Consider the following 72089-nt stretch of genomic DNA (forward strand, 5'->3'; position numbering starts at 1 on the left):
GTAATTTGTTACCAGAGTTACGGCCGTCACTAAACTCAAGTCGGGCGGTAATGACACAACCACGGGCGAGAGCAACGCTACTAGAACACGCAGCATTTCTGTGTTTTCCCCACATCCATTATGCACACAAATTCAAAATCCAACTTTTTTGCAAAGGTTGGCCGGGTTACTCATGGGGGTCAGGTGCCATTCTGGCCGGCAGACGCTGAAGTTTCAATCTGCGTTTTGCAAGGGTGATGTGAGAAACAGCTGGTGAATTTAGGAAGTTATTACTGGTAGGAACGAAGTGGACCAGACACCAATAGATTATATCGTCCGTCCGTTTGTCCGTTTGTCTGTCCATCCGTCCGTCCGTCCGTCCGTGTAGCAACATTGCCCCCTACTGCAAACACTTGGCATGACCCTACAAAAACCTTTACACTCAGTGACGCTTTCCTGGCTAAACAAGTGTAACATTTCCTTATAATTCCCTCAGATAGCTTTTATTTAAAACATTTAAATTCATGAGGCTTTCCTGGCTAAACAAGTGTAACATTCCCTTATAATTCCCTGAGATAGCTTTTAATAAAACTTTGAAATTAAATAATTTAAACTGTGAAATTAAATTTTAAAAAAACTCACAGCGCCCTAAAGCCTACAGCTAGGCCTAAAGCCTAGAACTAGGCCTCACAGTCTCCCTTCGTATCGTACCCCCGCGTGTGTGAAAGGGAGTTAATGTTTAACAATGTTACATTCCCTGATGTTTTAAAATATAAACATTAAAATTTAAAGCTTTTACATAAATAATAAAAACATTTAAACTAAACATTAACTCACAGCGACCTAAAGCCTACAGCAAGGCCTAAAGCCTAGAACTAGGCCTCAAAGTCTCCCTTCGTATCGTCCGATTAGGTGTAGCAACATCGCCCCCTACTGCAAACACTTGCCAGGACCCTACAAAAACCTTTCGACTCAGTGGGCCTTTCCTGGCTAAACAAGTGTAATAATACATTATGTTTATATTCTTTGGTTATTCGTTCCTACCAGCCCACCCCGCAGGGTCCTGTTAATCTTTCCCAATTTATTTTAGCAACTGGCAAAATTTCCATCACTGCCAGAGGGGCTGCTAAGAGAGATGAATGCTGCTCCGTTGCTTGCTCAGATACTTTCACTCTGAGTTTAATTAAACATTTCAGGTAATTCTTTAAATTTTCTTACAGTATGTGATATTTACGTGCGTTACGTTGTTAGCCTACCGAGTTCTAGGTAAAGGTGAAGCCCTGCAAGCAATTACCGTACTTGTGGAAGGGCCTCCCTTATAGAGATTGGCCTACCTTTCCACGCTGGCTAGACATATTGAAAGAGCCGAGAGTACCCGCACTTTACCCCCACCACACATGACCTGCTGATCAACTATCTGTGGTGTACTCATTTGTTCTGCTCGGTGGACAGATGCGGGGGGGATTTAAGAGACTCGTCCTATCATTTCAATTGCCGTGCCAGGAGATCGAATAGAACCTCTATTCTGGGTCCAGCACACTAGCGAGCCACTACACCACTCTGGCAACACCCCCTGCATTGTAAGTGACGATTATAATTAGAATGATAAAACATATATATTGCATTAGACTGGGCCTAGCAAACCCGAAAGGTGCAATAATCTGAGCTATATAGCTTTTTTTCAGAAGCGACCTGGCCACAAATGATAGCTCAACCAAGTGGCGTATCGTATATAAATGCATCGCAGCCAAACACTCTCAATGCAGGTTGATTATAAATGGGGAGCGAAAAACTGGAGGACCTGGAGAAAAACCCACGAGACCACGGGGAGAGACACACGTAAACTTTTTCTATCTACGTGACTTTACCGAAAGAACCATAGAATATGAATTCCTGCAGTCACGAAAGTTTGAAGTCAAAATTTAAATGTACCGCAGGCTTCAGGGTCGAGATCGAACTCACAACCTCCTATATACCAGGTGTGGTAGTTAACATTTCGCCACCCTGTGGGGCCAATAAAACGGATGGATTCATGCAGATGTAGTCACACGGGTGGGGGGCAGTGGTGCAGTTGTTCGCTCACCGCATGATAAACCAGGCCACCTGTGTTCAATTCCAGGCCATAGCTAGCATCAGTGGCAAGTGATATCTGAATGAGTCCTGGGGTCTCACCAACACGCACTGGACAGCGTGGTGAAGTATGTTCACGCAACCCCCGTAACTGAGGAGGTGTGGAGAGGGCTCCGTCCAGCAGTGGATTGACATAGGACTGTGTATTGAATCACATAGGTGGGATATTTCGAATCTGACAGCACAGATGGAATAATCCATATGGAGGGACAGTGTGGAAAAAGAGAGAAGGTGCGTGGGTGGAGATAATGAGGGGATAGAGACAGTGCGTGGCCAGGTGGTCACGAGGGATAATCACAGAAGGAAACCATGGGGGGTGTTCGGGATTGCCGTGCGTTGCCAGGTGGTCACGTGGGATAATTGCAGGGGGAAACCATAGGAGGGATATTCGGGATTGGCTGAGACAGTTCGGGGAAAGAAGGCGTGGCCAGGGGCGGTACGAGGCCACGCCGGGGGGAATATAAGGCGAAGGCTGATAGAGCTCGAGGTTGCCCTGGGATCGGGATGGACTGTCTCTACGCCGCCGCTGTCTCCGTGTCGTCGCTGTCTCCATGCGGTCGTTGCTTGGTTGCTGTCCTAGACCAAGTATCTGTTGTTTTCCTAACTCAAGCATTCGTCGTTATCCGAGCTCAAGTATCTGTTGTTATTCTAGCCCAAGTACTGTATGCTAATCATAGCTAAGTACTGTAGGATATGAGAGTACGTTATCTGCGCGACGCGCCCTAATAAATAAAGAAGAAAGACAGAAGTTGTCCGAGTCATTACACATGTATAAGAACACAGGTGGGGTTAATCCAGATGTATGGTCACCTCACCATAGCAATCTGGGTTCAACCCTTGCGTTGCGCGTTGCTCACCTGATCAAAGTTCCAGACGCGTGAAATAATCTGGTCGCGCGTACCATAGTTGATCCTGCCGATGTCGTTGGGTTATGTACTCCACCCTCTCCGCCTCGCTCTCTTTGTTAACCGCGTCCTTTGCGCGACCAGACGTGAGCACGGCCATGGAAAGTAAGTAGGTGGCAAGCCCAGAATAGTCATAAGGCAGCAGTCCAGCTCGTCGATAGGAATAGATTGCCATATTGTTCACCTTCAACAGACATAAAATGACGTCGCAACACAGTTTATGCGAGAGCCGGGGGCTTATGGGACCCCGGGGTCACGCCATAAGGTTCAAATGGCCAGTGGGCTCGTCTATTCTTAGGGCTGGTGTGCCGGTCTACGTAGGGAAATTGCAAATTTGATCAGTTACGAGTACTCTACAATTTGTTGCACAGCCCATTTAAATAAATACAAAATTCCCATAGCGAGAATTTGTCGACGCCTCTATATAAGTGTAGTGGTGATACGCGCTGGGTGTATATGTCGTGTGCCAGCGCGTATGTACGGGTGTGTGTGTGGTGACGCGCGCTGACGGGGAGGAGCAGGCGTCAGTGCGCGGGTGGGGGTAGTGCTGCTGATTGGCTGTGTGCCGGTGACGCGCCCAGAGGGAGTGATCGGGTAGCAGCGCGGTGTGATTGGTCGGAGAGTGGAAACACGCGCTGAGCGGAACCGGATCGTGGGGATAGCGCGTGGGGATTGGGTAACGGAGGAGCGGTGCCGACGTTGAGGTCCGCATCCGCTCCGTCTCCCGGGAAGAAGGGGTATATAAGGTGATGCACAGAGGAGCAAGGGGCAGAAGTGGAACCATCTAAGAATGAAGACGAAGGTGTAGAGATAGAGCCCGGAGAGGAGAGTAATGGAGAGTAGAAGAGAGTAAGGTATAGTGTGTAGCCAGCGAGAGAGAAAGGTCTACACGAGCTGAGTAAGGTATAGTGTGTAGCCAGCGAGATAGAACGGTCTACACGAGCTGAGTAATGTATAGTGTGTAGCCAGCGAGATAGAACGGTCTACACGAGCTGAGTAATGTGTAGTGTGTAGCCAGCGAGATAGAACGGTCTACACGAGCTGAGTAATGTGTAGTGTGTAGCCAGCGAGAGAGAACGGTCTGCACGAGCCGAGTATGCATACGGTGTAGCCAGCGAGAGAGAACGGTCTGCACGAGCCGAGTATGCATACGGTGTAGCCAGCGAGAGAGAACGGTCTGCACGAGCCGAGTATGCATACGGTGTAGCCAGCGAGAGAGAACGGTCTGCACGAGCCGAGTATGCATACGGTGTAGCCAGCGAGAGAGAGGCAAAGTCTACACGAGGCGAGAGAGGAGAGTGTAGCAGAGGCGCAGAGTCTACACGAGGCGAGAGAGGAGTGTAGCCGAGGCGCGGAGTCTACACGAGGCACAGAGAGCCGGCAGCACAGAATCCTGAGTCAAGAGAAGTGCGGTGTGAAGAAGAGAGGCCACGCGTTGTATTGTTACAAGTCAAGATTTAATAAAAGAAGTGTGTTCCCGTCAAGGAGTTTCCTGCCGTCATTTTCCAATACTTCATAAGGAACGGAACCGTAAGACTTTTCCACAAATCTGGCTGTCGCCTGATGAAGCTAGTTGTAATTACTGGCGAAACGTCGTACGCAGATTGTAAATGTGGCTTGGCTCTCCAGCACACGGGTGTGCTGTATTAGTGACGAATTGGCATGTTCTGTTTACGTGACAACCCTTACTAGTTGGCTATGTCGGGTGGTGGTGGGTTTTAACGACGCATATTTACGCGATCTAACCCAAACACCTCTTATGGATGATATTGATTGCGAAAGCCTACGTGTTAAACGGAAATAGATATCGCTGAACTACTTCTGTTATCCCTTTTAAGTGACCTCTGGTCCGCAGAGTAGTGGGGCAGCCCCCCCGCCTCGCTATGGACGGAAATAATGATAGAACGGCAGTCAACCCAATATTTGTATTCTCAAAGGTTGAATTTGGCCAAATGGAGTGCAGAAGCAATAACAAGCGGCTACCTGAGTCAAACCCAGGGACTCTGCGGTTAAGTGCCAACTCTGTGCTCTGACCTCCGAGTCACCCCGCCACTCTTATTTGTGAGTTTATCAACAAGACAAGAGAACAGCGTGTGCTCGCACAGACGACACGGATGGTGCTTGAAGTGAATTAAATACATTACCCAGCTGGGCAACACAACAGAGCCAGCCTGAGCATGAATGTGAAATTAATTCACATATACAGTCATAAATACACACTGAGACACACACGGCATTCATAGACTGCATGCATATAAACAGCATCACCCGCCTCCCTCCTCTATAACCCAATATTAACACACGTGTGTGCGTCACTCTCTCCGAGCTGTCCGGTGGCCAGGGAATGACAGGACAACAGTGGTTTATTGATTCCATCTGTGCGGAGTTAGAGGTGTGTGTGGGGATTATCATTTTTTTTTCTCCAGCCTCTCTGGCTCCCTCCCAGATGAATATTAAACTATAAAAGAATCAAATATTTAAAACATCGGCTGGAAACTCATTTTGTATTATAAGCGTACCGTTAGGCGCTTACTCTTTACTGCGTTCAGACTTGTCAACAACTCCATCGTTCAAGACTAAACTGTGCAAAATAATAAGGCCTGCATTGATTCAACAAATTACATTTACATTTTAAGAAAATAAAAAAAACAAGCCACAAAATGGTAAATAACTCAAATGTAAGAATTGCAGCTGGACAAGTTCCCGAATGTTGTAAAACTTTTGGTGGAAAATTTCAAGGTGGACTATAAAACTCTGAACGAAATGGCTAACGTCAAGCTTAACTGTAGATGTATGAGAGCTGAAGATGAATAATATTAATAATAAATCACTTTCATAAAGTGATTTACGAGACACTCGGAAGCGCTGAAACTGGATAACTGAACAAAGTGAAAACGTGTTCAGTCACCCTATATTTTGTGACATTTCAAAATGTGTAACACTGCTGTTCTGCTGTGATCTTACTAAATAAACTCCAAAATATATTGTTTTGTCGTGAAGACACATAATTACTCTAAACTTATGGAAACTTTATACTCATCTTATTTAACACAAAACGATTACAGCTCTTTGTCAATCCACTGCTGGATGAAGGCCTCTCCAGGCTGTTAGTCCTCGGGGTTGTTTGACCATACTTTAACACCTGATACTGGTAGGAACCACCTGGTTCCACCAGCCCACAGGGGATTAAAACTCAACGTTTAACCTACTCACGCCGGCTTGTGCCCGCCCTCACAGTCGGCCATAGTTGCGGAATACACCACGCCGCCATTGACCCTGGCCATTGACCGAGCAATCCAACGTTACTACCAGTTCCCTCCGCAGGAATGTGTTTAGTGTAGGTTGGTGGGGAGGGGACCCAGGACCTGTTCAGATATCACTCATCTTAGCCATGTCCAGACACCGAACTCGGGTAACCAGGTTTGGAGCTCAGTGTGCCACCGCTCCTATATCATTAATTGCCCCCATTATATTGTATAACTCCCTGTAAAAAAAAACTGACACCCGATCTGCTTATAAAGGGAGCTGCAGTGACGCTTTTATGAAGTCTGAAATGATTTAGTCCTGTATTATGTTGTACTGTTGTGAGCTATTGAGCAGACTGCATTGGTGGTGATGCCCAAACACAAATAACAAATACAAATCAACACACTGGTGCTATGAATAAGGTGCCCTGCCAGAAACGTCACCTATTATACGTGGTTCCTTTTAAGGTCACATTATAAGTGACGAATGTGTTGAGTGTGTGTGTTGGTGCTTGTTCGCCACTGGCAATGAACCCAGTGACACCAAATACACCCCGCGTTATTGCTAGATTTGATTATTTTTAATCGGTGGGTAAACAGCGACCTCTAGTAGAAGACTATGGCACTAAAAGCCTCAGCCTTGCATACTCGGGCATTTTACAAGCAACATTAATTATTTAGTATTCTTAATTGTCACCATACATGATTTGAATCGTGTCCGTAAGAATTTACGAATTGTAATTTACAAAACGCACGTGCTAATTATATAGAGAGGTATATATATTTAAAATCACGGTTCCTGAGCACAGTTGGCCAAAAGGCCCAAAACGCCAAGCAGCGAGCAACAAACACCGCAACTGAAGTTGCAATATTACATTAGTTAATACAACGATATGAGTTCATACAATTAAATTAGTTAATGGAAAACATGATTTGTTAATGGCTAATGACGTGAAAAATCGAGACAGAAAAACACGTAAAAAAGCAAGATAATACAAACGAGACGGTCGAGATGAGACCAAAAAAATTATCGATTGTTGAATGGAATCGTGGCTTTGACTTAACGACAATTTATCGCTTCGTCATGGCATGTAATGGTGGTGAAAGGTTAACGATCTCGCCTGGTATGGAGGAGGTTGTGGGTTCGATTCCGACCCTGACGCCTGCTCTATACACATTTATAAACATGCGTTTAAAGTATTTGGCTGATATAAATGTTCGCATTATAAGCTACTTCGTTGAGCTATCATTTGTGGCTAAGTCACTGCAGAAATAGAGCTATATAACTCACTAGGCCTTACCTAGTAAAATAAAAACTTTTTAGTTTTAGGTTATTCCCCGACTGGCTTTGACGTTGTCCTAATCAAGGGCAATTGTAAAATATAAATAAATAAATAAAAATCCACAACTTTATCAACAACTCCGTAACGTAAAAAAGAATATATAATCGCTAACATCAAATTTTATCTGAGATTAATAACCAACTAATTTACGTGGAATTATGAATAATTTGAAGTGTGTTGAGGTTTTTGGTCGTTTCAACATCAATAAAAAACGTGATCGCATATTGTAACCACAATAAACCAAACAGCAAACAAAGGTCAATTTTCCGAGCACACTTTATATGGCAGCGACTGAATTATGATGTAAGTGAATCTATATTTAGATTGTTGAGATCAAGAAGGGTGACTGAATTGGGTTTGGGAAGAAAACCGATTGAAGTGTTGTTGTCTATTTATCTTCCTCGAACACTTGACTAATCATGTCGGCACAGGCGAATGCATTCAGGATGATCTCGTAACAATAAATAAGGTATTTATTTAACAACTTCTGGAGTAATAACAAACACACAGCCTTACACAACAACCAACAACAACAACGACCGTCCCAACTCAACTGTGAAAAGTGCCACTGAACTCTACCCCACGCGCACGCACTAGTTTTCTACAAGTAGGGTGAAATTTGACAATAAATCCAGATCCCTAAAACTGTCAGTTTTATGATCACAATTTACAGGCCAGTTTACAAGGCTTATCGTGATATCATGTGTAACACAATGTAAGTGCCGCTTTCCCTTAATCTGAATCTACACTTGGAAGTTACCTCCAATAATAATGTTGCTTACAAAACAATGTTTTGCTCCATTTATTGTTACACAACTAAAAAAATAATTGACTCTTGACAACATTGTTTACAATGATTGCATTATTTTTGTTGTTGCACATGCAATTGGTTGTGTAACGCTTCTCCATAACGGTTTCCACAACATCAGCATTCAGAATCAGAATATATATTTGTACTGGAGAAATCCAATGAGCTACAAAGCTATTTTTCATACATGTCCAGCATTACATATCCGTTTCCACGGTAACGTCAGTCTCTGCACCTGCTTGACCCTGTGGTAGAACAATCTCTGATTTGGGGTGGGAGATGAGGAGAAATGGTCCGATATGTGACGATATGCTATCGGTGGCTGGGAATCAGGTGACAGGGAGGAGGGGAGGGAATGGGAGAGATAACTGTGGGGATAAGAGGGGGCATTGGAGGAGGGACGGTGAGAGGGGAGAGCAGTGTATGAAGGAGGGAGCTGTGTGTAACAGAGGTGCAGTCTTTCTTCTTTCGTATGGCTGCTGATGTAGATGCAGAGCAACAACTACAATTTCAAATTCAGGAGTTCAAGCCTGATAATTGTGTTCAGGTGTTTTATGTGTGATTTCCATAGCTTGGTATTGTGCAACTGAGTTGCAAAACACAAGCAGCAAAGTCGCTATGTTTCACATGCGACGTTCCACAAACGTTAGAAATGTTGACTTAAAAAACTTTAGTGACTGCAGGAATGAATATTGTATGGTTCTTTCGGTAAAGTCACGTAGATAGAAAAAATAATAACAATAAAATAATAAAAATGAAAATAAAGTGAATAAAAAATAATAAAAATATCACGTTTCGATCGCAACACAAGCGGTCGTCATCTCCTGTTCCTGATGACGACCGCTTGTGTTGCGATCGAAACGTCGTGATATTTTTATTATTTTGTATTCACTTTATTTGTATTATTTTATTTTTAAAAAATTTTCTATCTACGTGACTTTACCGAAAGAACCATAGAATATAAACGTTAGAAAGTTCAACAAAAATAACGCTGCACTCAATGACTTCAACTTGAAAATAATGTTTAACTCGTAGAGTTCGTATCCACCTCTTTGTGGGCCACTCACACCTCTTTTTTACTGGACAATCGACCTGTGCCGAGCCATCCAGGTGCGTCTCCAGAGGCACCAGATCGTTTTTCCACTGCAGAAACAACTGTATCTGAATATTATGTTGAACTTCTTTCGCACCATACATAGATACCACGCTAATTGGAGGTGCGGGAGAAGGACAACAAACTAAACAACAAAAAGCAGTGCGAAAATAAATGAGTTTTCACACGCAATAAACAAGTCGTGATGCACGTAGGTGACGCAATGATGCCGTGTGCTCACAGTTCACTGAATGACATCGCACGTAATGAACGTGTCATCGTCCCTACCCTGGCCCTGCTTGGCCCCTTGCACAATTGCAATCTCGTGTGAGGCCAGCGTATACCATGGTTTGGCTCGCCCTCGGTGGCGCTCACGGGAGCGCCACTTGAACCAAGGTGGCTGCCTCTTGTCCGTGAGTTCGTAGCGGCGGGGGGCGACTGGACGGCGTTTCAACGGTGTTTTGAAGCGGCGTACATGTCTGTCGGCTGGTTGGAGGCAGAGGCCCTACGCGCTCTACGGACGACGCTGGACGACGACTCCTTGGCGGCGTTCAAGGCCATCCCAGAGGCGGATCGGGAGACACTGCCTCGGGCATATGCACAGATGACCGCGATCTTCGACCCGCCGTCCAACGCCCGCAGGTTTTTTGCAGCGGATGCAGGGGGGGGGGGGGGTAGTCCGAGACGCCTCTCGCCTTCCGCAGCGTGCTGCTGGCCCTGGGTCAAGCAGCTTACCCTCACATGGATCGGGCGGTGCTCAACTACCTGGCGCTGAAGAGGTTGCTGGTCGCTTGCACAGGAGTTGAGCGTTGCCCTCTCCATCACGGAGGAGGATGACCTGGCATCCTTGAAGGTGGCCCAGTGTATACAGGTGTATCTTAGCCTGCAGCAGTGGCCCACGGTGGCTGCACCGAAGGAGATGGAGCGGGCCTGTGCTTCATTCGTCCGGGGCCCACGTGAGAGAGGAGTCAAGGGACTGCAGCCGGAGCAGGAATGGTGTTGGAGGGACTCTCTGCCGGCCTGGGGGTCCGCGACCACCTGCTTTAAATATGGCCAGCAGGGCCACATCGCCAGGGGGTTGCCGGAACAGCGCCGGATCATCCGCATCACCTTCTACGGCTTTTGCCCAGCCGGCATCCGCTTCCCCGGCCTCACAGGCAAGTCGCGACACATCAGACACTCGGCCGCAATTGTCATCTCACGCATCTCGGTTGCGGCGCAAGTCCAATCCACACGTCACCATCCCTCATCTCGTTGCGGCACGCGGGCAGTGGTCTCTGGCGTCGAATGGGTGGCTGTGTTGCGTAAACCAATGGAGTGAATTGGCGCACCATGTTGTAACAGCCGCGGTGGGTTCGTCGTTGCGTAGTTGGGTTTATCCAGGGTTATGGTCGACACGGGAGCTTCGGCTACCATCATTTCTGAAATTATTATAAATTCTCCCATAGACTCCCATCTTAAATTCTCCCATAGGCCCCATGCATGTTAAATTATCTCATAGACTCCCATGTTCAATTCTCCCACAGACTCGCATGTTAAATTCTCCCATAGACTCGTCAAATTATCCCATAGACTCCCGTGTTAAATTCTCCCATAGACTCCCGTGTTAATTCTCCCATATGCTCTCGTGTTAAATTATTCCATAGACTCCCGTGTTAAATTCTCCAATAGACTCCCGTATTAAATTCTCCAATAGACTCCCGTGTTAAATTCTCCCATATACTCTCGTGTTAAATTATCCCATAGACTCCCGTGTTAAATTCTCCAATAGACTCCCGTGTTAAATTCTCCAATAGACTCCCGTGTTAAATTCTCCAATAGACTCCCGTGTTAAATTATCCCATAGACTCCCGTGTTAATTTCTCCCATAGACTCCCGTGTTAAATTATCTCATAGACTCCCGTGTTAAATTATCCAATAGACTCCCGTGTTAATTTCTCCCATAGACTCCCGTGTTAAATTATCTCATAGACTCCCGTGTTAAATTATCCCATAGACTCCCGTGTTAAATTATCCCATAGACTCCCGTGTTAAATTATCCCATAGACTCCCGTGTTAAATTATCCCATAGACTCCCGTGTTAAATTATCCCATAGCCTCCCGTGTTAAATTCTCCCATAGACTCCCGTGTTAAATTATCCCATAGACTCCCGTGTTAAATTATCACATAGACTCCCGTGTTAAATTATCCCATAGCCTCCCGTGTTAAATTCTCCAATAGACTCCCGTGTTAAATTATCCCATAGACTCCCGTGTTAAATAATTCCATAGACTCCCGTGTTAAATTATCCAATAGACTCCCGTGTTAATTCTGAAATTGACTCCCGTGTTAAATTCTCCCATAGACTCCCGTGTTAAATCTCCCATAGACTCCCGTGTTAAATTATCCCATAGACTCCCGTGTTAAATTATCCCATAGCCTCCCGTGTTAAATTCTCCCATAGACTCCCGTGTTAAATTATCCCATAGACTCCCGTGTTAAATTATCCCATAGACTCCCGTGTTAAATTATCCCATAGCCTCCCGTGTTAAATTCTCCCATAGACTCCCGTGTTAAATTATCCCATAGACTCCCGTGTTAAATAATTCCATAGACTCCCGTGTTAAATTATCCAATAGACTTCCGTGTTAATTCTGAAATTGACTCCCGTGTTAAATTCTCCCATAGACTCCCGTGTTAAATCTCCCATTGATTCCCATGTTCAATTCTCCCATAAACTCCCATGTTCAATTATCCCATTGATTCCCATGTTCAATTCTCCCATAGACTACTGTTATATAAATTGTTTCTTTAAAAATAACAAAAAATAAATTAAAAGTATGTAATTTTATGAAATTATGCTAATTCATTAAATTATTCAATTATGCAAAATAGGGTTTTCTTTGTCTCGGGGTGTATTACTAATCGTGACAATACAATAAAAAATATGTAATTCATGAAATCATGCTATTTCATGAACTTATGCAAAAGTATGTAATGATGCTAATTAGGCTCGGCTTCGTTGTCTGAGGGTGTATTACCAATCGTGATAATTAAATGATTCTCGCTTTAACTTTACTGATTATGTTTTAATGTAATTATGTCAGGTCTCAGAATTCAGATCTCACCGCAGGATACAGTTATTATTAAGATTATTATGCATGAACTAAGGAAGGAACCACTCAGACTCTTCTGTGTTAAGCAACTTTAATATCTAAAACACTCGAATATGCGAACACACTTATGATTGGAATTGTTAACACAGTACTCCTGAAGATGTCCTACTCATTGACCCTCAATGGTTATGTTTGTTAAAACTCATCAGAGTAGCGCGACAATACGCGACGATAGGAAAAGTCCTTAACAATGACAATATTCATACGGAACCGTGCTAAAGAACATGTTCCCGAGGGCAAAAGTGGACGTCAATGAATTCATTGGTAAGATTATGCACTTAACTAAATGCCCTGAAACAATAGTGTGCGTGCGTGTGCCGGTTTGGCAAACAGATGCTTATCAATTGGTTAATGGGGCATCAATGAATTCGCGGGCAAATTTCTGTGATAAAAAAAAAAATCTCAAAACAATAGTATTCCTGTGAGTGTGTAGATTCGTAACATAGATGCTTATAAATATTTAGTGTGTCATCAATGAATTAATTGGTAAGGTTATGCAATTAACAACACGAATGACTAAAATACTTCTAAATGACCGTATTCATGTAACTCAAGGGACAGGACAATGCTTTTCACGATCAGCTAATAGTTAACGCACCACCTTGGGATGGCAACCCTTTTCGAAACACAAAGATAACTTTATGGAACAATTTATTAGTCCCGTTTTGCGCGTTGTGTGTGTGTGTTGTCTTCTTGCCAACTGTTGAGCTAGCGGCTTCCGAGATGCGGCGTTCCTTGTACTGAAAATACTTCGGGTCGGCGTGTGTGTGTCGAACACACGGCGCTCTCGCCTGCTGTTTGTCAGTCTCTCTATACCGCTGGGTGGTTGTTGAGTCGACAAGATGCTAACACTGTCGGTGGTGCCCGTGCTGGCAGGGATGATGGGTCCGGCTCCGTCTGCGTCGATGTGCGCGATGATCCCGTCGCCAGACACCGCTCGCAGCTCGTCCGCTGGTTGCCGCGCGTCACCCCCCTTGGCACCAGACACTGTTGGTCCTTGTAGACTGTGGAACGGCTTGGAGAGACAGCACCAGACGTCCCCCCCCTCTTCAAGAGAGTCATCTTCCAGTTGTCTGTACGACTCGTACTGCTCAGAGGACCTGCTACAAATCAAGGTATATCGTTCCGTGTCAGTCTCTGATCCGACCCTCAACTATCCTTCGCCTGTGGGTTAAAGGGGCACTCTCACGAATAGTGGTTGCACCAGTTTTCCCTCGAAGGCTTGACTTTGATCGGAGCACAATCAGAACGATTGTCACTCTATGATCGTAAGTGTTGGCTGTACACAGCGACCTTGCCACCAGGAATAGTAATGTTCCAGCACTCTTCTCCACGTTGTATTGTAATACTGCGAGTACTAGCCTTGGCTGGCAGCCTCGCTCAATGACGAAAAAAACCCTCTCTGTGATGCGTGGCTTCTGCCAATGCAAAGCTCCCTATCAATGTTCCAGTCATGAGGGCAATTCCCGGAGCCTGCCACTCGACACTCATGGTTGATTTCGAGGACCATCCCCGGAGCTTGCCGTTGCAAGACTGATTTGCGTGTTTTGGCTTAATAATTTTATCCGAAAATCTCCCACCTCGGCTCGTCTGCCAGGCGAGGTAGTTAAAATATATTTTGCTATATATTTGGAGTTTGCATGTCTCTCTCTCCGTGGGGGGGGAGGGGTGACATGGGGAACCAGGGGCGGGGCCCAGACATGCGCGGTGGATGCACGTGGGGGCGCTGTAGACCATGGGATAATACTATTTTATTAATTATATTATTAACATGAATACAACATAACAATACACATTTATATATTAATAGTATTATTAGTGTTATATTAGTATTGTTACACTGCAGGAGAATACGGTATAACATTCGTTGCTATGTTTTTGATTCTTGATGTTCAAACGTCGACATAAAGTTTGATAAACTCATTTGCTGTATCAATAATTATCGACATATTAAATCATTTTCAAAAATAAAACAAAAACCCGTCACGTTTGTTGCACGAAATAAACCACAGCCACTGATAAGCTGCACGTTTGATTATTGACAATATTAAATCACTTATACGTTTCATAATCGATGGCACATTAAATATAAATCGTGTCACCCATAGGAGGTGGCCTCATGGAGTTACTAACATGACGGAAATGCTGCTAATCAGGCGAGCAATCTATGATATATTTAAAGTAAGCCATAGATATTATTTTTTTACAGTAAAAGCAGGCCTTGAAAAGTAATGTTTGCTGTTGAAATGACATCGCTTGACTTCGTTGTCTGTCTTCACAGCAGGGATGCATGTGTGACTGGGTTTTATTTGTTGTTGTTATATAGCAGGTACAGCTACTCTGAGTTAGCCTGGAGACGGCGTCTGATCGAAGCCACTGGAACCAGAGCCAGAAAAAAACAGAACGCCTCCGACGCTATCCATAGCCCTTAGCCTTGGATGACTTAAAATATTAATGAAACCACTACACAAAGACGAAGATCCCATCCGTATTGCCGTTACAGACTGTTGGGGCAAGTGCTGTTAGCGAGCACCGATGGCCGGCACTGCACACGAGATGGGCGGCCAGCACCACGCACGGCCGCTTTTGTGTCCCTAGTGGCAATGTTTTTACACGTCGCACTATGTACTCATTTAAGGCTGAGTCAAACTAAGGGAGTCCCAGTACTGGCTGAGATAATCATCACTGGTGTGGGCCATAAGTGGGAACCGAAGTCGGGTTGCCGGGTTCATAGCGCAGCGCGCTAACCGCTACACACACACACACATGTCATTAGTCCGTACCTGGAAGAATAAAAGGGTAACTGGTTTTGAAATGTACATTTAATATGAACACATTAAAACACAGGGTTCTACATTTCTCCCCAGAACAATGATTGTTTTATGAGATTAATAATAATAAATAAATGCTGCGAACTTCATGGAAACATTTGGTGTTTTTTTTTTGTGCAATAAAGTAACGGCTGGGAACGGGTTTCATCCCGATGAGGCAGGAATTGTTATAATTCGCGTATGGTCAATGCGGTGGTTATCTCGAGAATCGTGCGGAACCATGCGAGTTGAAGCTGTGAGCGATCGATTGGGAGCAAAGTGAGCGGCCTCTGAACGAGCGTCAGTTGCAGCGGGGAAGCAAGCACCGGCGTTGAACCTCCTTGCTGGCACAAGACTCTGAGGGTAAATAGATTTTTGTTTGCATTCACGAATTGTACATTCTTATTTATGTAAAGTGCATGAATTAACAGCAGCGACGTTTACAAAATTGTAATCGTATTTCTGTTCCAATGTACATTTTGGTACATAGCAGGGACGGTATAGAGTTGACCTCTGAACCCCGTGTTTGTGTGTGTGTATCTCTCGTGTTTAGGGGTCACGGAATGAAGTTCTTCGAATGTTGCTTGGTGTTCATAGCTATTTTCAGGCAAGGCAAGTTTCACACTGTCGACTTATTTGACATCAGCTAACACGCGTTCATCATTAAATGCAACAAGCGTGCAGAGAGTGTGCACGCGTAAACGCGCGCAAGTGTCAACACGCACGGGTTACGTTTGATGCAATGTTGGGCATTTTGTAACCCTATAGGTTATGCTTGTGCACGTGTAAAGTGAGGGCTTCCCCACACCGTATGTGTGGGGGGGGAGATTATATGAGCATACTTCACCACGCTGGTCGTTGCGGTCATCCTCGCAGTGGATTTTGACTAGGCATCACTGCATCGCCCGCTTTTCAGATGCGCTTCTGCGGCCGTCTGGAACGTTCACTTCCTTCCTATATTAGGAAGGCAACTGGAGCTATGCACTTTCAAGTTTAGATTAAAAACTAATTTCTTTCGAAATGCTTTTTGTGTTTAGTTTGTTGCCGTTTCCCTGCACCTCCGATTAGTGCGGTTGGCTACGCATGACGTGAAAGAAGTTAAAAGTACATACGTACACATAACTATACAGCAGCACACCACATAGCCCTGCAGCAACATGCTTTACCTGCTGTGCCCTGTCCATGCCAAGCACTGTCCAGGCTCAAAAACCTGCCAAGTCTTCGAGACTTAACAAGATCGGGTGCATTCAGGGTGATTTCATCGTGAGCTTAATTTAGTTGGTAAATCCTTTATATTAAGTTCGCTTGCTTGCTTGCTTGCGTGCTTGCTTGCGTGCTTGCTTGCTTGCGTGCTTGCTTGCTTGCGTGCTTGCTTGCTTGCGTGCTTGCTTGCTTGCGTGCTTGCTTGCTTGCTTACGACCGTGCAAATCTTTCGGTCGTTTTTTAACCCACTTCCCGTGATCTAATCGAGCTGACATTTTCCACACAGACTCGTTGTGCGAGACAATTAATGTTCGTGAAAGAAAATTCCCAAAATTTTACACTTTTTAGGCAAATTTTTTTTATTTTACATATATTCTAATAGAACTCATTCATGGCTTTGGCTTAACGTCACAGTGTAAGAGCCCAGAGCATAACCCCTCCACAGGCCGTGGCGGAGTAGTGCAGTTGGTAGCGCCCTCGCTTCCCATGCCAAAGGTTGCGGGATCGATCCCTGCGTCCTCCACAGGCGAATATATTTTTAAATCCTTTATATTAAGTTCGCTTGCTTGCTTGCTTGCGGTGCTTGCTTGCTTGCTTACGACCGTGCAAATCTTTCGGTCGTTTTTAACCCACTTCCCGTGATCCAATCGAGCTGACATTTTCCACACAGACTCGTTGTGTTAGACAATTAATGTTCGTGAAAAAAAATTCCCAAAATTTTACACTTTTTAGGCAAAATTTGTTTATTTTACATATATTCAAATAGAACTCATTCATGGCTTTGGCTGAACGTCACAGTGTAAGAGTCCAGAGCGTAACCCCTCCACAGGCCGTGGCGGAGTAGCGCAGTTGGTAGCGCCCTCGCTTCCCATGCCAAAGGTTGTGGGATCGATCCCCGCGTCCTCCACAGGCGAATATAGTTTTAAATCCTTTATATTAAGTTCGCTGCCACGCATATAAAGGATTTATAGTGAAAAACTTTGTTTTTACGGGTTATACTTATTATGATGTACGGTGCTGATGATGAGTCATCGATAACACATTTGCTTCATCGCTATCCTCCACGTGCCTTGGGTGCACAACCTAAGACACGTCGAGCAGAGTCGAGCACCGCATTGAGTAAGCTGGTGAGAAATAGCACCGATGCCAAACCAACATCCTTCGCTCAAACCGAAGCAGTGTCTTTCTATGGGTTATGCCGATTTAAACGAGCCCGCATTTGACCGAGAACCCAATATTATTATCGCTGCTCTTGTGCTCTGCAGTGGACGTTCTCTCAATTGCGTTCGCTCTTTTGGCTGCAATTCCATCACTGGTCTCGTCCATCATCTATCACCCCCTCCGAGCCATCAAGTGTCCTGCCCAAGCCCACTTCCTTAACGGTGAAAACGGTCTCGAATTTACACGTGGCCCTGTTTGCGACGTTTACATTTATTCCCGGTAGTTTATTTCCCCCTGCGTGCTATAACGAATTATGCAAGGAGCGGATCTTAAACAGTAAATTCTGTTTTCATTTACATTTATGCCTTTTCTTTCAAAACCAGAACCAAATGCGTATCTGACATTGTTGCAATTTGGCCATCGGCAATTTCACGCTAATATATACAACACATGCATCTACTTGTTAAACTCGTCTGTAAAATGTAAAGCACAAGAGCTTAACGCGTGCATGAGATGCAAACACTTGTTTCCATAAAACGTAATAACACGCCAAAGCGCCACGCATATTGCAGACACATTACACTAACACACAACGTGACAACAGCCACCAACACATTCGGTAATGTTAGTACAGAAAAGCATTGCCAATCATGGGTATCCGCGAGGAATAGTAACAACAAGTCTCATTGCATGACGCTAATTCTTAATCTTACTGCACATCAAATCCCGACGGTGGTATTGTTGATTGAAAACAATTGTTACTTTGCACGCATCTTTACTGTCATTTATATTCATATACCCCCCATCCCCCACTGGAAGGGGGGGGGCAACATACATTGAATAACAAAATAACATTTGCTACATGTTTCAGTGCATTTATTAAAAATAATATAGCAATGCAATACCAAATTGTGTTCATATGTCCCTCCCACGTACCGTGGGAAGAGACCAAAAGCATGACACCTGTAGATGGACACTTGCGAATCATATATATGTACAGTAATACCTCGATTTTCGCAGTAGATGCATTCCTAGAGCTTTGTATATTAAATAACTTACAAAATGTAGTACTATGAGGATGCGTTCCGAGCCTTTGTAAATTACCTTTTCATACAAGAATACTTCATAACGTATCGTTCATATTGTAAACAACGACGATTTATATTGAACTAATATTATATTAATACTGTACAGTATTAAAATAAAAAATCCGACATAAATTACAGAAACACTACACTGTATTGTAAAATATATTCTCCCACAAGTGGGTCTTCGGTGCAGTCATAAGGTAGCATTGCCCACCACACACCATCGCTGTGTGACGTAGAACGTTGCTGTGCACTGATTGGCCGAGACGAATGTAAACGAACGTTCTCTGACCCATCGCCATGCCTAAACCTTATTATAATTTTATTCTTATTTAATAGTGCAGTAGATAGATGTTCGTGTTATTTATTGATGTCAGCGTAATTCTTTATTTTTTACTCAATTTTATTGGCATTATTATAATGGTAAAGTTCGTTCAACTGAAACTTAATATATCAGATATTAATATAATGGCAATACATCCAAAGTTTGTTTAACTGAAACTTAATATATCGAATATTCGCATATGGGGGTATTACTATAGAGTATATATGAATAATAAAGTCTGTATAATGTTATATATATAGGCTCCCTGCCACCCCTTGTCCTCGATTTATACCAGGAACACAGTCTGTGTTCACATTCGCACTTCCAACCACGACACGGCCTATTTCCGCCCCCTATAAACAGAGTACGTTCATGAGAGAACAGTTACGAACATGTAAGCCAATCTTTGTTACTCGACAACATGTAAATCTGCTTTACATTTGTAACACAAGAGCATTCGTGGCAAGAGCCACTTAATTTTCGATATCGTGTTCATGCCTGAGGCTAACATATGCAGTGTGTGCTGTTACTTTCAAAACAACTTACGGTAAACATTAGCACACATACTATATTGAAAACTGTCTTATATTGAAGAAATTATGTTAAGGCTACACGTTACTGTCAGAAATATATGTATAACAGGGATCCTGAAATTGTACGATTGCATAATTGATGAATGTTAAAACTGTACTTCATTCTCTCATATTTATGAACACTGGATAAGACTAAACCACTTACTTTGTAGTTGACGAGACCTGTGCATTGGGCATAACAGGAAGCGTGTGGTAGCGAAGTCAAACTATTGTAGATTATAATTATTCTACATTACGTCCCCGTAACGATGATAGTCGTCTATCATCAGTTGTTTATCATCATGATACTAGTAGGCACTGTGGGACATCTGTGGGAAAGAACTTCATAGCTCATTGGATTTCTCCAAGATAAATTAAGATTCGGATTCTCCCTCCCTCCACCGCCCCCCTCCCTGCCCTCATGCCCCCGTGCCCACATTTTCCAGGTTCCGCAATCACCACGCACAATGTGACTGCTCTGGAAGGCGACCCGGTGGTACTGCCCTGCAATGTTTCTGATACGCCCCAGGAGAGCCGGCGGGCTCGGGGTGACCGGAGCCGCACAGCCACAACCGCGGGAGGCGAGAGAGGCGACTGCGACAGGAGGCGTTGCTGATGATGATGATGACGACGACGACGATGATGGTGGCAGTGGCGATGGTCGACTCCAAGGCGCCGCGGTGTCTCGCGGAAATAAACGTTTGTGGGTTAATGAAAAGTTTTTTTTGTTGGTATTGAAAATGTGCACGTATGTGGACCTGCTCGTGGATGGATGTTGTGTTGTGCAATATATTTGCCCGTGAACAATTGAACACGCAGGGCCAAATACAAGAATATCACCTCATCATAGAAAAAGGTAAAATGAATCGGAGACGCCCGCATAATGCGCCACTTTCCATGTTTGTTTTGTTTTAAGGAACCATTGTGGAGGTGGCACTGATAAAGCAACATCCACAATGCCCTGTATTAACGTAATATATGGGGCAACGTGAATAATATCACCATATACTGTATTCCTGGAAATATAAAACGTAATCAATATTCAGTTGTCTCAAATTCAATTTACATGTCACGTAAATAATGTTTAATCAGCTGGGACTTTATTGGATACTTAATTGTGACTTTAATTAATTTCTAAAATAAAAATAATACAGTTTTTGCAACAAGACGGAACCACATATTGGATTCCGACCCGATGGATCAGATTTCAAATCTCATCCTAGGTGGGACATTCCATAACAGCATTACTCTCTCACTTTGTATTCAAATTATAATCTTACTTCATACCTTGCGCAAAAGCGTGGTGGCTTTGAGCCGGCTTACTCGAGCCACACAACAAGCCAGAGCCGAACCGTGACTAAAATACACGAATGCATGCTGTCGATTACGCTACACTATATACTACATACTCTTTGGTTCTTTCGGTAAAGTCACGTATAAAGATAAAATAATAAATTAAATAATAGCATACGACGTTTCGATTGCAACACAAGCAATCATCATCAGGTATAATGAAATAGCAACAAAAATCTAACCAGAAAACTGTAGACAGACATATAAGCAGACAGATATCACAAAGATACATAGAGAGAGAACACACATAGGCACACAGAGAGAGAACGTCTCTGTGACGAGGCCTTAAATAGAGAGAGGGGGTGGAGGCAGAGAGAGGGAGGGGTTAGAGAAAAAATTAGCATGTCAATGAGTAGGACGACGCGTGGTAAGGTACGCAAGCTTGAAAATTAGGAGAACGGGAGAGAGACACACTAAATTAAATAACCTAGCAAAATATCGAAATGTAATGTAATGCAACACAGAGAGTCGGTCAACACACAATTAACGCATAGCCTGGTTGATTACGTATTTCAAAGATTGCTCAGTTAGAATTTAAGTGAGAAAATTCCAAAGAGAGACAAAACACAAACACGAGGAACGGAGACACATAGAGCAGAACATAAGAACGACAAAAAACGAATGGAGACAGAAAAAGTACACTAAATCAAATAAAACCTAGCAAAATTTCGAAACTTAATGCAATGCAACATAGAGGGTCGGTCAACACACAATTAACGCATAGCCTGGTTGATTACGATCTTCCAAAAATTGCTAAATTAGAAGTTAAGTGTGAAATTTGAAAAACACAAACACGAAGATCGATACCGAAAGAACCAAAGAGTAATTCCTGCAGTCACGAAAGCTCCAAATTAAGATATTTCGGTAAAGTCACGTAGGTAGTCACTTTCCTGCAGTCACGAAAGCTTCAAATCAAGGTTATATACTACATATATATATTAATTCATGGAGCCTCGAAGCCGCGCAGTGATCCTCTCTGTCTGTGAGGGAGGAAACTCTCCGGTGTTCAGTCAGATTAAATCACGCTCACAGCGTAACCTTTGCACCTCAACTTTCTTTCTAAGTTGTTGGACGCACAACGATGTATTGTCTCTCAGGTAATTGTCATTCATCGCCATCTTTATCGTACAATGCTTTAATATGTTGCTGTTGTCGTATTTAATGGTGAAAATTAAACTCGTGCATTTGAACGACAATTCATGATGCTATCTTTATTACTTATGAAGGTGGTCGTGTACACCATCGCCGTTGTATAAATATATGTATCCGGTTTTTTTCTTCTGTGCGGCGCTTTGGGGGCGATTTTGATTGCAAGAGGCGCCACTTTCAAATGAAAGACCGATTACAGATTGTTTCTTGATAACCGCAGAAGGTTATGGGTCACTCTTCTCCATTATATGCCATTGATGTACGTTTAGTATACCGCAACGTTCCGGCGAGACGCGTATTTTGTCAGCAAGAGAGTTTTAGAAGCTCTAAAACTTGGAATGTTCTGAGAGGAGATGCCGGGACACGAGATACCCACCCTTGCCTCATGGGAAGAACACATTCGCATTACAATCCTGGTTCACGTCAATATTTTTATTATTTTATTGCTATTAACACCTTAGATCAATGAGCTCTATAACATGGTTTAAAACCGGTAGCAAGAATAGAGTGATGTAGATCAGAAAACAGAATCCTTATTTATGCTGCAGGAGGACTCCGATGAGCTATTAAGCTATTTTCACAGATAGGAGTGGAAAATATAGAAAAAGGTAAGCAAGTCACTCAATAGATAAATACATTAATGATATAAGTCCGATTTTTCAACACCAAATGCAAGCTTGGGCAAGGCAGCACAAACAACAATAACAACGAAAACAGCCCAAGATCACACCAACATAAGTCCCTCAATAACATGGAAGATTTAAAATTGAACTATCAATACACATGTAAGGATCAACGTTACAAATCACATTTGCAAAGGAAGATTTACGATGTTCAGGGAGGAAACAAGATTGTTTCAAAACGTTGGTTTCTACAAAGGCAGCGAGACGGCAAGGGGCGTGCAATGGCCGACGGATGAGTGGCCGTGACAGAGGGGCACGTGGGGGTCACGAAAGAATTGCAGGGGAGGCGCGAGGTAAGGGGAGACGAAGGGAATTGGCAATGGAGAAGAGGTGGAGCTTTGAGAGAGGAACGGAATGCTTAATGTATGGAGGAGGTTAACTCAGTGGTAGGGTGCATTATCAGCTAAACTCACCTTGCCCAGAGGTCAGTGACGTAGATGACCACAGCCAGATGGAGATACACTGTAAAAAGTGGGCTGTGGAGGTCAGGTGGCAACTATGCGTGAGACGTGGGATCTGTAAGAAGGTGGCAAAGCGTGAGGTGTTGGGGGCATTCGATTGCTTGGCTGTGACGACCTGATCTTTATAGATATAGTATATTTACGTAATATGTTGATATATACAGTATGTTATATATGAACGGTTTTCAAAAATGTGTACAAATATTTATATGAAAAAGTATAAAATGTTTATAGAAAATTATACAGAAATCAGTCAAGGCAACCTTGGTTAAATGGTGTACGTGTTATTTTTTTAAAACAAAATACTTATTATTATGACTGTGATCTGCAGGAAAATCACCAGAAATCAAGAATACTCTCAACAGTTCAGCACCAAACTCGTTTGGCGCCACTGCCTCTGCGCAACCTCGCCCTTCAGGCACCGGGAAAACTCCGTGCAGTCAAACTAATGGTGTCAATGAAGCCAATGACCTCTACAAGATTCTCTTCCACGTGGTGGTGGCCATTTTGGCCATTGTGCTGGCTGGGTATCCGATACTCATCTACAAGTATTTACACAAAGGTAAATGCAGATTCCCCTCGCTAAATGTGGTAGTGGTAGTAGTAGGAGTAGATACGTTCCAAAAAATTGGTGCACAAAGTGCAACCGCACGAGGAGACACCTGCCTGCCAAGTAGCACACATTGTCAGTACACACACAATGTTGTCTCCACAGTTCGACCACATAACCGCATAGGAGTGAATTGAAATCGCATAATAATATTGCCAATTTATACAGCGCAAAATCACACAAACTGAACCTGCATTACGTGATGGAAACCTTTACAGTACACAGACATCCATCCCACATTCAATTTATTGGGACACGTCATCTCTATACAATTGTAGTGAGCGACTTCTGAGACACATCGTGTAGAAGGTTTCTTATTTATTCTCACACTTTAAGCACAACACTGGGCGATACATCTATGTAATGTACTACATAGCTACACATAGCCGACCCTTCTACACAACCCGATCGTCGGCGTCCAACTACAAAGCTGCCTGACTAGTGCAGCGACGGCGACGATGAGAGCCTTGCAGAAGATCGGCCATGTGGCAGGACGACAAAGAGAGATGACGGCGAGCAGTGATGCAGCCAGGACCCGCAACAGCACCGAATCTCTGGTTCGGTCCCCCTTATATACACCCTGGCGTGGCCAAGCCCCGCCTCCGGCCACGCCCCCTTCCAGAACCTTCGAGCAGGTTCCCGGAGCTTCCCGACTGACTCCTTTCACCTTTACCCCAGATACGCCCCACTCATAATTAGACATTACGTAACATGCCCATAACTGTGATTACTCCTTCAGGCCGACAGGTGGTACCCTGTCATTACACAATTAACGACACAAGAGTATTTGGTATTTAAACCAATTATATATTTTAAATAGTTCACGTCATTTAACAACAAAAAATTATGGATTATTAGACAAATATCGCATGCAATATTTGAAAAAAAAGACAAGGACGTTTAGTAAGTTGCATGCGTTTCTTGCGAAAGTGTCAATGGATACAATCACAGGCAGTGGACACAAAGTCAATAGGTGCAGTGATATAGCAGTTGTGTTTTCTTTTAAGATTACAGGTTTCAAAGTAAAACACGCGCTAAGACATTACGTCAAATTTGTCCGCAGTAAAGTTGGTAGAGCAATCGACTCCCAAACAGGAGCTCATCTCAAGCTGGGTCGGTCCGGCTCTCCTCCCTGCTGGGGTTGCAGGATATGAGTACCACCTTGACAAGTTGGCAGTTCTTTTTGGGCTATACAACATCCTGAATCCCGCCATATGAATGTGGAATTTCCTGCACTGGCTGTAGGTCACCATCGTAGATGAGCATTGTGATGAAGACTTTGTTGGCTGTGCCCTCTCGTAGCTCACTTTGTACAGAGTCGTTGCAGACCCAGGATAAGCACGCGGGGTGTACACATTCTGAATGTACACATTATACACCGGACTTAAATACATCTCCCTCACCTGTTTGTTTTCCAGACACACCCATTGTAGAGCAAGTGGACATGACTTGTTTTAAAGAAGTAAGTTGTTTGCGAATAATGATTGTTTTTTTCTCTCTTTTACATTTTAAGCACGCTAAATTGTTCTCAGGGTACTCAAGGTGGTACCTTTTTTTACTCTAAACTCGGCTCCAATTTCCCTGGTGGTAACACTGACTGTGCGACCGACTTTTTATTTTCTACGACCAAGTATTGTAGCAGCCACACAAAAGTTAACTGTGCTTTTTTTATTGACCGTAACAAGTAGCGAACTGAGCGTACGATATACCAAATGATGAAACCTGTGACAAGCGGTAAGTGAATTTCCGGAGAGTTGCCCTAACACCACACTAGATCTGAACATTTGTGCAACGTAAAGGAGGGGTTGAAAAGCCGTGCTTTACAGTGAATATATTGCACCTTTTTTATTCTAGGAAACGAAGGATGACTCCGATTACTGTCATCTCCAAAAGACAGAAAACGCGGACGTATACAATGTTTTACACCGCTAATCCATACGCATATACAGTACTGTCTTGTCTGGCACATTACCTGTACACATTGGTGGAAATGGATATTTACAAGTGATGGTATAAAACCTATTTAGTACCACCGTAATTACCAATGCTTATGGTTTTATTTACCAGGTAAAGCCCACCGAGCTCTTTTTCAGAGGTGACCTGACCACACATGATAGCTCATCGAAGTGGCATAAATAATCATTATCACACGTGGGAATTTATAGTATGTTGTACATTTGCCTTTTCCAAAAAATTATTACAAAAATGTGATATTGTTTATTTTTAATGTCATAGCTCCTTTGTACACCTGTACACGTGCATTCATTGTTCTCCTAGAGTAGAAAAACTTAAGGGCCAAAGCCAATTATCACCTGAATGAGAAGCTGGAAAATAGAATACTTTGATAGCTCGAACCGTACTCAATCCGTACTCAATCGGAGCTCGATTCGTGCTCGATCCATTCTTGATCTGTGCTCAATCATTGTTCGATCGATGGTCAATCAGAACTTGATCAGTGCTCTATCGATGGTCAATTGAAGCTTGTTTGGCCCTTTTCCTGATGCAATACTCTTGAACTAACGCATGCATACACAAACACATGTAATGCATCGTGAGTAAATAAAGACAACGTAAATTGAAAAAAAAACATTTGAAATTGTATTTCACACGTACACAAGTATTATACACAGATACACCCACATTTACGTATATATTTTGTATTATTTATCCATCTTTTTTTGAAGTGTAATCATTGCTAAATGTACATTAAACTAACATATACCTGTAAAAAAATGGGAGAATTTCTGTAAAAAAACTTTATAGGTAAAATCTTCAGGCGTTCAAAGGCAAAACGTAGTGGGAGAAAAATCGGGAAGTTCCACCGAGGGTGAAGTGGAAGATAAGCGGAATAAAATTGGAAGGATCACACAAGTCATACAAACACATTTCCCAAGCAAAGTCCATTGATTTAGAAGCTCTCTAAAGTGGAACAAACAAAAATGCATCACACCAGTATTTAAAGTTGCTCCAAAAAAGCTAGTGCTGGATGACTATTGTGTACTACATTATAACTGTAGTAGATAAGTAGACTAGTAACTACTGTAGTGTGGTGATGGAGAGTAGACTTGTGGTGCACATCACATCTTGTCAATTGATCATTATGTAATCTGTTCTTTTGACATTGCATACATGATGATTATAACTAAAGTGAAATAATTGAAAATCAAATAAATTAAACCTTGTGTGTGAATTGAAAAGTTAACATCATTAATTTGTGGCAAAAAAACTGGGCAACAATGCTAACGTGGGTGCAGCCAGTTATGGTAAGTTATTTAATGTTAAAATATATCATTGCTACATATAACAAGAAAAGTTAACCAATAACGTATGTGCACCATAATGTGCACGAATCGAGCACAGATCGGGCACAAATCAGTCTCCAAACGAGCTCAGATCAAGCACAGATCAAGCACAGACTGAGTACCGATCGATGTCTGATCAAGCTCTGATCGAGCACGGATTGAGCACTGGTCAAGCTATGATGTTTTTAATACCTCTGTCTCCGTGTTTCAACACGGATCAAACTGATATTTTGAATACCTGTGCCTACGTGTTCGAGCATGGATCAAACTAATATTTTGAATACCTGTCTATGTGTTCAAGCACGGATCAATCTGTGATATTTTTAATACATGTGTCTATGTGTTCGAGCATGGATCAGGAGGGGGCACAGGTGGTGCATCGGCCAGCCATCTCAGCCAATCAACCCATGGCACCTGGGTCTGTCCCGTGACCTCCTGCCAGTGGGAGTTTGACTGACACTTCACGTGGCCTTATTGTGCACATATCCTGGCACAAGCACCTCGTGGTGACGTCACAGCCACTTAGTGGGGAATGGCGGTTGTTGTTGATTATGGATCAAGCAGTGTTTGAGCTTTGTATTGTTGAAAGTCCGTTTATTCCCGTTCCAGTAACCCATATATGGGCAAAGCCATGCTAAATTACTCCATATATGGGCCTAAAAATATACAGAATGTATCATTCATTCTGTTACGGATTCATTATATCCTTTTACAGCGCACCGTCATATTCTGGCCCATAACGACCACTGCTGACACGTAAACAATGTATGGAGTGTGTGTTTAAGAAATACAAATATAGAGAGCAAATACAGTAAAATAGTTCAATAATATTTTTTTTAAATCTTGGACCATATTCGCTTCCATACCCTTGGGTGAAAATGTACATCGTTGTTGTGTTTAATAAATTATTTCTTTAATACAAATTAAAGCATCAGATTTTCCATGGTTCATTGTCATAAATTACAAGAGAATGCCTCTTACATTTTTTGATCGCATCAACTTATTACTATGATAATTGGTTTGTTACCCTTCTATCTGGCAACAAAACTGACACCTTTTTTTACAAGGAGTCATGTTTGCATAGACCACAATACCTGCAGTCATAATGCAAACAAAAAATAACTCTGATAATGTATGCACTGTCCTTGAAGTTGATTGGTCCACACCCGAGACAGCTTTCCTTAGAGCCTAGTCTCACATGGGTTGGACCAGATGACGCCAAAAGGCGCACAACTCAAAGACAATGCACCATCAGAGTATGAGAGCTCGGGGTAAGCATTTACAGCATTGGAACCTCATTTGCCAGTAAAAAAATATGATAATTGTTTTTTTACCCTTCTATCTGGCAACAAAACTGACACTTTTTTTTACAAGGAGTCATGTTTGCATAGACCACAATACCTGCAGTCATAATGCAAACAAAAAACATAACTCTGATAATGTATGCACTGTCCTTGAAGTTGATTGGTCCACACCCGAGACAGCTTTCCTTAGAGCCTAGTCTCACATGGGTCGGACCAAATGACGCCAAAAGGCGCACAACTCAATGACAATGCACCATCAGAGTATGAGAGCTCGGGGTAAGCATTTACACCATTGGAACCTCATTTGCCAGTAAAAAATATGATAATTGTTTTTTTTTTCTGAGTGCAGCTATAACTCGACCCCAGGCAGGGACCGTGAGACACCGTGAGTACGTCTGCGAGGTGAGAAGCAGAGTAAGGGTCCACCCAGGGATTGAATAGGAATAGACTGGGCACTGCTCGCTGAGAATTTTGCTCTGGGCCACGCAGGGTTTTTCTTCAGGCGCGCCATTAATAAACTTTAGAACAGAACACCGACGCCATGTGATTTCTGTGTGTGGAGGAGAGCGTAGGTGTGGTGTGAGTACGTGCATTTGTATTTAATCATAAACCATCGCTGACGTTCGCGTGCGTGTTTACATAGCGCGTTTTACACAGTGTGTTTACGTAGCGACGATCGCACCCAACGGTGGAACGCGCAAATATTATCGCCAACCTGGCCGTTGTTCTTGCCCGCGTGCCTGCACGGACATGCGCGTGCAAGTAGCCACCTTGGCATTAGTGGTGATGTACGGGGGGAGTGTGTGGGATAACCCGAGGCGTTGGGGAGCCAGCCACTAGCCATGCTTCACAAAGAGGACGCTGGTGTGGTGGGGAGGCCGATCACCCGATCAGCGGCAGCCCGGCGAGAAGGGGCGGAGGAGGAGGGGGGAGAGGAGGAGGGGGGCGTCAGCCCCCACAGTTACTTTCCCCCCGTGTCTCCAGCTTCCCACTTCTAGCGCCACCTACTCCCCCACCCCCAGCCTCACTTCTTCTCCCCCAAGCGCTCACGCAGCCTCTCCCCCTTCCCCTACCCCCCCCTCTCTCTCTCCCCCCTTGCTCTTCCCCCCTTTCTTACCTATATAACCTCTTGCCACTACAGCTCTGTGGTTGTTCCATCTGATGAGGATTGCTTGTGTTGCGATCGAAACGTCGTGATTTGTTTAATTTTATTTTATTTCTACCTATGTGACTTTACCGAAAGAACCAAAGAGTATGCATTTAACCATTTACACTAGATCATTACATGAAACGTAAAAAAAGAAAGGCCTAGGAGTTGTGCTTTACGTCTATGCATGCTTGTACACAGACAATATTTTAGATTTTAGAAATCTCGTCACAGAAATCCAATGCAAGCTCAATTTTGTTTAGATACACGCCCATGTAAAAAACAGAAAAAACATTTAAAAAATGAGAAGACATCATAGCTTATGCTACCTGTTCCCTATCTGATGGCTCCTTGCTTTTAAAACAAGTTTGGTGGCATTTTACAGCGTGGAAAGCAACCGACTCGATTGAGCTAATCAATGCAAACTGGAAAGAAGGCCGCATTTGCCTGCAGTCAAGTCATGTGATTACGGCGCAAGGGAAGCGGCAGTCCCATTACGTTGGAGTCCCAGACTTCTCACTGCTGACGGCGTCAGGCACACACAGTCCACACTCGGGCTGACTCCATGCTGGGATGCGCTTATCTCGTCCGGAGTGAGAAATCCGTGGCCCAGTGGAGGAGATTCAGCGCTGATTAATGTTAGTCAGTAGCTCCTGTACTGTACTCGTAGCAAATACGACTTTAAATCGTTTTTTTCAATCCAGATTCATTCTGAACAAATTACGCACATGGACTGGATGTTCTGTTCCTGGTGCATTGACAAATGAGAGTCAAAGAGGCTGGAGATTACCTTTAAATAGAAATGTGTTTGTGAACATTCGAGTGGATAAGTGTTTGGTGCTATTCTGCCGTCACTTATGCAATATAAACAACCACGCCACATGCATACAAAGGAGAAGGAAGCATTTTAGCGGCACAGAAAGTGCAGAGCCACCCTCGAATCTCACCCAGATCCGGAAGCACGCTGGCGGCCAACAGAATGCAGTAATGCGGACGTCCAAAATAAACACCTTATTTGAGACCCCAAATATCACCGTACTGCCTCCTGGCTTTCACATTGGTGTAACTAGAGTGACTAACTCGGAGACAGCAAGACTTGAAGGCACTTCTTTTATTTAACGAGCACCATCGCGATAATACACCCTACGTGGATGCACAGTCTACAGTTGCTCGCCTATACACAACTCTACATGGGTACACACTATTACTGTTGCTAGCCTATACACAACACTAACCATCTAACACTGACGGTGCAGCCAACAACTATCTAGCAGCACAATATCGAGTGAAGACGACAGCGATGATGGCGACGAGATGGTAACGACCATCTTGAGGAGCACGATGGGGATCCCACTCCAGCAACAGCCACGAGGTCCCCCAAAGGGGCCCTTCTTATACTCTCAGCGTGGCCTTGCTCCGCCCTGGCCACACCCCTTTTCTGGAACCTACTAGCGGGTTCTCAAGGCTTCCTCTCTGTCACCTTTCCCCTAGATGTCCCCCTAGATGTCCCCCTGTTGTGTCTATCGTGGCCTGCTGATGTGGGTACTCCCATACACCAGTTACCCTTTTCCGCCAGCAGCCAGCGGTATGCCACTACATAACTATCAACCACACCAGACCATCAACAGGCCAATATGCCTCCTTCATGAATGCAAAATTATAGACAAGCCACAGGGGTGTGATTGTGGCCACGTAACCCAAACTATGCACCACATAGTAAGTCACTGTAGCATGAGCTCCTTCAGCGGAGGAACAGCGAAACTACACAAACTCTGCTAAAGCCCTCTTGTTGTGGCCAGCATACCATGATATTGGCATTTAGTTCCTGAACATATTCCTGATGTTATACGCAAGAATAGAACAGTGTAGAGCTGAAATAGCATTGGACCAGGTGGTGCACCCTAAAAGAATAGAGGTAGCCACCCTTTGTGAGGGACAGACTGTCAACCTGGTTGCTTCATAAGCCAGTTCCTCCTGGCTGCCTGGTAGGACTATCCTCTCTACCTTGAAAGACGTTAGTGCAGTGGTGGACTCAAGGTACAGAGGTGGCGAGGAATATTGATGTGGGATCCCCTGAATGAGCTGCTGGTGTCACTGGTGCTGAGCGAACCCGACTGTGAATCCCCTTGGGCAGGGTTGAGGCGTTGGTCATCTCCAATCCTGAGCAAGGCAAGTGTGGCTTCAGGGGGCTTATGAGTGTGGGGACCAGCTGGGTCTCATCGTGAACATTGGAGAGAATATCACATGCACATTTGAAGGATTTATGGCCAAGCATCTCCACGATGCTCGACACCAAGACCCTGAAAATGACAAAAGTTCGTAAGGCCCTGTATAGAGCGGTCATCAAGGTGAACAATGCATGTCTAAGGGTCGCATAAGGACACTGTGAAGTCAATACATTAATAAAGGGAGTTGGAGGCGGAGGAAGACATCAAGGAACAGGGTTGGTGGAAAAGAGGCGAAGGAGGAGGAGACTACACATAACCTTCTAGAAGCTTCGAGACGGGAGGGAGGAGATAAAAAGGAAGTGTGAAATGAGCACAGGTCATCTTGGGGAGAGTTCCTGTGAGTCGACTAGTATGGACTCCTGTTTACACCGAAAGGCCATCTACCCTCCGCTACAGCTGGGGGGTGGAGTGGTGTGCAAGGTGGGACGGGAGAGATGCAGTGTCTGTGTGCCCAGAGAACATGCGGCCCAGAGGCGGCTCTTGAAATTCCCCATGTGGACCCTATAGTAATAAAGTCAACATACTTTATCTTGTAAATATAAATACACTACTGTTTTCAGAGTCTAAAGCAGAGGGTGGGGTTATGGGGGGTGGGGGGGGGGATCACCCCACCCCCCTTGGATCCGCCACTGGTATGACCTGACCTGATACCAAGACAGACAGACAGTACACATTTGCAGTACACAGCAGACCTGTGTTTTTCTATGATGACGTGATATTCTTGTTCACCGATCTGTATATTCGCAGCCGAACTAAGAACACAACTATATTTCCCGCTGTCTTCAAATTTCACTTTGGGCATCAGCAGTGAGAAATTCGATTGGTGCTGCGGTTTACCATATAATTAGAGCTCTAGTAATCACCTCATTGACGTAATTTAATATTATCGGCAAATTATGACATTGGGATTCCTTTTACCTATACACAATAGCTTTGTAAATTGGGCCCCATGCAAGAGAAGTCCTGGACAAAGACAAGCTGCCCTCTGATCGCAATGAACAAATTCCCTGAGCTACGATTACTTCTGCAGTGCAGCAGCTCCAAACATTGCAGACAGGTGACATTACATGGGGTGATAATTATTAAAATCAGTTACTACTGATAATACCTATTTTGAGATCTTAATCAGACATACATTTATTTTGTTAATAACGAATTGCCATTGACATTCGTGTAAATAAATAATATTATTATTACATTCCTAATGGTATACAGGCAGACCTCAACAAAACGGGGGGAAGAGGGGAATGGGGGGGGGGTTAAATTTTTGGAATAGTGTATAGGCTCTCTGTACTTTACCAACCACGGATTTGCCTATCGCGGCATTTTCCAGGAACCTAACCCTCGCGCTTGGCGAGGGTTTGCTGTAGTTTAGTGTCTTCGTGTCTCTGTCAGTGTATGCATATCTGTGTGTTTGTGTATGTGTTTATCCGTGTCTCTGTGATTATATTCGGGTCCGTGTTTCTGTGTTTCCGTGTGTGCGTGTGTCTTTGTATCTCTTATGTAATTGGTGGTGAGGTTTTTTGTGGAATTGTGCATCATCCACTGCGTACAGCGAATTGTGAAAAACGATGGTGAATGAATTTGACTGTTTGAGAATTCCAGGATGAAGCCAGATATCCGCAAAAGTGTTGTTTAATAATCTCTCGGAATTAAGCCAAGATTGCTTCCATGCTCGTGTAGTTGGTTCAAGGAGAGTGGAGAAGACTTGTAGAGGCAACGCGTTTATTTACAACAACGGTAACAATAGCAGTCTTAACGCAAAGGGGCAGCGGCCCATTTACCTACTGCCTGGGGAGGTACGGCCTCTGGGCTAGCGTGCCCTATCATTGGGACCACGGGCTCTCTCCTCCGACTAAGGGTGACCTAGGGAAGGCTATACTGACCCGACCCAGCCAAGGTACAGGTCCCGACCACTTACCCACTCGGTCCTGGCCCTTACAAGGACGTCGGGCCCAGGGGTTCCCAGGGTCTCACCACTGGCCCACTCAGTCCCGGCCCTTACAAGGGCAGTGGGTCGTGGGGTTGCCAGGGTCCTAGGTTAGCTGGTCTTCTGGCTTCGGTCTTCGGACTTGTCCCGGACTCATCCAGAGGTCCGGCTTTTATACACCTCCCCAGGTGTGTCCGCCCCTGGCCACGCCTCCCTTCCAGAGTTCCAGGGGAGGTCTCGGGGGATCCTAGAACACTCCGCAGCCCCCCCTGCTTTGGGGCTGGGGAATGTAGCGACCCTCATGCCGGTCCAAGTTACTGCCCCTGGTTGGCCCTGTCTGCTACTGCAGGTAAGTACATGTAGCCCATTTACAGTGCAACACTAGTAAAACATGTTGTGTCATCTGTTACACTGTGCCTTTCGGCGTAACTGGTTCCTTTGTTTTTGAAGCAAAAAAAGATTTGACTGTTTTAAAGTTCCACAGCCTTTTACTCGCTCTTGTACATCCCGCACACGTTTTTCTGAGTTGCCTGATTAGAAACTCTAGATTTGAAGCTTTCGTTACTGCAAGGATTCATACTCTTAGGATTTTCCGGTAAAGTCACGTAGGTAAAAAATAAAATTAAAAATTACTAAAAGTAATAATAGAAATAAAATAAAATAATAAATCACGACGTTTCAGAGGCAACACAAGTCTCCGTCATCAGGTGGGACCGTCACAGCTAAAATTACTGCATCAAGTGAGGAAAAATTCCAAAAGACCAGCCCTTAAATACAAGTTAAGGGGGGAGGGGCTTATCTGAATGTGGTAATCAGGGAATGGAACGTGGGGGTGGTGGGCGGAGCTACAAGAGAAATTGGCCAACGTCGTCATGTGCAAGAGAACAATCGGTGTACCTCGACCTAAACCGTTCTAAAATACAAGTTAAGGGGGGAGGAGGGAGGGGCTTATCTGAATTATGATAGCCAATGAATGGAATGTATTGGGAGGGGGGGGCTAAAAGAGAGTGAATGTGGAACTGTTGGACCTGTTGCTGCACATGCTAGAAGAGAACGAAAATGCCCATGTTGTTTTACCCAGTGTTGGTTGACAATCAAATACAAAAAGGAGAGTACTGTTAAACGCTGGGGATGTTAACACTCGTTAAAGTAAAATAGTGCCTGTCAAATAAGATGGTCCAAAAATGTGTAGTTAAATATTTTTTGCATGGTTATTAATATCTTTCCAATGATTACTCAGTTTGTACCCATCATCAAAGTCATTCTGTCAGTCCACACTCGTCCCCAGCCTTCTCAATCTCGTTCCCGCCAAGATCTCCCTTCTTCCCGCCCATTCTTTCTCTTAAATCTCTCGCTTGCTCCTCCCCCTTCCCCTGTCACCATCCCACTCCCCCTCCTTTTGGTGGGAATCCTTCCCCTGATATCTCTTACACATACAATCGGACTGGGGGGGAGAGGAGGGTAGTGAAGGAGGAAGGGAGGGTAATGAAATAAGGACAATGCTTACTTGATTAGTGGAAGAGAGGAGTGAAAGATGGCATCCTTTCCGCGGTCCACTCTGTGAAGTGTGAAATCACGATGAATGCTATCAAAACGGCAACCAAACATCGTTCATCGACCTCCTGGTCCCCAAAGCAACAACACGAGCCACGGCAACGCTCCTCCTCTTCTGGGCCACACTACAACGTGCCAGATAGGCCCTGGGATAAGGTTCCTCCAACTGAACATTGAGGGACTCTCCCAGTGCTAGTATTTCGCTATCATAATGAAAACCCATTACATTGATGTCGCGATGCTCCAAGAAACCCACGTTTTGGATTCCCTACATGCCAGTCGCTCGTACATAAATGGATACAACCTCACGCCAAGCCATTATCTCCTGAAGAGTTATACACCTTCCCGCCAACTGAATAATATGCCACCTACACCACCAGCATCACCATAGGGGAGCTGCACATCACCAGTGTGTACAAAGCCCCTAATTAAAAATGGCCAAAACCAGTACTCCCAAGTACACCAAACCCCACTTGATACGTTTGTGACCTTAACAGCCACCATACTATGTGGGGCAATGCAGTAGATCAGGACAATGGCTTGACCACGTGAATCGGAAATTGTACTTGTTGCTCTGCGTCGACATCAGCCATACGAAAGAAGAAGTGGGAGACAGCATGTGAGCTTGGGTAATGCTCTCCGCCCCTGTTATATAAATGGTTCAGAAAGGAGAGAAGTATAGGCAGAGATTTACGGCCCATTTCCCCTGGAATTGTACTGCAACGGCATCTTGGCTGGCTGAATTGCCCGTGCACTTAACTTGGGGACCTGCCAGCGACTCGCGTTGCCCAATGCTGGTGGCTGCGTTGACTATAAGCGTTGTTTGTGAACACTACGGGAACACGGCTGTTAGGTCTCTCTGAATTATAAATGAAAAGTCACTGAGCCCTGCGAGTGAGTTCACTTGATGGCACTGAACGGACTCCTCTGCAATGCTAAAGAGTGCACTGTGGTGTCAAAACCTCATCACCAGAATCACAATTACCACGAGAAGCTAGCAACCTACCCATGGCCCGGCGATCGATCAGGTTCTGTTAATTCTGCAATTCTGTCTCTCCCGTACCGCATTTCAACATCTCCGCTGTGATGATCTCGAGTGCGTTATTTCCATTGATATTCATTACCAGTCTTGCATAGCAATGTTGCTCACCTTAACTGTCAATGATGCATCTGGTTCGTGGTTATTCCACGTGTGCGTTTGCCTTTGTAATCTCCTGGGTGTTTTTACAACCGTGAATTTATATTATATTATACTATACTGCACAGTATATGTGTGTTATTATGGATTTATCCAAGCACCTGTCAAATAAATGACAATTCTCATGACTCCACTTGCTCGAGCTACACCGCTAAAGGTGCAGGGTTGTGTGGAATTACATGACGAAATAATGTCAATGATCCTTAAATTAAAAGATCGCAAATCGTGCTTACAAATATAACATTTTATATATATAAAAAAAAATGTTTACTCATACCTAGTGGGTGTGTATAAAGTGGGGAACACTACATATCCGGAAACCTGAGTTCGATTCCCACTCACGGCCATGACCAGTGACGAACCTCTGAATCGGTCCCAGGCCCATCCTAGGTCGACTCAGATTTTGTTCACTGGGACGGCTAAGCCAATTAACAATAATTTAACTACTGTATTCGATTCCTACTCGGTTTCCATTACCTTACAACAATTTCATTTGTGGGTCCAGATTCTGACTGCTTGTATCGATTTGTGTACAGAATACAAATATACATACGTGAAGTGCATGCGTTACGTTTTTACAACTAATTTAATAGGCGTTGTTTTTTTTCTGAATGAACTGAAAAGGAGCTAGTTTTATAGTGTAATTAATTTGGTTGGTCGGTCAGTAGTACATGTTGTAATGGACACTTATTTTAAAATTTCCAGCGAGGAACGACTTCAGAATGTAATTCATGAAATGCTCACGCTATAACGTTGCTCCACGGTCGGTGTGCATGGTGTGGTGATGATAGGCTTATGATGATTTGATATTTCAAACCTTGCACGAGTTTATAGGTGCCCCAGCTCACCACACATCCATAATAGCCGCTGTCCTCACGCTGTGCCTGAGATATCAGCAGTGAGAAGTTTAATTGGTTGACTTATTTTTATATATTGTTTTGCTAGCTGTACCGTAATGTCATTATTTTATTTATATTTACACACGTCCAATGTGTTAATATTTTGCCATAACTTCTCGCACCACATTTCAACATGCCGTATACAGGAAAACATACTTAACGTCAATAAATGTGTAGCCCGAAATTGCATTGCATTTTCATGCCTCTGCTGGCAGAGGCCCCCACTATAGCAATCTCTAGAAGCGATTTGATCTACTCTTCCAGATTTATCTCCATGATGAAAGGCTGTAATTTTATTATAAATCTTGTATTGCAGCCATCGCTTGAACAGTGCCTCCTCAATCAATTTACCTTCAAGCTAGATATGATGGATTACAATGAGAAAGAAAGGAAGGCCCAATCATTTGAAAAAAAAAGAAAAAAAAATGGTGTCATCTATTTAACTGGCTTTCAATGCTTTTAGCAGTTTGCACATTCTGTAATACAGTCAACTGAGTGTGAAGCGTGAACTCATACCAGCAGACGCGGGAACTTTGGGCAGCCTTGGGCCAACGAAAATTTACAGCCCCAAATCCATAGTACATTAATACCTCAAAATGCGATCATTCAACGTACGAAATTTCAATATAACGAACTTTTAATTAATTACCATTATATTAATGGTAGAGATTAAGTAAAACAAATTGATCTTTACTTAAAGCTTTCGTGACTGCAGGAATGCATACTCTTTGGGTCTTTCGGTAAAGTCACGTAGATGGAAAAATAATAGATCACGATGTTGTGATCCAAACGTCGTGATCTATTATTTTTCTATCTACATGACTTTATCGAAAGACCCAGAGTATAAGACAAATAAATCCACCAAAATAAATAACCAAATGATAAAAAGTATCCGTCTACATATATAAATACGAATCAAATGTGTAATAAGATACGATTTCTTGAGCGTTATGCAATGTCAATGGGTTAAATAATGGTTGGTTACATTCGTATAGGCCAATTAACTCACGGCAACGCACTATATTATGAAATCTGTGGTGTTTGGTGGGCAATGCAACCTCAAAACTGCACCGAAGACTACACTCGTGAGCGTGAAAATATTTTACAGTACAGTAGACTGTTTCTTATACTTACATCGGCACTTCATTGTAATACTGTACAGTATGAAGTATTATGTTTGTTTCAATATAAATTGTCTCTATAACATTAGGTTTTAACTTTTCTGGCAATAAAACAGGTGTCAAGATGTTAAAACACCAAACAGCCTTTTTTGCCAGTATTAAAATATAAGAAGAGCATTATTTGAAAGAAAGCTGTCTCTGGTGTAGACCAATCAGTTTCAAAGACAATGCATATATTATCAGAGAATGTTTTTTTGCATGTTCACCACAAGTACGTGTAGTTAATGCAGACAGGATTCCATGAATACGGATTTTGTTTGGTGTTTTATCATCTTGACACCTGTTTTATTGCCAGAAAGGGTAAAACCTAGTGTTATATTTTAATACTGGTGTATTGTAGCTCTCAGAGACACTGTCTTGTTCAGTTATATGTATATTTATTATGAATAAAGTGCGCTGACTCACTCAAAACTTAACGAGTAACCGCGAGTGACTATGTACACTTTGGGAACTTAGATAACTCTATTCCGAGATACATACTCCAAGACTACAAGGTTCCCACTCCAGGATGATGAAGACGACCAAGGTGATGACGGCGACGGCAGATCCCCCACAACAGCAGCCCAGAGCCCCAGTTCACGCCGGCTTTTATCCCCCTCACAAACCGGCCACGCCCCTATTCCCGAACCCTCTCTCACTGCACCTGGCCCTGTCTGTCTCAGGCCTTGTTACAATTTACGACCGTTAGGTCCCGTGCTTCCCCTCACCCGACCCTGCCAAAGCTTGTCGCATCAATCATGATTAGCGACCACTTAGGTCCCACATTACCCTAACGTGACACTGTCTGTTCCCATTATGTTAATTAGTAACCATGGCCAAGGGGAGCCGTACTGTCCCTACATTACCCCATATAAATTGTCTCTGTTACAATATGAATGGTAGGTTAATGAAGTGATTAAAGTGTAGAGGTTGTCCGAGCAATCTTCACACACTCGCACAACACAGACACTTAATCTCCGCACTCAATATTGCACACACCATTCACACGCACAGGAATAAACTAGACGGGGGTTAAGGGTTAAAGGGCACTGCCATCCCACGCACATACCACCCGACAGAGATGTACGCCTATTCAAAATGACGCTGAAAAGCTGTCCAATCACCTCTCGACGCGACTAGTGGGTGAACTGGAGGCAGGCGGCGATGTTTAAACCCCGTAGCGGCGGAATCCGGCGTGAGCGCACCAAGCTGGGTGATCGGCGGTGTGTGTGTGGCCGGAACAATGGCACCCGATACTTGCGTCGAAGGTGGAGACAAAATGGCGCCTGGTTGCTGTGTCGTAGGTGAAGACAAAATGATGCCCAGTTGCTGTGTCGCAGGTGAAAACAAAATGGCGCCCGGTTGCTGTGTCACAAGTGAAGACAAAATGGTGCCAATCACCCACGTGGTGCCCGAAGAAATGGCGGGAAACGGCAGCTCTTACTCGCCAATGGCCAAGTGCGGCTAGACTACTGCCGTGGACATCTGCGCGACCATAGGTGCGGCGGTCTCCAACAGCTGACCAAGACGGCTTGCGGCGATCCACCAGTTCTCTGACGTTGGTGGCCGGATGGGATCAGCAGCCACCTCCTCCTGCAGCGGCTGCATGGGGCGCATCTCCAGGGCCCCAGACTCCGGGGGCGTCGTAGGGACCACATCTAGACCGTCCTCGTTGTCCGACTGCACAACGGGTGGGTTCTTTCGCTTTGCAGCTGACTTGGACATGGCGGCAAAGTTTTTCAGCCACTTTTGGCACCAAATGTAGTGCAGCGGAACCACATTGAGTCGAGAAATTCTGTAAGGGCTGTTGCCCTTTAATAAAAACTGTTACACTCAACATCTTACGCTCACACCAGTGTAGGTTCACTCTATCTTGGTCTTTTACCCAGGACACAGAATACTATTTAGGTCCTACCCTCGGCTACCCTTTGGGCTCTCTCACTCGTGTGCCCGGAGCGGGGGTTCAGCCAACACCGCTCCACGACGAGGAGAGAGAGACCCTATTCCAGCCGACCCTTACTGAATTCTACGGGACCCTAACCTCGGGCATCCCCTTGGCTCTCCCACTCGTCTGCCCGGAGCGGGGGTTTAGCCAACACTGCTCCGCGACGAGGAGAAAGAGACCCTCTGCAGCCGATCCTTACCCTGGCTCCCCCTTAAGAACCCTTTGGGCGGCTCCTCCCCCCCAGCTCAGCTCCGCCCATGTTCCCGAAGGTGCTCTCCAAAGCCCGTTCTGTAACCCGTGACGTTACATCATTCTTGATTGACAACTCACTCGCACCTCCCTCTGCTCGCCCCTGCATTGGTTACTCACACATGTACGAAGCAGGCATATTCGCCTGTTGATGGTCTGATGTGGTTGATGGTCACATTTTAAGCCTAACGCAGGAGCCAAAGCAATGCTGCCCTGTGGTGTTGCTGATGCCTCTATTGCACTAGAAACGACTGTGTGGTACTGGACTCCACACTGAGAAGAGATGCCACAGCACCTCGTGTTGCAAATCACAAATATGTCTCGTGAATTCCTTTATAGATATACATTTTACAAGCATATTTGATATTTGCATTATTCTTACAGTGCAAATGTTATCAGGAAGGCACTTTGGTTATGTTTTGCAAGATTTACTGAAAATTTCAGTCTTGAATCTAATATGTGCAGAACACGTTAAGAGAGACAAATCACAAACAGCACGGAGTTCCACAGATAGACAGCCGGGGAGCCACAACGCTACTGTCTCGTTGGGTGAGATGATGAGGTCACGAGACGCCAAGTGGCCAGCAGCAAACAGCTCCATTGAAGGTGGACAGTCATAAGAGTCACTGTGTAAATACCTTTTTGTATTTAGCAAGGTTGTACGAACTTGGGAAAAATAGTTAATGAAAAGAAATACCATCTGATATTGTACCAAAATTAATTGATAAAAACAAAAAAAAAATCACAATTTTTTTAATGTTACTGTGAGATAATGACGGTTTTAATATTTAATCTCGCTCGCCTTCATTATTAAATGTTATTCATGAAGAATGGCAGTTGATATTTGATAAACACATTCAGTCCGTATTTGGATTCACTATTCCTAATATTTGATTAATAACTTAATATGCAGTATTTATTTAATAACAATCTGTATTTTAATCATTCACATTTAGGTGACATTTCTCACTGCTGATACCCAAGTTCCAACGAGCAGACAGTGGGAATTACAGATGCACTGTGACCTTTCGTGGAGCAAAATTCATGCATGTTCTAGAATATCAAGTCATCCATTAGGCACGAAACATTTTTCTCTATATTCTTCACCTAACAGTAAATACACCATCAAACCTTGTGAGCAAAACAAATGTAGTTTTAGTATGGAATGTGACAGTAACATTCACTGCTTTAAAAATGAAATATTATTATAGCCAGTTGAATCATAAATGTGCGTTCAATTACTGACTTAAATGCATTATTTAAAATGTTTGCTCGGACTCGCGTTGCACAAGCTCGTGATCGCTTCTAAAGTGGAATTAGTTGAGGACATCGATGCCTATGACAATCTATGGTTCATTCATTCATTAATAAGCCTATTCTTTTTCATAATCTTGATACTGGCAGAAAATGGTCCAATAGATTTGACTATTCAACTAGAGCTTATTAATGCTTTGATATTTGCATTGTCTTTGTGCTGTTCGCCTTTTGTAGTTCTTTAGTCTGATGAGGCAAGGTCCCAAAGGAGGATGTCTCTGGTGTAGGCCAATCAGTTCCAAGGACAATGCATATACAGGAAGTCATCGTTTAACATGGTAGATGCATGATTGAAAAGTGCCATTAAGAAAAAAACGCTGTAAGCGAACATAATTTCCCCGTAAATAATGTAACGATAAAGTTTGTCGAGATACCACGTACGCACACAGTGAGATGGCGGGATAACTGAGGATACGCCGCTGTGTTACTGCATCATTCCACGTACTATATTACTCCGCTCAGCCGCGCAGTTTAAAGTAGTTTTCCGTCGACCGCTCAGAAACCGCGTTAGAACGGCGCGCGTTTCGCCTTGTGCGAAAAGTGTTACAACGAAAACGAGTTGTGTGAACACGCATTAAACGAAGACCTACGGTACAGGCAGACTTCGACGAATGCAGGGGTTACATTCCTGAAAAATGAGTTGTTGGTCAAAACCGCGTTCGATAAATAATATACCTTATGGGGAAAATATGGTTGCGTTCCGACGTCCGAAATTATCACCCCCTCGTTGTTTAACTAATTCTACAGAAGATCTGCCCTTGTTATTGTACTAAAAGATGCTAACTCCCTCTCTATTTCTTGCAGGTGTACACTCTTTATTTTAAACTGCACTTCAATACAAAACTCCCATCACCATTACTTTGTCCGCACCACAGCACTCACACCCAGGGATTGCCCCTGATACAGAATTCCCAGCCCGACGCTCACACCTAACACTATTACGTGAACGTTAAATTATTATTCACCTAGGAGTCCGTATGACTAACGTCCTCGACGAGTGGACAGCTAGATGCGTGCGGTAATGTGTGAGTGTTATATTTTCACACAAAAAAACATACATGCTAAATAAAGCGTTCTCACATTCGATTCACATTGACATATTTAAACGTATGGAGCACTCACATCACTGCTTTTCGATGCAGAGATGATAATCTTAGCAGCGTCAAGCCGCATCTATCTGAAACATCACCCCCATGCTCCGGAAAACAGACCTCATTAGGTAAACCGTGTGGAGCTGAAACACGCGTTCGATAAATGGGCGTTGGAAAAGATTTTCCTGGATGATCAAACAATGCATGTTTGTTTCCATGTTTTACCACAAACATGTGTGGTAAATGCAAACGTGATGCCTTGTAATAGGCGTCTATTTGATATTTATAGATCTTGACTGTATTTTGTCCGCAAAGGATAAATACTTTTTTAGTCATCTTGATACTGGCATGTGATGTACTGTCAGTTCATTGGAGCCTTTCAACTAGTTTGCACGTGTGGCACGGGAGGGAAATAAGTTGAATTATTTTAACCTCTTATGGGTCTCTTTCAGTATTGAGGAGTGCTCGAGCATCACTCATATACGTAGGTGATAAAAAAAAGCATGTGTTGCAATACTGGCTGAATGCATGACTAGATTTTAAAAGTCCTATATGTGAAATTTTCATAAAGTAAATAAATAAAAAAAAGTCATGTATTTAAATTAGTATGTTGATAACGTCCCATTCCGACTCGTTAGTTCTGCCCTGCTATATTGATGATGTCTCTGAGAGTCTGCACGAAGCGTGGTGGTACCGCGTGGCTGCTCCGAAGCCCATTGAGCTGTTCAGAGCAAACTGGAATGACGTTCCGCGCCTTGATGTGAAAAGTAGCTCCACGCCGTGGCTCGTGAAACGAAGGGACTGGTTTGTGGGTTTCCCAAATTTCTTGCTGCTGATGCCCAGATAGGAAACTTCACACTCTTGTGTTTGAACAATCCCCGTGGCTGTATATGTCAAACTATTATCTGGTATACCTATAACGCGTAATTATAAACCACACGATAACAATTGTGATCTTGCAATTATCCATCCGAGAAAGCAGCAACACTAAAAGGAAATGGTTCTCATTTTGTAGCTACGTTCAGAAGCTGTGTATCCTTTCATGTTGGATACCAGTTTGAATTTTTTTACGAAAATTCAATTAATTATCCATGTAAACAAATACTTGCTGTTCATATCATGCTTATTGTTAACTAAATTACGGCAGTGATTAGTGCATATTAAATAATTCAAGTATAATTAGTAACCAGGCAGGTTTCCTACCAGCAATGCAGAACTTCCACCACTGGTTCATAGCTGTCAATTAATGGACACGAGCACTTTACCACAAGTGGCTTTAACATCGGGACACCTTGATTGTTGCTGTCATAACCAAAAGCCCAAATTTAGCAAAAAAAGGTTGCAAAGTATAATATGGTCATTGCAAATCCTGGCGCCGTATCTGTCAGCCTCAAATATTTTATGACTGCAATAATACCCTGGTTTACGTCTGGAATGCGTTCCTGAAAGGGGCGACGCCGAATATTGAAACAATATAAATCAAAGTGATTTAAAGGCTAGGTGGAGGCGAAATGTGAGAGGTGACGGATACGAGAAAGGACGGATGATGCTGTCAGCGACGAAAGTGTGGGTTGAGGCGAAACAAATCAGGCAGTGGTATTCATTAAAGTGATGGCGTATTTGCGCAATGATGTAAAGGGTGAGACGTGAATCGGGGAATTACCATACTTTTTTAAAATTAATTTGAGGTTAATTGTGTTGAAGGTGGTGGCTGACATCTTGGTGGGATGTATCGGTTGGAATGTAAGTTGGATAATGTAATCTAATTGTGTGACATCTCCTCGTGTCTGTGCGTCTCCTTGTATGTGTGTGTGTTTCTTGTCTCCGTGTATCTGTGTGTATCTCTGTGTCTGAATGGCGAAATGTTAACAACCTCGTCTGGTATACAAGAGGTCGTATATTCAATCCCGGCCCTGACACATGTATGTTTGGAGTCTGTATTTTACCCCCATGGTTATGTTAAATTTTATCCGGGTCCTCCGGTTTGTCCCTCCGCATTTAGAAACATGCATTGATAGTGATTGGCTGCTTTAAATTTCAACATTTATTTATTTAGTGAATGCAATGTCCCTAAGCCAAGCGGTTGTTTGCAGTCCTACTGTATTGAGGGTGAGCAGGCCTCTGCTGAGTTTGTGGATTGGGCAGACTTCTAGGATGTGGTGCATGGGTTGCTACACCCCCCAGCCACATAGGGGGCTTTATTTTACGTCCCATCGGTGGAGGTTGGTGAGGCATGGGCCGTGACCAGTCCTGAAAGCTGTTGAGGGTGGACCACACCTTCCTGGGGAGGTTTAAACCACGGGGCTGTTGTGTGGGGGTAGTAATGAGGTACTTGTTTTTCAGGTCCAATGACTCCCATTCGTGTCCAGGTGAGATTTGTGTTGAAGTCGTGAGTCGGTGGGTCTTTCTAAATCGGCGTTCTTGATGGAAGGCGTCATCTTTGGTGGGTTGAAGATGTCCTCGTGGAGTGGCAGGTGTGGGGCATTGCAGACTTTTTCAATAATTGTGTGGGCTATTGTGAGTCTCTGGATATTGTGGGGGTGTAATGTTTGTCAGGACAGAGAGCCAGGGAAGCGTGGAGGATCGTCGTGTACCAGTGATGATGTGCATGGTGGTGATTAGCTGTTTGCCGACTCTGTGTGTGTGTGACGACCTTGACCAGACAGGTACACAGTATTCTGCTGCTGAGTTCGAGAGTGGCTAGTGCTGAGGTACGGATGGTGGTGATAGAAGTGCCCCATGGTGAGCCAGCTAGTTTGGAGATTAGGTTGTTCCTGGTTTTGACCTTGGTTGCTCTTGTCCTCAGGTGTTCCCGGAAGATAAGTGATCTGTCCAGGGTCACCCTGAGGTATGTGGGCGTGGGGTGGTGCTGTAGCTTGTGCTTGTTCATCTGGATGTTGAACTCTTTATTGGCCTTTTCGTTGTAGAGGTGGAATACACTGGACTTGGTTTGAGTCGTCATGTGTTACAGTATTGTTTGAATTTTGCTGTATTCTCATTTAGGGTCTGATCCAGGGTGTCGAAGTTGGGAGATTGTGTTGCCAGGCAGATGTCTTCAGCGAATATGCATTTTCGGGAGGTGGTTTCTGGGAGGTCATTTGCGTAGAGGTTGAACAGAGTGGGAGCCAGCACTGAGTATTGAGCGAGATCGTTGGTCTGTCTCTTCCATGTGCTGTTGGCCTCTCCGAAGTGAACTCTGAAACGGGTTTTGCCCAGTAGTGGGGTGATGATTTTGGTTGCCCAGTTGGAGGGACCATGACAGCTTCTGGAGGAGGAAAGTGTGCCAGACGGTGTCATAGGCAGCTGTGAGGTCGAAGAAGACGGCTCCTGTTTTCAAGTTTTTCTTGAAGCCATTTTCGATGTAAGTGATGAGGACCAGAACCTATTTTGCTGTGCTGCAGCCCTTGCGGAAACCAGCCTGTTCCACACTGAGGACTTCTTCAGCCGCAGGGGATATGCGATGGAGAATGAGGCGTTCCAGGATCTTGTAAGGGACAGAAGAAAAGATGGGCGGTAGCTGTCTGCAAGTGGGGTCTTTTCCTGGTATTGGTATGATGATGACTTTTGCTGTCCGCCATTTCTTTGGGATGGTGTTGGAATTTACAACCATGTTGTAAAACCGTGTCAGCAGGTGAGAGATCTGGGCCCTAGGTGTGTAATGAATTATGACACGATGTTGTCGTATCCTGCTGCCTTGCCATTCTTTAGGCCCTACATCACCTCCTGGAGTTATGTGACCTCAAAGGGGTGGGGCTGCTGTGTCCTTTTTGCTTCTAGAGTTGTTGTCTTAGACCTCTCTGGACCTTTCTTTTGGTAGTTTTATCCAGGGGTGCCTTGGCTATAGAAAGCAGGTGGCTGGAGATTTGGTTGGGGGTAATGGGGGGCGTTCTTGAGTAGGGGGCTTTTGAGCAGCTCCGAGGCGGCATATTAAACTTCAGCACTTCCTGCTGGAGTGTGTGAAATCAAGCTTTGTTACGGTCTCTTCCCATTTAAAGTGGCGTACAGCATTTAGGGACTCCATGATATGGTCTGTATATCAGGGTCCCCTGATGCTTCATACTATTTTAGAAGGGTGGCACACTCTTTGTCCAAGCATGGTATGTAGGTGGGTTGGTAGCCTCGGGGGACTGCCAAGCAGGCGGCATTGTTGATGGTTCCACAAAGGCAGTGTATGTTTTGTCGACAGTGTTATTTTGTAGTGGGATTGTTGGGATGCTGATCTCCAGGGTATCACTGTATTTTGTCCAATTGGCTTTCCAAAAGTTCATCTCACCCTTTTTGAGCTGTTTACCATTGGGACACATCGGCCTACATGAATGAGTAGGGGTGGTGTTTACTGTGCGGGAAATCATCTAGGATAAAACCCTGTGCGGGGAAGGGGGTTCCATTGAGAGAGCTGACCAGGCACAGGTCAAGTGAGTATTCCCTGTGCCATCTGGCCGAACGGAACGTCCCTCGTTGTTTTGGGTCGTGTATGGGAGCCAGGTTATTTCTTGATACCCAGTCTGCAAGTGCCTCCCAATCACTGTCTGGCGCTGGGTAGTCCCAGTCTGGATGGTTGCTGTTAAAGTCCCCTACATAGATGGCTGGGTAGGGGAGGGTGGGCAGGACTTGCTGTTCCCAGCTCGTGCTGGGGGGCTTGTAGACATTGCATATGTGGAACCCACCAACTGCCAAAATGTCTGAGAAGGTGGCTGTTGCCAGGTGATTTGCTTGGGCAGTGTCCGTACGGACATAGGTGGCGCGGCCAAGCTTGGCATGTAGGTGGTAGCACACGGAGGTCGTAGCCTTTGGTGGAGTAGTGGCCGGCCTCTTATGTTTCAATGTGGGGTTCTTGCAGGCAGATGAAATCAGCAAAGTGTTGGACAGCAAGGACTTCAATGAGGCTGCGCTTGGTTGCTGATAGGCCTTCGACATTGAGTTAGAAATTCGGAGGGCTGGTCTGACTGCAATGTTATCTTGGGGCAGTTTCTTCTCGGCTTTGGGACTTTGATTAGGATTTTTTTAGGCTCTTCTCACGAAGCTTCTCTTGGAATATAGTCTGCTTGTAGGATCATTCGTTTCTCCAGGCGGACCTGGATACTGATGGGGAGCGCGACGTGAACGCTGATCCATTGCTCCCTAATTTGTGTGGCCAGGTCGCTTCTGAAAAAGAGCTATACAGTATAGCTCAGTAGGCCTTATCTTGTAAAATACAATACAGTAATCCCAAAAATCTCTATTATAGTAATCCCTTGCCAACTGGGAATTTTCCCGGCTTTACTTCTGTATGCCTGTTTACCAAACGCGTCCTGGAAATTAGAGTATCTATGGGTAATCACGGTGTTACGGAAGGCACATGACGTGTGAATTATGTCATTGCATCACATCATGACATTATTGTATTGTGTGACGTCATTAAATAGTACTGTACCGATAATGTTATTTGATTTTTTTCTTCCGATTCCGGGAAAGGGTTAATTTTGTCCTTAATCATGGACCCGAAGCATGCAACGAGTGGTGGTGAGAGTGTTGCGTCTATGGTCCCAAGGAAGAGGGGGAGGGCGGGTTGAACCTCTCATCCCCCTTTTAACCAGCCATTCCCCCATCATCTCATTATCACCATCATGGTTAATATTAAAGGTATGTGAAGTTAATGTAATACGTAATTATGTTATATATTGTGTAATGTACTGTATTTTATTCAGTATTAAGTGAATAAACAGGCAACTTAGTTACACTATGATGAGTCTGACCGCGGCCATCGTTCCACTAGCCCCCTATTTCCCATAATAGAGGTCTTTGGGTTTCCCATAGGCCCCTGTACTTTACCAAATGCGGATTGCCTACCGTGGCATTCCTCAGGAATATAACCCCCACGGTTGACGAGAGAATTCTGTATTACCGAATTAGAAAACTGCTAAAAGCACTTATAGCTAGTAAAATAGATGACACCAATTTGTATTTTTTTGAGCAAATGAGTGGGCCTTCCATTATTCCTCATTGTTCTCCATCTTATTTAACTTTAACGTAAATGGGTTTAGGAGGCACTGTTCATGGAATGGATGAAATGCAAGATTCGTAATAAATTTACAACCGTTCATGCACGAGAGAAAAGTGTAAGAATAGACCAAGTCACTGCTTGAGATTGCTCGAGTTCTGGCCTCTGCCAGCAGTGGTACGAGAATGTAATTCAGGCCCACACATAAAAAAATATTACCGTGAAAATGTATGGTATATTGTATGCATAATGTAAAAATGTGGTTCGAAAATGTATGTATAAATAGTAACACATTGGTCGTGTGCAATATAAACAAAATAATGACATTACGGTGCAGCTCGCAAGACCATATTAAAAATAAGTTAACCAAATCAACTTCTCACTGCTGATTCCTCACGCACAGCGTGAGGACAGCGGGCAATACAAATGTGCACTGAGCTGGGGCGCCTCCAAACTCATGCAAAATTAGAAACGTCAAATCATCATAAGCCTATCGTCACCACACCATGCACACTGACCATCGAGCAACATTATAGCTTGAGCAATTCAGGAATTGTATTCTGAGCTTTTTTACACTCAGGGAAGTTTACAACATGTACTACTGACCAACCAAAAATATATACACTATTAAAACATGCTTATTTGCAGCTCTTACAGGAAAAGACAAGACATTTTAAAGTAGTTGTAAGAACGTTACGCATACACTTTACATGTGTAATAAACGACTTCCACGACACGTTCATACTTGCGTCCTTTCTTTATTAGTTATGATTGCTCGGCTCCCACTCTCTTTAGATGGTCACCCTCTCTCTCTCTTTCCGCATGCACGCGCTCTCTGCTCCTCCGTCACGGCGCGGCTTCCCTCGCTCTCGCTTCCCCACGCACCGCTGGTCGACGGCGCGCCGGGACTCGGGAGAGCTTCGCTCGCAGCTGCCACGTGGTCGGTGGCTGACGAGATGGCGGAGATGCAGTCCGGACCAAGGCTTCCACACCGAACCCCGAGTCTTCCTCCTGCCTCTCCTTATATCCTCCTTGGCAGAGCGAAGCCCCGCCTCTAACCACGCCCACTTCAGAACCTTCTCGATGGTTCCCACATGTACCCCTGAGCCCCACCCATGAACTTTGGCCCAGATCGAACCCGTAGCCCTGATTGGCTATGACCGATGCGGCAATGCCTATGCAGCCCTCCGTATGTCGGTGTGCTCTCTCATTACATATGTACGTTTGTATTCTGTATTCACATCGATGCAAGCAGCAAAAATTTGGACCCACAAATGAAAAAGCTGTACGGTGATGGGAAACGGGTAGGAACTGAATGCAGGAGTTAAGTCATACTGGTAGGTACCTCCTGGTTACACCAGCCCACAGGGGATTATTGTGTCCGTCCGTCCGTCGTGCATCCAAAAATGGGAGGGGTGGGGCTGGTTGGAGAGGGGAGGGTGGGGAGGGGCTGGTTGGGGAGGGTGGGGAGGGGCTGGGTGGGGAGGGTGGGGAGGGGCTGGGTGGGGAGGGTGGGGCTGGCTGGGGGGTGGGGTTGGGTGGGGAGGGGCTGGTCACCCCGTGGTGCCCTTCTAAAACTCAACGTTTAACCTACTCACCCCGGCTTGTGCCCGCCCTCACAGTCGGCCATATTTGCGGAATACACCACGCCGCCGTTGACCCTGGCCATTGACCGAGCAACCCAACGTTCCTACCAGCTCCCTCCGCAGGAATGTGTTAGTTAATTGGCTCGGTGGTCCAAGTGAACAAAATCCATCTAAGAATGGGTCTCTATGGACACAGCTCGCCAGAGCTGGAGGCATGCACACAGGCTTGAATTATTGTGATGGCACAGCAATGGAGCAGCTCTGCCGGCGCTGTTCCCCCCTCGCAATCCCTCACACGGACACACACACATGCCCCCACGTAGGACCTCGTGGGGAAATCACCTGGCCTTTAGGATTTCACCCGAGAGCCCCCTCGTGGGGGACTCCACGGTTTCCCGGGGCCAAGAAATTGGCAGATTTCCCCCAGATTAAATTGCACTGCGGCGCCGTGGACTGACCTAACATTGCATGGCCACGGCGAAGCCCATCGGGCAACCACGGTAAGAATACAGCCCACACAAGGGAAGGGAGCCGAGCTTCCAGCGAGGAGCAGGGGTTGATCCCGGTTGTGGGGGCGCGGTTGTGGGGGCGCGGTGGTTGTGGGGGCAGGGTTGTGGGGGCAGAACCGTGAGCACATGAGGCAGAAGCAGAGAGGGAAGCGTGATTATTGGCTGGGAGGTCACGTCAGCTTGGCCGAGGACCCCTTTGATGTAAAAAGGGATAAAAGCAGGACAGGGGGGACCGAGTTCAGTTCTCTCCAAGTCAGCGATCTGGGCAGTCAACCCTCCGGCCACTCGAGCGTCCGTGTGACGCGTCGGGGCGCACGTCCGGGCAGAACAGTGAGTACGTGAGAGAGGTGAGAGGTAGCGTAGGGACCTGCCAAGAGATTTAATAGAAACAGGTGAGACGCTTTAAAGCTTTTGTGACTGCAGGGATTCATCTTCTTGCTTCTTTCGGTAAAGTCACGTAGAAGGGAAATAATAAAATAATAAAAATAAAACAAAATAAAATAAAAATTCTCACGACCAGCTTGGTGGTGTTCATTCAGACGCTGTCTTTCTGACAGACCTGTTCTTCACCTGAGGACGGCTGCTTGCGTTGTGGCCGAAACGTCGTGAGAATTTTGATTTGATTATGTTTTATTTTTTTTATTTCATTATTTCCCTTCTACGTGACTTTACCGAAAGAACCAAGAAGAGGTGAGACGCTGCTCGCTGGATGATTCTGGCTCCGTGACAGGTAGTGTTTAATTACAGTCGCATCGGGAATAAACCCGAGCATAAAATACCGACATTGCGTGGTTTCTGTGGGTGTGAAGAGAGCGTGGGGTGGTGTGGATACGCGCATAAGTGTGGTGATCGGCGCGCATTCACTGATAAACGATCGCGGACGTTCGGGGCAGGTGTGAATAACGGGTGAAAATACGCGAGGCAGCCACGTTCGTTTCGCCATTGTGCTTGGGTTTAGCGTGCAAATACCCTCATCAGCGCGACCACCTGTACCCACGTGTTTGCGCTCGCCCATGCGTGTTTGCTCGGGGATTAATGCGCGTGTGTTGTCATTAATAGTGTACCGTTACCCTGGTAATTAACGCGCAAACCCTACCATCACTAATTTGGTGCTGCTGGTGGTTATTGTGGTGGTGATTGTTGTGGTGGTGGTTATTGTGGTGGTGGTGGTGCTGAGCCGCACCCGCGCATATTCATACGGTTATTTTTAGCGCGTGTACGTGGCGGACAATAGGAGCGGGTGGCTGCGCGTATGCGTGGTGGTCAGCAGCGTGCACAGGTGCGCGCGTGCAAGGAGTTGCCTCCGAACATTTGGGGGGAGTGTGCGCTGGGAGCGTGTGGATAACTCCATGCGGCGGAGGGCCAGCCTCGAGCTATGCTTCACAGAGAGGACGCCGATGCGGGGAGGCCGATGACTCGATCGGTGACAGCCTGGCAAGAAGAGGAGGAGGTCGAGGGGGAGAGCAGGAGGGGAGCGTCAGCCCCCACATTATCGTCGCTTTGTAATCGTATTTGTGATTTTAAATGTGATTGTTTGCATGCTTTGCTGCACATCCGACAATAATTAATGTTGCCCAAACGTGATTTAAGTGCAGTTTACGCACTGCAACCCTGCCAAGTTTCCCAATCCTTACAACCTTTAATTACGTGATGCATATGTAATGTAGTAACTCGGCGGGAGACGACTTCACGGGTAACACACTCTTTATTTTACCAAACTCGTTCACAGGTGACTAACACCCACTTTGTATCTCGGGTGACAAACACCCACTTAGTATCTCGGGTGACAAACACCCACTTAGTATCTCGGGTGACAAACACCCACTTAGTATCTCGGGTGACAAACACCCACTTAGCTACCCTGGCGACTAACGCCCACTGAGCTACTCGGGTGACCAACACCCACTTAGCTACCCTGGCGACTAACGCCCACTGAGCTACTCGGGTGACCAACACCCACTTAGCTACTCGGCGACTAACGCCCACTGAGCTACTCGGGTGACCAACACCCACTTAGCTACTCGGCGACTAACGCCCCTGAGCTACTCGGGTGACCAACACCCACTTAGCTACCCTGGCGACTAACGCCCACTGAGCTACTCGGGACACTCCCTGCCCGGGGTGTCCGTCTTGACTGTGGGTCCCCAGCCCGACCCACGTGGGCGTCGGACCCTGGGTCCCACAGTCTCGCCTCCGAGCCACACAGGGCCCCGGTCCCTACAAGGACGGCGGGACTAGGGGTCTCGGGGCACTAGGTCTTCAGCTCTGTCTTCTGGTCTTCAACTGGGTAACTCTCCGCGAGTGCTCTCGCGCGTCCCCCTTTATACCCCACTTGCGGACGTCGCTGCGAGCACCCATCCTATTCGACCAATCACTGGGCGCTGGCTACGATCCTGTTTTCCCACATTTCAGCGTGCCTCACCACCCACGCCGCGCTGCCCCGTCATCTGTCACTCCCGGCGCGCGCGTCCACACCACGCCCACAACGCGTGCCCAACCCCGCACCCCGCGCCGCCCCGTGATCCATCACTGTCACAGTCGGCGCACGTCAACACCACCACTACATCACCCCCTACCACATAGCTCGCAGCCGACCCGGCTGCTATAAAAATATACAAACCCCCCTGTGTGCCCCGTAACACAACACAACAACAAGAACAACAACTAACGTAACAACACAACACGACGCGAACACTACCATCCGCAACCATCAACCAATGCAACCGCGACAATAGAACAATATATACAATCCGGCGAGTGACAATAGCAATGTGTATGCAGAAAGAAAAATAAATGGAAATTTTTTTTTTTTTTTCTTTCTCGACTCGTGCAGCGTCCCATTCTTTCCGAGCGTCCCTACAACGGGACATTACCCCGGCAGAGGGGAACACCGGGCGAGCTCGGTGTCGAAAAAAAAATGTCTTCATGAAAATTGTTGTGCCCTAGCCCGAGTCCGCCTTGCCGGTCCGTCGTACGGCACCAGACGCGGTTGAACGTCCGGTGGTGCCGGCAGTTCAGGAAGACATCGGCCAGGCATCGAGGACCCGTGCGTGCCGCGGGGTTCAGGTTCCCGACGGTCAGCAGCCGTCAAGCCCGAGGCACCTGGGGGTGGGTCAGGTGGAGACACGTGAGGATCAGCCTGCGACACCTCCCTCCCCGAGTCGACGGTCACATCACACGCCCGGTCGTTACGGCACAGAACGGGGTCACACGGTGCCGCATAGGGCTTCAGTCGGGAGGGGTGCATGTACCAACGGCGTTTTTCCCATTTAATCTGTATACTCTGGGGTCGTGCAACCCGCACAATTTCCACCGGTCCCCTCCAAGGTCTCAACAACTTGGGGGACGTAGCCAACGGTGCATGTGGACAATGCAGCCAGGCCTTATCGCCTGGTTTCCAATCATGCGTATGCACCCTCCGCCCATGCAATCTCTCGTTCGCGATTTGCCGAGACCGCGAATTCAACCTCGCCGCCTCCCGCGCTTCAGTCAATTTGGCGATATTAAATTTGATGTGGTCTGCCAATTTTGATTTTGCACGTGGCTGGGAAATCCCCAGTTGGACGTCCATGGCCGGATCGGCCTCCCGCCCATACATAAGAAAAAATGGGGAAAACCCCGTCGCCGCATGAGGGGCCATTCGATAGGCCGCGAGTACCCCCGGCACCTGTAAGTCCCAATCAACCTGATCGTCGCAGACCTGTTGGCACAACATAGACGTAATCGTCCTGTTCAGACGCTCAACCATCCCGTCAGTCTGCGGGTGGTAGGGGGAAGTACGCACTTTCTTTGTACCCAACAGGTCGCACACCTCGCGCAACAAAACGCTCGAAAAATTCTTTCCTTGATCCGTCAGCAAGCGTTCGGGGGCGCCCTTGTCCAAAACATAACCCTGGACGAAGGCGTCCGCCACCGCTGCAGCCGACTGGTTGGCGAGTGGCCATGCCATGGGCCATCGGGTGAAGTATTCTACGCCAACCAGCAGGAACCTATTTCCCCTTGGTGTAGCAGGAAAGGGCCCCAAGATGTCCAACGCAACCAATTCGTTTATGCGCGAAACTTGAATGGATTGCAGCGGTGGATTAGCTGCCAATGGTGGCGGTTTTCTTTTGGCGCACCCTACGCATCCCTTAAGAATATTCGCCACGTCGTTACCCATCCCCGGCCAATAATAGTCTCGCTGGATTAGGGCGAGCGTTTTGTGAAAACCCAGATGCATGAGCCGTTCATGAGCTGCCAGAACGACCCTACCCCGCATAGCAACAGGCACAACGAGCACGTGACGCCGGGACATGTTGTCCCACTTCATCAAAAGGCCCTGTCTGCACACCCAGGAACCGACCCGCGCATCCCCTACCTCGGGAGCGCCAACTTTTCGACGTAGCGTAAGTAGGGAGCTGTCGGACATTTGGAGACGGCCCCACTCAATGAGGGGCAACGACAACAGCGAATCCCTCCCCGTGGGGGCGTCGACTCCCGGGGTGTCAGTGGCGGCGAGCGCAACTCCCGGGGTGCCGGCGACCGGGGGTTTGCACCGCGCCGATCCCAACAAACATGTGCAGTCCGTGCACGGTGGCAACCGCGACAAGGCGTCCGCATTTGAGTGTCGCAATCCCTTGCGGTAAATCGTCGTGAATTGGAAGTCCTGAAGGACCTCCAACCATCGGGACAATTGGCCCGATGGCTGTGCCACGCGCATAGCGTATTGTAAAGCCGCATGGTCCGTACGGACCGTAAAATGACGGCCGTAAAGATACGGCCTGAATTGCTGTGTAAAAAACACAATCGCTAACAATTCACGACGAGTCACGCAATAGCGTTGTTCGGCGGGGGAAAGAACTCTACTACCGTAGGCGACCACCCGTTCAACCCCCCCGACCACCTGTGAGAGCACCCCCCCAATACCCGTGTTGCTGGCATCTGTGTCAAGCAAAAACGGTTGTGTGAAATCGGGGTAACACAAGGGGGGAGCCTGCACCAAGGCGTCACGAAGAGAGCAGAACGCAGCCTCCTCTTCCGCCCCCCAGTGAAACCGCACACCCTTAGCCGTCAAAGCATGCAGGGGCCTGGCTATGGTGGCAAACTGCTTGACAAAACGACGGTAATAGGAGGCGAAACCAATAAAACTGCGAACCTCCGTGACCGAGGTTGGCGTTGGCCATGAGCTGACGCAGTGCGTCTTAGCAGGGTCCGTCGAGATCCCTGAACGACTCACGATATGGCCCAAATACCTGACCGATTCCCGAAGCAGAAAACATTTAGCCGGTTTAAATTTAAGCTTAGCGGAACGCATCCTGAGGAACACCGCTCTCAGTCGCTGGAGGTGCTCCTCAAAAGTCCGACTGAAGACGATGATATCGTCGAGATAAATCAAACAGGTATCCCATTGGAGGCCCGACAAAACCAGTTCCATGAGTCTCTGGAACGTGGCGGGAGCGGAATGTAAGCCCATGGGCAACCGGTTGAATTCAAATAGGCCACCAGGTGTCCGGAAAGCGGTTTTAGGTTTAGACTCGTTATCGAGTGGCAATTGCCAAAATCCGGAAAGCAGATCGAGTGTGGAAAAAAACTGTGCTCCCGCCAAGGCATCCAGCGACTCATCCATCCTGGGGAGCGGATACGCATCCGCCATCGAAATTTTGTTTAAGCGGCAGAAATCGACACAAAACCGCAAGGACCCGTCCTGTTTTTTTTACTAGGACAATAGGAGCACCCCACGGACTAGAAGAGGGCGAAATGATATCGGCCGCAAACATATCATTAACCGCCGATTGCACATGCTCCTTCTCGGCTGGGCTGAGCCGGAAGGGATTCTGACGAATAGGGGCCGCGTCCCCTGTAGCTATGTGGTGGCGCAACAGGTCAGTGCAGCCGATATCGTACTTATGTTTGCTGAACACGTCAGCAAACTCGAGTAGCAAACCCCTCAATGCTCCCAATTGCACCTTGGACAAGTTAGCAGAACCGGCACACAACGAGTCCAACCACTCAGTCCCCTCATCACTTGGAGGATGCGACTCGACAGTGAAATCTGCTTGAGCCACGAGCCGTTCCTCAACGGGTAGCGGCGCGGCGTGAGCCAGCACCGTTCCCTGCGCAATTACGGCCGGCCGCGACCCCGTATTCAGGACCATTACGAACGGCTCACTGTCCCCTCTCACCATGGTTTGAGCAACCGCTAAGTCGAGGCCCCTTCTGGCCCTGTTAGACGGCCCCAACAGCACCCCCTGTGCCTCCGCACCCACCTCGAGTGGTTTCCTCAACCGAAGGGGTACCAACATTTGCGATCCCGGGGGCACCCGTACAGTCTGAGTTGCCAGCGCCTGCACCGTCGCACAAACCGTGCGTATTTTGGTAGGGCTCGTCAAGAACGCAACCCGCCGACCTGACGGAAGCTCAATGCAGGCCTGATCTATGAGAATTTTGATGGGCATTTTGGACAAAAAGTCCGTACCTAGCAAACAGGGAACGGCCAGCGATGATGATACAAAAATAGGGCCCGCCAATTTGATGTCACCAATGCAAATAGTCGCCCGAATCTGGCCGATGATCCCCAGGGATCCCCCATTCGCCGCATAAAATGGCACGTCCACTGGCAGAAGGGGTCTACTTTGGACGGGAAGAATGTTATAAATAAGGTCCGAGATGATAGTGGCCGACGCACCCGTGTCCACAAGCACCCGGACCTCAACCCCGTCAATAAACCCCGTTACCACGGACGACCCGGCCGACGCAGCCACTATCCTGTGGGCCAATTCGGACCACTCGACTGCTTGCGGGCCGTGTACGGACCCCCCTCGCCGAAGTGAACCCCCGGCACCCAGCCGCGAACCCCCCACCGCCAAGCGGCGACCCGAATGTGCCGTGTTTGTGGACCGAACGTGTGAGGTGCCGCGACTTGCCGGGTTTTGTTGGGATGACTTGTGGGCCTGGTCGTCGTCCCGACGTGGTCCTGTGGCGCGCTGATGCGGGGCCCGGCACCCGGCTGCGACGTGACCCCGAAGGCCGCAGTTGTAGCAGACGACGAGGGACGTCGTAGGTTTCGGTTGCTCCAGCTTGCGGGATGAACGTGTGGGCGAACGACCTCCCGTTCTCCACTCCCCCGGACGCGATGCCGCGAAGGCCTGCTCCTGATCCGCAGCTGGCTGAGGTTCGGCGATCGTGGCGGCCAGTGCCGCGTTCCCCGCCCATTTGCAGACGACCCCCGGCTTGCGTTTGAGGACTTCGTACGCGTGAATGCTCGTGGCGATCGCCAGGGAGCAGATATCCATTTCGTCTGCCACATTGATGGGGACCCCCAACTCGTGGGCCAACGCCAGCAGCTGCTCCGTGACCATGGCGTCCTTCCCCTCCTTGTCCATGCGGGGAAAAGCTGCGTCCGCCAAGGCGAGCAGTGCCGTGCGATAGGCGAGCGTCGTTTCTCCAGCCACCTTCCGCCGATCGTAGAACTGGTGGCGACAGGTGGAGGGCGGTCCGAACACCTTCGCCATCAGGTGTAGTGCGGCCTGGAGCGTAGAGCGGGACGACCTTGCAGCAGATGTGAAGGCTGCAAGCGCGTCGTCGTCGAGCATCGCTGGCAACGCACGCAGGGCAGTGGTGTCGGACCACCCCGACATTTCCTGATGAGCGAGGAACCTTCGTTGGAAGGCTCCCCAGTCGCCCCCATCCGCCTTGAACGCCGACAGCGCGGGCAATCTTTGCTGGAGGACCCGATCGTCGTCGACGTCGGAGAGATTTTCCCGCGCTCCGCTGTAGTTGTGTAAAATGTCGGCTCGGTTGTCAGGCGCAAAATGGAGAGCTCCGGCGCGCGCTGATGACGTGGGCTGCGCTGAGCGGAGGTCTCCGGCCACGTGGTGTCCGTGCTTCCCGCCAATCGATGGCGGCCCCTCAAAAACGGCGGCAACTTCCAGACTTTTGGCGTGAAGCGCCTTTTGGCGGGATCCCTCCAACGTCGCTTTCTCCACCAACCCCGCAGCCGTTTTTCCGCTCGCCGGAACGGAGATGTCCGCCAAGACAGCGGCGGCGGCGAGTAGCAACTCCGCCAACCGGGAGTGTGCGTCTTGGAGGCTGGTGTCGGAGGCGAGCGGAGCGTCGGCCATCACCGCGAAGTGCTGCATCGGCGGCAACTCCTCGTCCTCTCCTCCCGAGGTTGGTGTCCCCGGTACGCCGTCGTCGTCCCGACCTCGCTCGTGGGTACGGGTAGTCTTCCTCGTGTCCATACTTCTTGAAGACAGGTTTACTTCTGACGCCAGTTGTAATGTAGTAACTCGGCGGGAGACGACTTCACGGGTAACACACTCTTTATTTTACCAAACTCGTTCACAGGTGACTAACAACCCACTTTGTATCTCGGGTGACAAACACCCACTTAGTATCTCGGGTGACAAACACCCACTTAGTATCTCGGGTGACAAACACCCACTTAGCTACCCTGGCGACTAACGCCCACTGAGCTACTCGGGTGACCAACACCCACTTAGCTACCCTGGCGACTAACGCCCACTGAGCTACTCGGGTGACCAACACCCACTTAGCTACTCGGCGACTAACGCCCACTGAGCTACTCGGGTGACCAACACCCACTTAGCTACTCGGCGACTAACGCCCCTGAGCTACTCGGGTGACCAACACCCACTTAGCTACCCTGGCGACTAACGCCCACTGAGCTACTCGGGACACTCCCTGCCCGGGGTGTCCGTCTTGATTGTGGGTCCCCAGCCCGACCCACGTGGGCGTCGGACCCTGGGTCCCACAGTCTCGCCTCCGAGCCACACAGGGCCCCGGTCCCTACAAGGACGGCGGGACTAGGGGTCTCGGGGCACTAGGTCTTCAGCTCCGTCTTCTGGTCTTCAACTGGGTAACTCTCCCCGAGTGCTCTCGCGCGTCCCCCTTTATACCCCACTTGCGGACGTCGCTGCGAGCACCCATCCTATTCGACCAATCACTGGGCGCTGGCTACGATCCTGTTTTCCCACATCTCAGCGTGCCTCACCACCCACGCCGCGCCGCCCCGTCATCTGTCACTCCCGGCGCGCGCGTCCACCCCACGCCCACAACGCGTGCCCAACCCCGCACCCCGCGCCGCCCCGTGATCCATCACTGTCACAGTCGGCGCACGTCAACACCACCACTACACATATAACGTGCACTGTCAGTTCTGCAATAAATAGTTCAATAACATTAACCTACAAAATTGCTATGAAAAACAAAACAGTAGGCAATGACAAAGATACCCCTATTACATTGAGAACTGTTGAGGAAAGTGCTATTAGCAAGCACCTATTAAGGCCAGAACACAAAGCTGATGGTGGGGGCAACATCACGCTCAGCCACCCTTGTACCCTTGTATGCCTTCATGATGTATCCCCATCATGAAAGTACTTAATGATTGTGAGTAATTAGCCAGGGACTCACGAAAGATCGAAGAACAACCCAGAGCCCAGGCCTACTGATGCTATCATAGGCCTTGACCAGGTCAATAAAGCAGAGATGTAGGTCTTGTTGGAATTCCCCCGACATCTGCTGTATAGCACACGGACAGAAAATATGGAATATTTGCAGGACTGCCCTGGTATGAAACCACATTGGACTCCGCAAGCCTCTCCTCAGCGTGCCCTGGCATGGTGATTGTTCTGCCTCACGGCAGGTGTTTTGCCTCACGGCAGATGTGGGGGTGTGGGTATACAGGAATTTCCTGATTTTGATGCTGAGTTTGGTCACGTGACCAGGAAGTTCCGATTTGACAGTCTTTCAGCCACGAGGCTGGAGGCAGCCATTACACAGAATTCAAGATGGCGGCACAAATCGCGTCCCAGTGAAGAAAGCTGTAATTGTCCATTGTGGGACTTTAAGAAGCATTGTATGTAAGTTTGTTTATGTTCTTATAATACTGGGAAAGTTATAATGTTAGAATGACTGTTATAATTCTGTAAATGCCTTTATAATGCTGTTAAATTGTTATGATAAATACGAGGCCTAGTTAACAACGAAGCCTGCAACTTGCCTTATTGTGAATGTTATTTGTAATCGAATAAGTCGAGTCAAACTTGTACCCAAGTAACTATATTGCGATCTTGAGAGCAAGGATGACAAAATGTCTCATCCACAGTAAAGTGTTATATGTAGTGCAGTACATTTGGGGTACAGTGTGATGAATACACGACGTGCCTTTATGTAACACAGCAGTTTATGCTCTTGTATAGCTATTCAGTGGTAATGTAGGTGCCTGGTCTATCCAGGATCTATTATTGAGAAATATGTTATCTAAGACAATGTTATGATGCTGTGGTTTTCATTCATTGTGTTGGTGTGTCCGGGTATTATCATATGCTGTATCTGTGCTGTTTTCTTTCCAGTTTTACCTCGTTCAATTCAATAAATGAGGTTTGGAGTCGGATGTTCACCCTGGCTCTGAGGGTTTATTGGACGCGAGGTTAACTACTCAGCTAGCGGTGCAACGCAGCGCACAGCGAGGCCGAGACAGTGATGCTGAATAATCCTTGCCAGGGCATTTCCCGGCACACTGAGGAGAGACATGCTCCTGTAGTTGTTACAGTCTGTACGGTCCCCCTTCTTGACGAGAGGGATTACCAGGGCATCCTTCAAACCTGCAGAACCCATCCAGTAGTCCAGACTGTTGTAATGATGTCATGTAGAGAAAGTCTGCACAAAGACACCACCCTCCCTCAGCAGTTCGCTTGGGAGATCATCTCTGCCCGGCACTTTTCCTGCTCTCGTTCTCTGGATCACCTTTCGTACTTCCTCAACCAATGGCACTTCAGTCAGCCATTCAAGGGGATGATTACTTCTTCCAATAGTTGAGGCGCTGCAGCCTCAGTGGGATCATCCTCATTTTGCCTCATAATGTTTTCTGGGCTGAGGGAATTCTCCTCCCCCAAGGTCTCGCAGAAATGCTCAGCAAACTTGTTCCTGGTGATCGGAGATCGGATCACCTTTCTTTCCCCCTAAGGATGGTAATAGGTGTGGCGCTGCAAGTAATTTTTTATGAAATTAAGAGTAATTTGTGATCTCGGGCGACTGAGCTAGATTCCATCTCAAAAGCAACTCGTGACCACCACTCATCCTTGCAGCACCGTATGGCTGTTCAACCCCCCGAGCGAAGCCTCCTCATTCATAGATGTGGGATAATGTATATGGCGCGAGTGGGCTTGTCGCTTTTCCTCAGCCAACCGGAACACCTCCATTAGCCAGGGTCTCTGGGGAGATTTGGACTGCGTACCCAAAGCAGCCATTGCAGCTGCATGAGCCACAGTCCAAACCTTGCCCATTTCCCATTGGCATTAGGAGGGGCAACGATACCAACTCCAGCTGCAAGCAATGATGACATTTTCACTTGCAATTTTCATCAGCTAGCTGAGACCAGGCGGGTTTGAATGGGTCCTAGATAGACACCCACCGGAATAATGGCAGGCGCATGTTATAGATCACAAGCCGATGGTCAGTGGGCAGATCAGCTCCACGGAAGGTCCTGGTGTCAAAGGACATGGGCTAATATCCACTGTTCCATCACTGTATAGTCCAGCAGATGTTCTTGATTGGACCCAAAAGGCATCCATAATGCTTCGTGGATGTGCTGATGCCAGAACAGCATGTTGGTAATTACAAGCCCATGGGCTGCACAGAAGTCAGGCTGCTACCATTATTATTGAGCTGATCTGGCCCATGCCTTCCAATCACTCCAGCCCAGGTGCCAGTGTTATGACCCACTCGGACATTAAAGTTACACAACAGGATGACTCGATCCCAAGGGGCCACTTTAGCTAGCACCTGTGACAGGAGGTCCTAGAAGGCATCAGAGTCATCGGCCTTGCCTGTATCCCTCCACTGATGTGTATCTTCGGTGGGGGCATACACAACCACCACCACCATTCCTCGCCACCCACTGATGGGGAAGCGAGCCCACAGTAGCCTGAGGCTTACAGCTTCCCACACTTCACCGCCACGCTCCCAAGCCCCCTTCATATATTTGTTGAGATGAAGAGCCACTCCCTGTTGTTTGGCAGTCTCTTGCCCCGAGTAGAGGAGTCCACCCCTCATGGTCACTGGAGGCAGAGCCAGTCCATCAAACCTCCTAAATGTCACATATCCAGGCAGTACTAGTCCAGCTCCTGACAAAGGAGTGACAGCCTCTCCTCCGCAGTGAGAGTTCAAGCATTCCACGTGGCCACTCGCATTTCCGTAGGTCTCCTGGCTCTGCCAAGTGGAGTTTGGCCAGGAGACTTCCTAGATGCCCCCCCCCCCCCCGAGGCCTCCGGCACAAGCTTAGCTAGTTTTTTAAACACGTGTTTTCATGATAATTGAATTGAAGGTGGAGGAGTTACCAGTCCCTCGCACCTATACAGAGCCCTCATTTGCCGCTGTAATGGCTACGAATACCATGATGGGAAAGCCGATTGGAATTGGCCATTCCCTCCCATGGTATTGTACACCACAGCATTACCATCCGGCATCACCGAGGATATAGGGGTATGTTTTTGTCTTTGTCTTTATAAAGATACACAGACACATACACACACACGGAAACACTCACAAAAACACGGACCCAAATATAATCACACAGATACGGAGACAAAGACACATGTAGATCCACACAGACACAGATATGCGGAGACACGCCCACACGCAGAAATACAACAACTGTAATCCGTCACTAAGTGGTGTTGACGTCACCACGGCGCATGTGCCAGGCTATGTGCACTTTAAGGCCACGTGAAGTGTCGAACAACCCTGGCAGGTCACGGGACAGATCCAGGTGCCATGGGTTGACTGACTTAGATGACTGGCCAATGCACCACCTGTGCCTCCTACTGTGCCAACTTGCCGTGTTTTAGCCACCTGGCGCTCCGCTCGTTGTGAGCATAGCTCCTCTGCCCTCCGTTGTTGCTGGAGGGTGACTACCTCCAACTGCCCAGTAGCATCCTTCACAAGCTTCCTCTACAGAGGCTGATCTTGACACCGCGGGTTCCAGTCATTGACAAGTCCACTCAGCTCCACATCCTCTCGTGCCACATTACTCCATCTCTTCTCTATCCTGTGCTGCGCCCGTTTAGCCCCTCTATCCGACCGAACAAAGCTGTTTGGGCATACGGTGGTTGGGCATGTGGGCTGCAAGACCCAGCCAATGAAGTATTGCCTGTTGGAGGAACTCACCAATGGTACTGCGTCCAGATCTCGTAGCCACCACAGAAATGTAAACGGACGTGGACACTCACACATACACACAGAGACACGGAGATATACTAAACAATTTTATTTTACCAAGTAAGGCCCACTGAGCTATGCAGTGTAGCTATTTATCAGAAGCGACCTGGCCATAAATGATAGCTCAACGAAATGGCTTATGTGGAAATGTACAGCAGCCAAATAGTCTAAACGCAAGTTTCTAAATGTGAAGAGAAAAAGCGGAGGACCTGGAGTACAATGCAAACGACCACGGGGGAAATGCAAACTCCAAATATACAGGCATATATTTTGAAACATGCATTTCGGTTATTTAGATGATGTTGCTACTATAATGTCCAAATGAGAAGCCATTGTTGTTGAGCTCTCATTTGTGCATCATTTGTGGTCGCTTCTGAAAAATAAGCTAATAGCTCAATGGGCTTTACTTGGTAAGATAAAAAATATATAGATTCGTTTTATTCGTATATTTTTTAAAGTGACTTGTTTACCTTTCCTATAATTTGTACTCCTATCATGTTTTGTATTGTCTGTTATTATAACGTTTGCCCTGCCCATACTGGAGCTTTATAACGTTTGACCTGCCCATACTGGAGCTTTATAACTCATCGGATTCCTCCAGGATAAATAAATTCTGATTCACTAAATATGTGAGTCCGACAGATACGGTGCCAGGATTTCCAATGACCCATTTATACTTTATAACTTTTGTTGCAAAATTTTGGCTTTGGTTATGAAGGCAACAAGGAAGGTGTCCCAATGTTAAAGCCACGTGTGGGACAGTGTTCGTATCAGTTAATTGGCAGTCATGAATCAGTGTTGGAAATTCCGCATTGCTGGTCGGAAACCTGCGTGGTTACTAATATTATTTTAATTATTGAATATGGAACTCTTCACGAGTATGCTATGCACGCAAAATAGTTACATATGTTTTTTTTATATTGTGGTTCATTAAATACTTAATGATGTATAAGTGACTCATTTATAACTGTGCACTCACTGCCGTGATTTATTTAGCAATATGCATGATATGAACAGCAAGTATATGTTTACATAGAAAATAAATAGATTTACCACTAAAGATTCAAACTCGTATTCAACAGCAAAAGATAAACAGCGTCTGAACGTAGCTACAAGATAAGAAGCATTTTAACTTGTGTTGCCACTTCCTCGGATGGATAATTGCATGACCACAGTTGTTGTCATGTGGTTTATGATTGTGTTATAGGTGAACCAGATAATAGTTTGACATATTCAGCCACGGGGATTGTTCAAACACAATAGTGTGAAGTTTTCTATCTGGGCATCAGCAGCAAGAAATTTGGGAAACCCACAAACCAGTCATTTCGTTTCACGAGCCACGGCGTGGAGCTGCTTTTCACATCAAGGCGCGTAACGGCATTCCAGTTTGCTCTGAACAATTCAATGGGCTGCGGAGTGGCCAGGCGGTACCACCACGCTTCGTGCAGACTCTCAGAGACATTATCAATATAGCAGGGCAGAACGACCGAGTCGGATTGGAACGTTATCAACATGATAATTTAAATAAATTAATTTTTTCCTTAATTACTGTACTTAAAATTTCACATAGGACTTTTTTTTTTAATCTAGTCATGTGTTTATCCAGTATTGCAAAAAAAAAAGTATAATCACGTAGGTATATGAGTGATGCTCTAGCAGTACTCAAGCCTAGAAAAGACCCATCAGAGGCTAAGATAATTAAACCTATCTCTCCCGTGCCACACGTGCAACCTAGTTGAAAGGCTCCAATGAACTGACAGTACTTCAAGATGACGAAAAAAAAAAAATTTTATCCTTTGCGGAAAAAATAGAGTTAAGATCTTCAAGCATCAAATAGACACCTGTGACAAGGCATCAAGTTTACATTGGTCATACATGTGTAGTGGGTTAAACTGAGTCGCACACTTAGACTTGGAAGCAACGCATTTATTTAGTTCCAACACACGGGGTAACTTTCCCCTTAACACAATAACAACCTAGGGTGGTGACCATTTGGCTAACTGCACAAGTTACGACGTAACTGTTAATTACAGACCCGGGACCAACAGCATACTGCCCGGGTTCACGTGCTGGAAGACTCGTAGAACGGAGATCGTAGGCGAAGGGTTTCTTTCCCGGGATAAACAACCACGATCCCTCTCGGTACTCGGCTTATATTCTTTGTGGCGAGGCCAGCTCCGCGCTTGGCCACGTCCCACTTCCAGAACCATCGGGAAGAACCTGGATCCAGATCACGTGACCCTCCTAGCCCCCTCTTGCCCCCCCCTGTCATCTCAACCGGTCACATGTCCTCCCGGGTCAACCAGAGTGCCATGGACTCCACACGACCTTCCCCTTAGGTCGACACACACACCGTGCTCTCTAGGGCCGGCACTGCACTTACAGCATGGTGCTATCCAGCGATGTTACTCCACTCACACCTTTCCCCTCTAGGGCCGGTACTGCACCCACAGCATGGTGACATCCAGCGATGTCACTACACATGTTTGTGGTAAAACGTGGAAACATACATGCTCTGCTCATCCAGGAAAACCTTGCCAATGCCAATTTATCAAACACGTTTTTCGACTATGCACGGTTTACCTAATGAGGTCTGTTTTCCGGAAGCCTTTGATGATGTTTCAGTTATATGCGGTTTGACGCTACTAGGATTCTCATCTCAGCATAGAAAAGCAGTGCTGTGAGTGCTCCATCTGTTGAAAGGTGTGAATGTGAATCTCCTGTGAGAACGATTTATTTAGCATGTGTGTTCTTTCAGTGTGAAAATTTAACACACTCACACACAACGGCATGTTCACACATTGCCACATGCATGTAGTTACCCACCCGTTTAGGATGTCATACAGGCGCCGAGATGGTAAATCATGATCATTAACGTTCAGGTGACAGTGTTGGCGCGATCGCTGGGCGTGAGTACCGCGGTGCGGGAAGAGTAATAGATACGGGGGTTTTGTATTGAGGTGAAATTGAAAAAAATTGTACACACAAGAAGTGAAGAGTGACTCAGCATTATTTAGTATTATTGTAGGACTTGAAATGTCACGCGCCACGCCTTCTGTTGTTAGGGGAGCGAGCAGCGTACAGTGGGGGCAACTGAGGATACAGTTGTTGTTGTGTACCATTGAGGGGGGAGGTCATTAAGAGACACCACAGGTGTTAAGGGTAACGGAGGACGCAGGCCGGTGATTGGTCAGGAGGGTGAGTGGCTGATGACTGGCGCCGGGCTGACGGCGATAACATGGTCACATTAGGCTGGGGGCCTGGGGGCGAGTAGCGAAGCGGGGGATGAGATAATTAATTGGGGCTGATTGGTTCGGGTATAAAGGCACAGCGTAACGGAGAGACGGGAGTCTTGGTTGGTGTTGGAGTCGAAGTTTGAGTGGTTGGTGCCCGGGACAGAGACGGAGCAGCAGGGAGCAGGAATAGATACGATAAGGGTGGACAGAGAGAATACATTTTGATTTAAAGCTTTCGTGACTGCAGGGATTCATCTTCTTGGTTCTTTCGGTAAATTCACGTAGAAGGGAAGTAATAAAATAATAAAAATAAAACATAACAAAATTATTCTCACGACGTTTCGGCCACAACGCAAGCAGCCGTCCTCAGGTGAAACCCAGGTCCGTCGAGGCGACAGAGTTTGAATGAAACAGCACACGAGCTGCAGTTGCTGCTGCTGCTGCTGCAGTTGCTGCTGCTGCAGTTGCTGCTGCTGCTGCTGCAGTTGCTGCTGCTGCAGCTGCAGTTGCTGCTGCTGCAGCTGCAGTTGCTGCTGCTGCTGCTGCAGTTGCTGCTGCTGCAGTTTCTGCTGCTGCTGCAGTTTCTGCTGCTGCTGCAGTTGCTGCTGCTGCTGCAGTTGCTGCTGCAGTTGCTGCTGCTGCAGTTGCTGCTGCTGCAGTTGCTGCTGCTGCAGTTGCTGCTGCTGCTGCAGTTGCTGCTGCTGCTGCAGTTGCTGCTGCTGCAGTTGCTGCCTTATCCATTTTAATATAACACTATGTATTATTCTACCCACCCTAATGTGTATCACACTGCTATATATTTACTATACAATTACGACACCATACATTACTCTGCACACTGCACCATGCCAGTGAGTGGAACGCGGTCTGAAAGTCACCGTAAACGTGAACACAATCAGTTAAGATCCGAAATGGTTTATTACGTCCTTCCAATGATTGCTAAGCCAGAATCCATCTTCTCGGTTGAAATTGTCTCTGTGTTTGTATATGTGGATCGCCTCATGAACGAATCTCTCATGATAGCCAGATGGCTTGCAGAGAACCTCTGTCTTGGAGAAGTCAATGTCATGTGATCCCACTGAATTGTAACAGTGATCTGCCACGGCTGAGGTGTTTGTCCTACCGTGTTTCAGGTCTGCTTTATGTTCACGGATGCGGTCCGAGACATGTCGTTTGGTTTTTTCAATGTAACTGCTACCACAGAGGAAACTTAGTTTGTAGATGCCAGGGTACTGTATGTCTGGAACCACACCTTTTACAGACGGGACCAGATCATGGATTTTATGTACTGTGTTGAATCGGACCTGGATCTTGTGTTTAATCAGGATTTTGGAGATCTTTTTTGTGACCCCAGCAATGTAGGGTAAGGTGATGGTATTGAAAGGCTCCTCAACAGGATCCGTCTTGATGGTTGGAGTGATGGCCTTGCGGATTGTGTAGTCGGAGTAACCATTAGCCTGAAGAGCTTGGCGTACGTGTTTGAGTTCACTGCCAATGTGTTCCTGGTCGGAAATGCATTGGGCTCTATGGTATAGAGTCTTGATGAGGGAATTCTTCTGGGATGGATGGTGGTGGGAATCCGGTTTTAGGTAAGCATCCGTATGGGTGGCTTTCCTGTAGACAGAGTGGCTCATTGAACCATCAGGTCTCCTTTTAATTAGGACATCCAAAAAGGGTAGCTTGCCATCTTTTTCGACTTCCATGGTGAATCTGATGGCTGGGTGTATGGAATTGATGTGGTCGAGAAATTGGTCTAGAGCAGGCCGGCCATGTGGCCAGATGACAAAAGTGTCATCTACGTACCTCTTCCATAAGGTCGGGTGTAGAGTGGCAGTCTTGATGGCGTCAGTCTCAAATTTCTCCATGAAGATGTTGGCTACAACCGGAGATAGGGGGGAGCCCATTTGGGTGCCCTCAGTTTGCTTGTAGAAAGTTCCATTCTAGGTGAAGTATGTATTGGTTAAGCAGTGTCTCACCAGGGGGGGTACCCCAGCATTCAGTCCGTGATGAACCAAGTCTTCAATGATTGCGATGGTGTCAGGTACAGGAACTTTGGTGAATAAGGAACCAACATCAAAACTGACAAGCAGGTCGTCTGGGGACAAGGCAATCCCCTTGATTGTCGATGCCAGGTCAGTAGAGTTTAGTACTGCAGAGGTGGTTTTCCAGTGAAAGGCCGTAGGATTTCAGACAAAAAAACGAGCCAGTTTATAGGTAGGGGAGTTGATTGTAGAGACAATGGGACGAAGAGGTGTATCTTCTTTATGTATCTTTGGCAAGACGGATCCTGTTGAGGAGCCTTTCAATACCATCACCTTATCCTAAATTGCTGGGGTCACAAAAAAGATCTCCAAAATCCTGATTAAACACAAGATCCAGGTCCGATTCAACACAGTACATAAAATCCGTGATCTGGTCCCGTCTGTAAAAGATGTGGTTCCAGACATACAGTACCCTGGCGTCTACAAACTAAGTTGCCTCTGTGGTAGCAGTTACATTGGAGAAACCAAACGACATGTCTCGGACCGCATCCGTAAACATAAAGCAGACCTGAAACACGGTAGGACAAACACCTCAGCCGTGGCAGATCACTGTTACAATTCAGTGGGCTCACATGACATTGACTTCTCCAAGACAGAGGTTCTCTGCAAGCCATCTGGCTATCATGAGAGATTCGTTCATGAGGCGATCCACATATACAAACACAGAGACAATTTCAACCGAGAAGATGGATTCTGGCTTAGCAATCATTGGAAGGACGTAATAAACCATTTCGGATCTTAACTGATTGTGTTCACGTTTACGGTGACTTTCAGACCGCGTTCCACTCACTGGCATGGTGCAGTGTGCAGAGTAATGTATGGTGTCGTAATTGTATAGTAAATATATAGCAGTGTGATACACATTAGGGTGGGTAGAATAATACATAGTGTTATGTTAAAATGGATAAGGCAGCAACTGCAGCAGCAGCAACTGCAGCAGCAGCAGCAACTGCAGCAGCAACTACAGCAGCAGCAGCAACTGCAGCAGCAACTGCAGCAGCAGCAGCAGAAACTGCAGCAGCAGCAGCAGCAACTGCAGCAGCAGCAACTGCAGCAGCAGCAACTGCAGCAGCAGCAGCAGCAACTGCTGCAGTAGCAGCAACTGCAGCAGCAGCAGCAACTGCAGCAGCAGCAGCAACTGCAGCAGCAGCAACTGCAGCTCCCTTTGATGCTTTTATCCTGCATAATGCACATGCATATGTAGTACTAATCACATTCCTGCATTTCCCATAAATATGCTAAATTCCTCTTGATATGCAAATTCCTTTGTCAAGGCGCACAGCTTGTATATATGCTCCAAGCTCGTGTGCTGTTTCATTCAGACTCTGTCGCCTCGACGGACCTGGTTTTCACCTGAGGACGGCTGCTTGCGTTGTGGCCGAAACGTCGTGAGAATAATTTTATTATGTTTTATTTTTATTATTTTATTACTTCCCTTCTACGTGACTTTACCGATAGAACCAAGAAGGAGAGAGAATACAGATAGGGTAGCAGTGGACGGAGCGTGTACAGAGTAGTGTAGAGCGGAGTAACGGACCTTGGGGGAGGAGAGAGAGCGAGCGAAGTCGCGGAGCGAGCGAACGGAGAGACATGGAGTGATGAGATGGCGGGTTGTGCATTGGAGCGAACGGAGAGGCATGGAGTGATGACGAGGAGGAGGTGTGCACTATATGCGTGAATAAAAGAGACGAGAAAGACAAGAAGCTGTCGCATCAGTACGAGTCCTACAACTGGTGTCAGAAGTGATTAAAAGAACTACGCCGATATGTCAAAGAAAGTTACGAAGAAGAAGAACTTGCCGGCGGCCTCGTCGGTCGACAGCAGCGATGCGGACGTGATACCTCCATCGGGAGTGGAGGCTCCCGCTTACCGGGGGACGCGACTGATGGGGCGCCGCCGCGTGACAAGGGCGACCTGAACGACGAGGATGAGCCGAGCCCGCCTCATGTATGGAGAGCTACGATGGCGGCGTGGGAGGTCAGGTTGGCGGCGCTCACGAAATAATTTGAACAGTTTATGCAGACGATACGGGCGGCGCCGACGGGATTGGATCAGCGGCCGCACGACCTCGTTACATCTGCGGGGCCGGCGGCTTGGCTGGATCTCCCGATGCGCCAGGT

At 46.5% G+C, this 72089-nt stretch overlaps 1 long non-coding RNA gene across 1 annotated transcript; it reads left to right on the forward strand.

The window, feature by feature from the left end:
- The first annotated feature begins 15331 nt into the window (after positions 1–15331).
- On the forward strand, positions 15332–28868 carry LOC144732355 (uncharacterized). The gene is made up of 5 exons (XR_013588178.1): positions 15332–15832; positions 16023–16081; positions 20265–24026; positions 25493–25536; positions 25929–28868. It is a non-coding gene; the product is annotated as an uncharacterized LOC144732355 (long non-coding RNA).
- Positions 28869–72089: the final 43221 nt, after the last annotated feature.

The sequence above is a fragment of the Lampetra planeri genome, chromosome 42, assembly GCF_965212315.1.
Source record: "Lampetra planeri chromosome 42, kcLamPlan1.2.h2, whole genome shotgun sequence".
Lineage (NCBI taxonomy): Eukaryota > Metazoa > Chordata > Hyperoartia > Petromyzontiformes > Petromyzontidae > Lampetra > Lampetra planeri.